A 72,089-nucleotide genomic window follows, 5' to 3' on the forward strand; every position below is an offset into this window, starting at 1 on the left:
TTCTGCTACCTTTATTCCATTTGTTTTACAAGGCTTCTGTTAAGTGTGTTCTCATTCTTTTTGGTGTGTGTGTGTGTGTGTGTGTGTGTGTGTGTGTGTGTGTGTGTGTGTGTTGAGACAGGAGGAGAATAAATAAAAAAGCAAATACTTCAGGCCAAAAATCAATGGAACTTATGCTAGAGTCTTAGAAGGTACTAACACATTAAGACAAGGCGATAAAGTGAAAGATTTAATATCTAGTCTGCACTCCTCTAAAGTGCACAATAACCTAGCAGAACTTGGTGACTTTTGCTTCCTATTTTCATGCTGTGTTCCTGATCATTTCTGGGTTTTTGCTTTTACCTTTCACCAGGACTGCTACTTCATCCACAGTGCTACCTTTAATTTAATAACCTTTCGCTTTGATATTACAGATCCAAGGTAGAGAAACACAACACAACTCTGGCAGAAGTTACCTAGGCAACATTTTCCAGGTTTGTGTGGCTCTCATTAGTCCGGCTTAAAATTGTCTGGAGAGCCCACCTACTAGAAGACCTGAATCACCGGCCTAGAAGAATCTGGCCTTTCCTTAATTACACCAGTCTAATCTTGAAATGCTAGTTTTTACATAAACACTTGATAGCATATTAAGTTCTCACCCAACAACTGCCACTTAGATATTAAGAAAAACACCAGTCACTCAACATCTGCTAGAACACAGCTGCCCTAGGTCCCATCCTGGCTGGAGTCACTGGAGAATGAACCACACATCTAAGCTGAATTGAATGTAGTTGGATTTTTCTTTGGGCTACCAGCTCACACATAATGACCCAGAGACATATTAATTATGAAAGCCCAACCTTAGTTTAGGCTTGTCCCACTACCTCTTATAACAAATTAACGCACTCATTTTAATCTATGTTCTGTCTCGTAGCTCATTATCTCATTTCTCCCCACTGCCTATGCTGCTTCCTCTGCATCTGGCTTGCAATTCTGCCCTTGTTTTTTCCAGAGTCCTCACTGTCCCTGGAAGTCCCGCCTAACCTCTTTCCAGCTGTTGACCATTCAACTTTTCATTACACCAATCCCACCAATACATTTTCACACAGTGTACAAATATCCCACCACAGCCAACTATCCCCTGTTCTAACCAAATAGGTATTACTTATGATGGGGTACTCTCCATAATTATGAAGAGATTCAATGCTACAACTTCTCTCCTTGGCAGGGATCTATTGGGAATCTTACTGCCTCTTCTGTCTCTTTACCCATTGCCACTCCTCTACAGAACACCTCTGGTTCTCGTGTTCCGACAGCTGCTAGGGCCGTGGTGGCCTTCTTTCTATGTCAGTTCTTATACGCTCTTTTAGACCTGGTAGTCACTGATATTTTAAAGAAGATCACTAACAGTTTAATGTTTCCAAAAGGATAATGGATTCTGACTCACAACGTCCTTAGAGTGCTATACACTAAAAAAGGAAGAAATTCTGCTGTAGCAATGTACCTCCTTTGTTGTCCTTTTTTCTCTCTAAACTAGGTTGAAGATAGTAGGAAATGGCTTTTTATCAGCAGATCATGTGATTTTTTTGTCATCTGTAATCATAGATTTTACTCATATGAGGTATTCCAAAGCTTTAAAATAGGTATGTCCTGTCAAAAAAGATTCTTCTATTTAAATTTGAGTCAAGTTTTACTTTTTGTTTTTTTCTAGAATTTGGGAGGAGGTAAGATACAAATGCAAGTTAACAAATCAAAATCTCTAGCCAGAACCTGGAAATAACCTAGATGCCCCTCAACTGAAGAATGGATTAAGAAAATGTGGTACATATACACAATGGAGTACTACTCAGCAGAGAAAAGCAATAACATCATGAATTTGCAGGTAAATGGATGAAACTAGAAAATATCATCCTGAGTGAGGTAACCCAGACTCAGAAGGACAAACATGGTATGTACTCACTATTAAGTGGATACTAGATATAAAGAAAAGGATAACCAAACTACAACCCATGACTCCAGAGAAGCTACCTAACAAGGAAGACCCAAATAGGGACACATTGATAGCCCTAGGAAGGGGAAATAGATGAGATCTCCATGAGTAAACTGGGAATTAGGGGTGGTCAATGGAGGGTAGGGGATAGGGGATGAGAACATAAGGGAATAGGATGGTCGAGCTGAAACAAGGATGAAGTGGGAAAGCAATGAAAGAGATACCATGATGGAGATATCATGGGGATAGAGAGAAACCCGGTGCTAGGGAAGTTACCAGGAATCCCCAAGGATGACCCCAGCCTGGACTACTAGCAATAGGGTGCTTGAACTGATCTCACCCCAGAGATCAGACTGGTGAATACACTAATTGTCATTACAGAGCTTTTCTCCAGGGACTGATGGAAGCAAATGTGGAGATAGATCCACAGCCAAACAGCAGGTCAAGCCCCAGGAATCCAATCAAAAGCAGAGAAGAGGGATTCTATGAGCAAGTGCATCAGGATCATCATGGGGAAATCTGCAGAGACAACCAAACCAAACTAGTGGGAACTCATGAAAGTTGGGTCAATGGCCGTGGAACCTGCATGGGACTGGACTAGGCCCTCTGCATGGTGAGACAATTGTATAGCTTGATCTGTTTGGGAGGCCCCCTGGCGGTAGGATCAGACTTCATCCTTGGTGCATGAGTGGGTTTTTTGAAGCCCACTACCTATGATGGGACACCTCATGGAGCCTTGAGGCAGGCGGAAGGGCTTAGACTTGTCTCTACTGGATGTGTCTCCCCATAGGAGGTTTTGCCTTCTTGTCGGGGGGAGTGGGGTTGGGTTGGGAAAGGGAAGCTGGGGGGATGGGAGGAGGGAAGAGGGGGATCTTTGATTGGTGTATAAAATGAATGATAAATTTTTCTTAAAAAAACAAATCCAAAAACTCTTATTTCTGGTTATGTTTGCATGTTTCCATCTAAAATAGATAATGATGATTCTATGGATGATGGTTTTAACACTGGTGATAATTGCAAAGGTTTTTTATATTATTAGCTAGAAGACACTAATAAAATCACATTATGACCATCTACATTGTAAAACTAATATAATGAGACTAAAATAAGAAACAACCTTGATTTTTTTTGTTTTTCTTAATAGATGGCAATTACGCTTTATGATTGTTCCAAGCTTGATATTCTTCTGAGTAATTATCATTCTTTCCTTGCTATAGTCTCTACAAGTATTATCACTCATAAAAATATTTTTATAATATAAAAACAACTTCTTAGTATTGTCACATGAAGACCATGCAAGGCACCTTACCTGTCACTTCACAATAGTCCAGCAAAAGAGGTGACTGGGCATTCACCACATCAGAGCTCAAAACATCTCTCTCAAGCTTACACAATTGTACATGGCAGGCACAGGACCAAAAGCCTCTAATTCTGAAGCATGAAGGGGTTACTTGATTGGCTTCTATACAAAATGTATGAAGGGGGTTGCTCATTGGCTATTGTGTGTACCTAATGATAGGTTTATTACTTTTGCACAAACTCATTTGCTCCTTCTGCACATTCCCTCCTCTTTCCCTAGCTGGAAGGGAGTTTTCTCTCCCAAGTTCTTCTTCCCTGCACATTCTTTCTCCCCTCAGTCATGGATGATATTGTTAGTTGAAGTTCCCGTGGAGCTCTATGAACACAAGTCAATAGAAATTAATGACACAGTTGTCAGAACAGATAACATGATCCCGTTTCTCCACAGGGGGCTGCAGAAATGTCACTACATAGGTGTTTTCCTAGTTGCAAATTTTGGAGGGGTAGCTCCCAGTGATTCTGTTCAGTCAAGCTGAGCCGAGGACTGATATGTTTCTGCTGACAGCCTGTGAGGTCATTCTTCATCGCAGCAAAGTTAGAAACCACTGGGTAAATCAAAGCAGAAATGATGGTCAATAGTCCTCACAGGCCAAGGACAAGTGGCACTCAGCTGCCCTTCTGATCACCTTTCAATACTTTCAAAACCCTGGTCCTGCTCAGTCACTGGCCCGGATCAATCACGTCAGGATGTCTGGAGTAAGACCTGAGCCTCAGGACTTTTTAAGAGCTCCCTGGGTAACCACATGTGCAGCCGGTGTTGAGAACCACTGCTTTAGTGATGGGAATAGTCCATCTGACCACTTCATTTTTATCTCCTGGCTCACCTCTCTGTCCCTCCTGCTGGCTCTGGACAATGATTGCAGAGGCATCACGATTACCATCTCTGCCTTGAATGTCTAAGTGGCCTGTCTTCTACTTAATCAAAATATTTAAGCATGCGAAGCTGAAATATAAAAGAAAAAGAATATACCTTAATTTCTTTCATTTGTTCCAGTTGATATTTAAACTGATTTTAAACATTAAATCATTTAAAGAAACTTGAGTGAGTTTCTATTCTTTTTAAAAATATTTTATTTTGCTGAAAGCAGCAGGGTACACCTTTAATCCCAGCACTTAGGAGAGAGACAAAAGCAGATCTCTATGAATTCGAAGCCACCTTGACTACTTAGTGAGTTCCAGGACAGTCAGAGCTATATAGTGAGATCCCAAATTGAAAAAATCAAAAAAGAAAAAAATATTTTTATTTGGGGAGAGATTGAAGAGATGGTTCAGCAGTTAAGAACACTTGCTGTTCTTCCAGGGGATGTGGGTTTGTTGCCCAGCATCCACACGGCAGCTTATAACTTTCTGTAACTCTACTTCTCGGGGATTTTCTTCTGACCTCAGTGTGAAGACCAAACACCACTGTGCTGGTTGTTTATATCTGAGATGAAGGAATCTTGTGTTGTTTTTTTAGCTTTTAATGATTGAGCCATCTCTCTAGCTCAGAAAGAGAGAGTCCTAACTGAGAAAATATCTCCATTGAGATTAGCCTGTAGACCAGAATGTAGGATCATCTCTTGATTAATGATTGATGTGGGAGGGCCACTGTGCACGGCCACATCCCTGGGCAGATGATACTGGAGTCTATAAGAAATCAGGCTATGCAAGCTCTGAGGAGCAAGCCAGTCAACAGCACTCCTCCATGGCCTCTGCTTCAATTCCTACCTCCAGGTTCTTGCCTTGATCTCTTACTTGGACTTCTTTCAGTGATGGAGTGTGATGTGAAAGTTGTAAGGTGAAATAAACCTTTTCCTACCCAAACTGCTTTTGGTCATGGTGTCCTGTCACAGAAATACAAGCTATAACTAAGAAATTGCTACCAGATTGTGGAATATCGCTGTGACAGGCCTAACCATAGTGTTGTGGGGGGATGGCATGTTTGGAACTTTGGGCTGGAAAAGCCAGTGATTGCTTAGAAGTCCATGGGCTACTCTATGGAAGATTGGAAGATAAGAAGGCTAGAGCAATGTAGACAGCACAGGCCTGTCTTGTGAGTTTCATAGGGATGTAAAGACTACCAGAGCCAGGTGTGGTGGTGTATGCCTTTAGTCCCAGAACTCAGGAGGCAAAGATAGGTGGATCTCTGAGTTTGAGGCTAGCCTGATCTACAAAGTGGGTTTTCCACCTTAAGCAAGGGCTACACAGGGCTGTCGAAAGAAAGGAAGGAAGGAAGGAAGGGAGGGAGGGAGGGAGGGAGGGAGGGAGGGAGAGAGAGAGAGAGAGAGAGAGAGAGAGAGAGAGAGAGAGAGAGAGAGAGAGAAAGAGAGAAAGAAAGAAAGAAAGAAAGAAAGAAAGAAAGAAAGAAAGAAAGAAAGAAAGAGGGAGGGAGGGAGGGAGGAAGGAAGAGAGAGAGAGAAAAAAAAAAGAAAGAAGGAAGGAAAGAAGAGAAAGAAAGAAAGAAAGAAAGAAAGAAAGAAAGAAAGAAAGAGAAAGAAAGAAAGAAGGAAGGAAAGAAGAGAAAGAAAGAAAGAAAGAAAGAAAGAAAGAAAGAAAGAAAGAAGGAAGGAAGGAAGGAAGGAAGGAAGGAAGGAAGGAAGGAAGGAAGGAAGGAGAAAGAAAGAAAGAAAGAAAGAAAGAAAGAAAGAAAGAAAGAAAGAAAGAAAGAAAGAAAGAAAGAAAGAAAGAAAGGAAGACTACCAGAGCTGTTAGAGTAATCCGTGGTTCTGGTCAGCCAGAGCTGAAGAATCCATTGTGTTGAGAAGAAGCCAGCATCACTAAGGCAAAAACTTCTGGGAAGTGTTTCCTCAGTTTGGCACACAGAAGCTGTGGTCCTGATAGGCCTAAGGCTATACGTACATTGTGCTGGCAGCCAAACCTGAGTTTGTCATGTGTAAGAGTTTTCCAGGTGTTTTTGGCTTTGAAAGCATGCTGGAGTCACGGATGAGGCCACTGGTAAAGGTACAGCCTCAGTTGCCGTAGAAACCCAAGACCAAAGGAGTCATGGGGAGAAATTGAGGCTTGGCACCGTGCGGAAGGGCCAAAGTCTCTGAAGAGAGCCCAGAAGAAGTTATTGGTGAAGGTGCTTCCCGGTTGCAATGGAGACCTCAGAATTTTGGAGATGCCAGTATTACAGAATGACGACCAAGTACAAAAGCAGCTGTGGAGTGGAGCCACGTATGTTGTGAATGGCAGAGCCAGAGGTGGAGCTGCTCCAAGCTCCTTGGAAACCGTAAGTCCCTATAGCTGAAGGTCTTTCTGGCCCTGCCCAGCCCCATGGACCCCACAGCTGCTTATAAAATAATCACTCAGAAGCTTATATTAATTATAACTGCTCGGCCATTAGCTCAGGCCTACCACTGACTAGCTCTTACACTTAAACTAACCCATAATTCTTATTTATGTTTAGCCACGTGGCTTGGTACCTTTTCTCAGTTCTGTCTTCACATCTTGCTTCCTCTGTGTCTGGCTGGCGACTCCTGACTCAACCTTCCACTCCCAGAATTCTCCTCTCTGCTTATCCCGCCTATACTATACTTCCTGCCTGACTACTGGCCAATCAGCGTTTTATTTATCAACCAAATCAGAGCAACACACATTCACAGCATACAGAGCGATATCCACAGCAAGCCCCAGAAGTCTTGACACTGTTGGACTTCAGCTTTGGTAACTGAAATAAGTAGGTAATTTATATTTTATTTTATTTTACAGGAGCCCACAATTAAGAGTCTTTGGAGTTTTAGAGAGACGTTGAACTTTTAACGAGACTTTGAACATTTTAAGGAGACTGAACTTTTAAAGGGTTTGAATTTGCAAAGCCTGTGGGACTTTTCAAAGCTGGAGAGCCCTTGGAGACCAGCAGTGTCAGCCCCCAGCACTAGAGTTATGGGGTTGGCACCGGGTACTGAACTCAATCCCTTTCCAAAAGCAATACACGCTCTTAAATGCTGAACTGTCTCTCTGGCTCTGTGATTTTTCTATTTCTCACTTACTTACACACATATACATACAAACTCAGAGACACAGGCGTGGAGTTTATATAATCTTCATTAAAAGACTTGCTTAATGATTTATTCCTTCCTAAGGCAGTTCCCTCGTCTGTAATCTCAGCTAGACAAGAAGCTGCTGTAAGAGGTTCATGATGTTAAAGCCGGCATAGGCAAGACAGCAAGGCTTCATCTCCAATACTTTTTTTTTAATTCTTTTATATAGTTTAGGACAAAATGGATGAAAAGGAAGCAAAGCAGAATTATTAGGAGCCCTAGGCTCCAAATAACTTCACCTGTTTTTTTCTGTGTGAGACGAGACATACTACAATAAAATAAAATAAAATAATCTTCGACATTATTGAAGATTAGAAGTAAAAGTGCCCGAACTGGATATGGCGCGTTTACATGGAACTGTGCTGTTACTCCAGTTCCCGAAGGGTGTTGTCAGTAGAGTGAGGATGATTCAAGTTCCTGAGAGAAAATGGGAAGCCAGCAGCTAGCATTGACAGCAGAGAACATCCGGGGTCAGGCAATCCAAGCTAATGAGGTAATAACAGGATGAAGGGGCCTGTATCATCAGTACCTGCTGGCATTTTTTTTTCCTGGAACAGGTTTGAATACACTTTTTATCTAAAACCTACCCTCACTCCTGAATTTTTTCCTCTGAATGTGTTTGAACCTGGGCCAAGGTGCTCTCAAATCCCCTCAAGGGTTGAGATGCCGTCCTAAGTCTCTGTCATAAGAACATAAAATAGAAAGGCAGCAGTCTGGTGACTGGAAAGCAGAGAAAAAAAAATGAAAATTATCTCCAGCTTATGTCTAAGTCAATTTAAATCTGAGCATGGGCTCAAACTGAAACAGGACATGCTCACAGTTTTATGAGCCAATTCAAAGTGAGTTTTAAAGCAAATTTAGAATCTAAAAGGCAATTTAATTCAAAATTCCTCTAGGCAGAAAACCGATGGGACTGTAAAACAGCAAAATGCAAATAAAAGAGCAGATTCAGGGGTAAAAATATTTTACAAGTTCCAGTGACAAGACAAAAATTCTATTTAAATATCAAGTATCAGAAAACTACTATTGTGTAACATAAATATGTGTGTATGCAGACACATACATTTAATTTTATAAAGCAATAAACTAGGAATTAGCAAATTCTGAGAGAGTTTCAGGTCAGCCAATAACTCGTCCCTGGGTGAGACACACTATTTCCGTAAAAGAAAAGCATGGTAAAGTGGGTCTTTTGGTCAAAGAGTGATTGGGTCTATATCTACTCAAAGCCTTCAACTCCAGTCTGAAATGAAAGGCCTAAGTATTTCATTATCTTGTAAGTAAATTGCTTTAAAGTCAGATTTTATCCTTATAATTCCCTGTCCCTGTAACAGATGACAATCAGCCGGAGCTTGCCCTGGTTGTTTCACTGGATGTCTTGCATTACTGGATGGCAGTAATATAGCATGGGAAGGCAACATGTTTCAAAGGCTTGAAAAATGTTTCAAGGTTGGTAAAATATTCCACAATTGTCCCTTCCTGAAGCCACGTTCCACATACTATTTTAATTCAAGTTGATGAAAATAAGCAACTGTCTCTGGCAAGGAAGAATGTTTATCCTAATTGATGAACGGAAACATTCACTGAATAACCAGCCATCCATTTTTCCCCTCCTGCAACATCCTTATTCTATCTAATCCCATTCCTACCATCTTGCCTCCTAACTACAGTAACACTTCTCTTAGCCCTCATTTTTTTATGTTTGTGTTTCATAGGATTTCTTGCCTTTCCAGTAATCTTTACTCCTTTTCCCTAATTGATTCTAATATTCAACATTCTAATGACTACTTCAATTATTTGTGTAATGGATTTTGGTAACGGGACTCAGTCTTATCAGAAATAATACACTTCTAGGTGTATTATCTAACTTCATGACAACTCCCCAGTGTAGTCAGAAATTGCTCTGGCCCTGCCTTGCCCAGCAGTCTGGAAGAAACTCTTCCACCTGTGGGTCCCATAGTCACTTATAAAATAATTACTCAGAGGCTTATATTAATTACAAACTGTATGGCCTATGGTTTCAGCTTTGTGCTAGCTAGCTCTTTCATCTTAAATTAACCCATTCCTATTAATCTGTATGTTGCCATGTGGCAGTGGCATTACCAGTCTGCTGGCATCTTGCTGCTCCTTGGGCGGGGGCTGGTCTCTCTTCCCTACTCTCCTTCCTTCTTCCTGTCTCCATCTTGGATTTCCTGCCTGGCTATAACCTGACTTGCCATAGGCCAGAGCAGCTTCTTTATTAACCAATCATAGCAACACATTCACAGCACCCCAATTTAAAAGAGAATCGACTCCTAATTTACCATACAATTTATAGACGCTAAAAGGTGACTCCATAGTGAGTCTTCATTGATCTAGAGTAAAACTCAGAGAAGCTTACCAAATAATTCTGCTGTAAACACCATTGATTTACTGCATGATATATAGCGGTTCCCACACAGGTTCACTGTGAGACTCCAACTGGCAAGCAACAGCATGGGACAAACTGAGTCACCCAATGTGAAACTGGCTTAATATGCATCCCAGTGGATATTATTATGTACCCAAGCTTAAATTTTTATGAATTCATTGTAATTTTCTCAAGAGAAGTCCTTCCATAGCCTTAGCTAACTGTGCAGCTTTATATGTCTATGGATAAGAGCAAGCTGGTACTAAGAAACCATGGGAGAGGACCCTCAGAAGATCATGTACCAGCTTCTGATGTGTGTTGCAGATTTTCATCAAAAGTCACTAAAAGACTAATATTATTAATGTGAGTGTCTCAAATCTGAGCAGGAAATAATGCCATGACCATCTGGAGTGCTCATCCATTTTAAGTCAGGCTGAATTTTATAAATACCTTGAGAATGCTTGTGAATACTTTAACTTGCTGCCTACATTTTGTTTTCCATTTCAAAAAGTCTATTCGTCACTATTTGATCAAAAAGGCTACATGTGTTAGTAAAAAATAAATTATTATTCTAGAGGTGCTTCTGTCATATTCAGTAGGAAATGCATATCACCTTTGGCAGGATTTTCAAATCTGAAATTGTGTGGACAAAGCCTTCACATTATAAAATGTGTGAGGTTTCTGATTCTAAAAAGCATTATTAACTTTGTGTTTTCATTCTAAATTTAATTTTAGATATACTTCTTTGGGAGATGTTTTTATTTAAAAGGTTATCATAAGTCTGTTATGATTGAGAAGAAGCCTACTTTCCTAGAAATCTAATAAAATAAGCTCTTTTTAGAAAGTACCTGTCGAACATAATTTTTCTATATGCTACATTTTTGTTCTCTGTATAAATTATTCAAGTATGCCTTTCTTTTAACCCTGCATATTTCTCTTCCAACTTATCATACAAATGTACGCAGCAGTAAGAAAAAGAGTGAAGAGATTTCAGCTTTCCCTATCATTTAAGGAATGCATTGTAATTTAGCATGGTAGTGAGGCCCCTTTTAACTCTATAGGCAGATGAAAATATATGCTATGCAAGATTATTCTAGAGAGTTCTACTTGTGAATGCTGGCATCTTCTTTTATATTTGCAGAGCATAATTATATATAATGATGTTTAAGGAAATGCTTGAATCTCATTAAGATTGTATTTTCTCTCAATCAAAGACAAGATTCTTCTGACATAAAAATACAAGTAATAAGCTAACTCTTAAATTGTATGTATTAGGCTGAATGGTTACTGCTAAGATTGACAGCCTGAGTTTTGATTCCCAGAACCTACTTGGTAGACAGAGAGAACTATAATGTATCCTCTGCCCTCCACACATGCACATGTGCCATGATACATATACTCACATATGTGCACACAAGTACATGAAAATAAATAATATATGTAACAAATAAATAGATGTAAAAATTTAAATTGCACATACTAAAAAAACCAACAGTTTTCTTAACCTATCTAAAGCAGTGAGAGTTATCTTGAGCTAAGAAGAGGAAAGAAAAGTAGAAATCTAAATGACATAGAGTTGAAAGCCTGAAACTCACCCCGTTTTCTGTGTATTCTCCCCACCATGGCCATTCCCAAGGAAAGTCATTTTTTAGACCATAACCCACAACTAGGAAAGGCTTAAACTATATGAACAAGGAAAAGAGACTGCACATTGCCTACATTGTCACAAGAATAAGTAATTCTTTAGTTCACTTGAAAACATGTAATACATTCTGTATAAGTGCCAGGTACTATTCAAGTGGCTTTTCACAGTGTCTAATCTTCACTTTTCTGGCCTGAATATGATCATAAGTCCACTAATGCAGAAACTTAACAGAGACAGCCTTCAAACCCCTTCCCAGCATCTCAGAAAACAGCAAACTGTAGTCCTAGGACTCAAATCCAGACAGCTAATTCCAGAGGTCCCCTCAACTGCGCTTCCCCAATAGACCAAACTTCTTTATTTTGCTCAAAATTGTACTTTGTGTATAAGTCTTATGTAGTGATCTAAATCTACTATAGACATATGTAGTCTTTCAGAGAGAGGGGCAGAGAGAGAGAGAGAGAGAGAGAGAGAGAGAGAGAGAGAGAGAGAGAGAGAGAGAGAGAGAGAGAATAGCACAAAGGCCAGAGGACAAACAGGAATCTACTACAGGAATCTATTCTCTCTTTTGATCATGTGGTCTCAGGAATCAAACTCTGAGTAACAAGTGCCTTTACGCTCCAATCCATCTTTTAGCCTCCCCCTCCCTGTTCTACTCTTAAAAACATTTCAAACCAAATATGTCAGAAGCTGTTCAGTCTGAGACCCTTTTTCATACTGTCATTCCAAGAGGGCGTTTGTGATGAAGCGAGACCACTCCCAAGTCAAGAAGCTTTTCACTGCTGTGACTGCAAAGCTGATTAATAGTCAACACAGTGGACTTAATGGTGCTGCCGAAAGCATACCCTTTCAAAGGATGTAAAAAGCCATCCTCCTACATTCGGAGGAGATCCTGGTTGTTAAAACAGCTGTTTGACTTCCGCAGGAGTTCCGAATAACAAACAAAAGCCCCCAGGGCATAGAACTTGGAAACGTGGGAAAGCTCTCAAAAATGCAGCAGAGCCTTTGAGTTTTTCTTTCCCTAGAATTTAAGCCTTGTGGAAGGCCCTGTGAACTGTGGGACAGGACTTGTTAGTGCTTCTCAGTCTTAGACAAGCAGAGGAACTGTCTGGTATACTTGTGAAATTGCACACATCTGAACCTGAGGCACTGCCTTTCTTTTTGTCTTTAATTAAAAAAACTTTTTCATTCATTTTACACATCAATCAAAGATCCCATTCTTCCCTCCTTTCACCACCCCCCAGCCTCCCCTCCTGCCCACCTTCTAACTCCTCCCACAAGAAGGCAAGGCCTTCCATGGGGAGGCACATCCCATAGAGGCAAGTCCAAGCCCTTCCCCCTGCCTCAAGGCTGCACGAGGTGTCCCATCATAGGTAGTGGGCTCCAGGGATGGATTCTGATTCTACCACCAGGGGACCCCCCACCCAAGCAGATCAAGCTACACAACTGTCTCGCTATGCAGAGGGCCTAGTCCAGTCCCATGCAGGCTCCACAGAGGCACTGTCTTTCTAAAGAATGCAGAAGCGACGCTGTGGCTACTGCAAGGAGACACTTGGAACTGTGTTGAGCAGTGTGCTCTGTGGCATCCGTGCAGTTCCTGCCTTCTCTTATCCTACCTTACATGCTCAGGATTCATTTCTTTTCTTGCATATCCACAAGGCTGAGAAACGTGTCTAGAAATACAGAACATGCAAGAACAACTTTTTTTCTAATCAGAGGGAACAGAAATATCCTATTAGGTCACTCTGGGCAACACAGGACTTACCTAACACAGGGCGTGAGCATGAAAAATGAAGTGCCCTTGATGTGGGGAATGCTTTTAGTCTCGTCTCCACAAGACTCTACTGGGGCAGATAAACTTTCCAGTTAAATCTTTGATTGTTGCCTGATATTGATAGCATTAAAGATTTAAGGCACTGTGGATGAGGAGTACAATTCTGAATCTGTAGATTTCAGCCAAAAGTCCCCTTAGCCTCTGCTTAACTTCAAACTTCCATTAATCTAATTCAGAGCAAAATTTTCACTTGAAGTGTTAGATTAAATCATACTAACACGTAGTATCATATTTTTAAAGGAAGGTCCAAAGCAAAGGTTCTCAACCTGTGGGTCACAACCCCTTTAGGGGCACCTAAGACCATTGGGAAACACACATTTATATTATGATTCATAACAGTAGCAAAATTACACTTAGGAAGTAGCAAAAAAAAATACTTTGATGGTTGACGGTCACCACAACATGATGAACTGTATTAAAGGGATACACCATAAGGAAGGTTGAGAACCATTGGTCCAAAGGAACATAACACAGCATATTTAGGAAGCGTGTTGGAAGCAGTCTAACTTTATGTGAAGTATTTTTAACTTGTGAAAGAAGGGAAAGTAATTATCATTGCAGATTTGCTGATAAAGGTCAAGAGGACACATTCACTTTACAGATGGAAGGATTGTGGCTCAAATAAGATTACTTCTTAAAGACTGCATGCCAAGATCATAGCAGACTTGCTGTAGGTAATAATGCATGGGGTGATGTGACACTGCCCAGGGTGTCACTTAAGTTCTGCCCTGCATGGAGGATATGGCTAAAACTGAGGGACCAGTACTGCCTTAAAGAGCTGAAGTAGCATTGAGTCTACAAAGGCAGGGTTCGGGAAGGGGATGGGAGGACATCTTAAGTGTGTAGAGAGAACAGAGTACATGTATCACTAGCCTTCCCAGGCTTGATAGCAGCAGATGGCCAATGATTGGACACAGGGAATCCTAAAGGGAGGCCAATGAAATTAACGAATAGAGAGGATAAATATATAAATGTTTTAGTCTGAAAGAGTAACAAAGATGCCATGAGTTAGACACTTGGTGTGTTGAGCTCACTCAGGAAGCCTGTAGAATGTACAAGAGGGGGTGTGTTTTGAGAAACTAACTCTGCAATCATATGCCTGGCATCAGAAACTCAAGATGTGGGACTTACCATTGGCACTTCCTGGCTCTTCATCTCATAAGGACTCCTCCTACCTAGAGTATTCATGGTTTAGTAGAGAACACAGCCATGCAGAAGAGGAGTATGAACATTTCATAAGCTAAACCAAGAAATCTAGAGTAGGTGAGTTCAACTTCATATACATGGCTTGTAAACATAAAGTATACATATTTGGGCTGCTATTTTACCACACACTTTCTTTTTTTCTAATTTAAGAATTTTTTAATTCATTTTTACATACCAATCACAGATCCCCCACTCATCCCTCCTCCTGCTCCCCTTCAGCCTTCCCCCTCACCCCCACCCCACACCCTGTCCCCTCTTCCAAAAGGGTAAGGGTTCCCATGGGGAGTCAGCAAAGTCTGGTACATTTAGTTGAGGCAGGACCAAGCCCCTCCCCACTGCATTAGGCTGAGCAAGGCATCTGGCAACGGTAATGGGCTCCAAATAGCCAGCTCATGCACCAGGGATAGATCCCGATCCCACTGCCGGGGCCCCTCTGACAGACCAAGCTACACAACTGTCTCCCATATGCAGAGAGCCTAGTCCAGTCCCATGCAGGTTCCACATCTGCTGGTCTAAAGTTCTGGAGTTCCTATGAGCTTGGCTCAGTTGTCTCTGTAGATCTCCCTATCATGATCTACACATACACACACACACACACACACACACACACACACACACACACACACCCTTGCTCATATAATCCCTCTTCCCTCTTTTCAGCCAGACTCCCGGAGCTTGACCTGGTAGCACAGTTTTTCTATCATGCAAAAAAAAGCAACAGAGAGAACCAACATATACAAAACAAGAGACGGCATGATAGTGGCATAAAAATGAAAACAGGGAGAAAACATGTGCAGGGTTACCTACCACGTTTCAGTCCCGGAAGAGGTCCATGTCTCATCTTCCTACATCTAAGGTCTGGGGTCTTCCAATAATATAAAAAAAAAAAATCCACAAAAGGAATCAAGTCTAATTTGATTTCTATCGTGTCTAACCAAGAGTCTTAAGCACAGAAAATTAATGTTATTCATAGATATAAGAACACTTTTTTAAAAATAATAAGATGACTAATCAACATAGTCAACAATGATCAACATTAAATTTCAAGATAAAATAAAGAAAAGAGATGAAGGGAGATGAGAAAAGAAAACCTACACTGTCCAATATCTTGGAAATCATTTCAATAAGAGGCAGAAACCAATAACGATCAATTCTGCTGTTCTGGTAGTCATGAAATACAGAGGAGGAGCTGTGGTCAGAGGCTAACAGGAGGGTGGTCACTATCAGCTTCAGGGGCAGTAGGTGTGGATTGGTAAGGAAAGAACAAGAGTATTTAGGGTCCACCATGAGAAGCTGTGCGTAGTAAATAGACCGAGTAGAAAGAGCAAGACGACATAACACGACAGAAAATGGATAACGTTGTGTGAGTTTATAATAGACATGGATTTGGGTGTTTGTTTTGTTTTGTTTCATTTGTTTTGTCTTCCTCCGGGTGTGAGGCTGTGTGTGAAAAACACATTAGAAGGATGTCAATGTGTTAAACTGAAGGTGGGCAAGCATATCGTGAGAGGGGCGTACCATAGAGAAAGGCGTCTGAGGAGCCAAGAGGGGCTCGATGCTGAGTAGACCTGAGGAACATGGTAAGGCTGAAGGAAGATGGCAGCTCCATGGATGGGGACTGGGGAAGTAGTGCTGCCTGGCTGGTACAGCGCCAATTTTCCCTTTTCAAGTCCACAAGTCATGGGGTCTGATTGACCCCTGCCATCCAGGGGGAAATATGGGTGGGACCAGGAAATCTATGACCCAGAAAAGGCCAAGTGGTGTCATTTCATCAATGATGCCTCTACACTGTTTTCTCTACCTTCTAATGTATAAGCTCTGTGCTGTGTCTGTATATAAGCTCATAATATAATTCATTTAAATGAAGCTCCAGCTAAGAAAAAGTAATATCCATGTTTTTCTAACATCTTTTCCACAGATCATTAAATAGGAAATACTAAATGATAAAATGGTTTTAGATTGGTGGAGGAAAAATGTTTAGTCCTTTCCAGACCTATTTGTTCCAGATCCATCCAGAATTAAAGAAATCTGGAATAATATCAAGCACCACATAATTCAACTAACATTTCTTACTTTTAACATCTCTTGAATATGCCCTGAACTGTCACTGATGCCACACATAACCTTACAGTGCTACTGTTTTTTTCTCTTGCTGCATGTATTTAATACCTATTAAGCAAAATATATTCAAGTGCAAGTCATGCAATTGGAAACTTCTTTATGGTGTTAGAATACCTAATACATTTTTGCGTTTTCATTCATTGAAGATTTGGTTGCTTTCACATTTAATATTAAGCTTTGTGAAGATAGCTGAGGCCCTCACTAGATGACTTGTTTAACAGTACATTGCTGCCCTCTAGCTTAAGTTTGAAAACTAACGTGCAAACATTTATTCAACAAGTTTTTGTCCAAGCCTCGTAATTGACAACCATTGCTCTTAACTGAATCACATCTTAGCAGTTGCACAGAATTGAATGTCTAGGGTTATTTGATTAATTTCTTCTCTTTCTAGATAAAATTAACATGGTCAACTAAAAAAAATCCTAATCTAAAAAAGAAAGCAACCTCTCCCAGCCTCTTTGTTGCGTGCCCCCCCCCACACACACACTTTAATTTGCATGTTCTCCCTTCCTTAAGTTGTTACTGAAATTCTGTGTCTTCTCCTAGCCTCTTTGTTGAGTGGCAACCTCCCAAACTCCCCCCTGTCTTTAATACACCTTCCCCATTCCTTTAGGCTATTACTGAAATTCCATGAATATTCGTTTTTTTATTTCTCACATTTTTGTTTGTTTGACTGTTTGTTTGCTTGATGATTTTGGAAGAAGACAGTGGCCCATATGTCCTGGCTCACGTGGAAGTCAGAGAATAGCCTAACAGTTTGGAAAAGACTTCTCTCCTTCCTCCGTGTAGGTTGTGAAGGTCAAACTTGTGTTGTCAACCTTAGTGGCAAATGCCTTTACTGAGCCATTTGGTTGGCCCCATTTAGGGCTCACTCCCTAAATAGCCAGATAGGAGATTCAGGTCATTTATGCCCTCAATGAGTACTGAGTATTTGCCAAGGATTATTTCTAAAGATGAAGACATAATTGAAATTGAATCAATTCAAATCCTAAAAACTGTCAGAAATTTCAACAAGGTAATTTTATGTTCAAACATTTATAAAACTATTTGAGGCATGAGTTTCTATTCTTTGAGAGATGTCTGAAATGTTTTCAGAGCATGCTGTTCCTCTGTGATGGCCTTTCTGTCTTAGAGGGTTACCGGGCAGAGAGTAACTTAGTAGGCCAGTCCACTCCATTTTAGTCAAGTATATTGGTGAAAGCCAGGGCAGCAGCATTTAACTGGAGTGCGTATTAACAAGGAAAGGTCCAGTTATTTAAGAATCTGCCTACATGTGGGGTTTACACCCTTAAAATTGACATACAACCCTCAGGATAATTTTTGGTGCTGCTTGGACTGTATAGTCAATGGTGTTTGGGAATAGCACAGAGACCAAGAAACAGACAGAATGGACATGAGGATTGGGTTCCAATTCTTCCAACATCCTCTGAGCCTTACATCTTTGACTTCTAACATATACACATACATTTCTCATAAAACTGTAGGTCCAATGAAGGAGAAAACACTTAGATGACAAATGCTATACCCTTGGAACTAATAGACCTTCATTTATCCTGAATCTAGTGTAAGCATTAAATTATTCCTTGTCTTCTGATTAATGAGCATTTCTTGCTTCTTGCACTTCCTTTTAGCAACTATGTTTCAGCATACATATTCAAGATACTTTAAATAGGAAGTAATATATCCTTTAAAATATTCAAATAATTCGTAGAATCTGAAAGGCCCAGAAATGCAGGTTTGGAAGATCTACTTGATGCTCCAGAGAGATCCACAGAAACCATCCCTGGACAGCAGCCCCACCTGGTGTCAGCACCACAGGCTCCTAACACTGATGCCCGTCACTGCTGCCTTACTCAGGTTTACTCACTGAGGGGTTCACATAGGCTCCATGTCTACACCTGGCATGTCAGTTTTACACCATGGCTGCAAGAGAAACTGAAAAGGTGAGGTTCTGATTTCTCTTTGAAGAAACAGAAACAACAGGGAAGCATTGCACAAAGTAAGAAAAACATTGAAAGCTTCCTTGTGCCCCAAATCATGACTATTCCCTTCCAACCATTTAGTGCAATCTCCATCAAGCTCATCAAATTCAGTTTCCTCAACAGTTTCTAGGAACAGAATGGTTCTAAACAAAAATATATCTCAGGGCCAATAAAACTATTAATCACTGTTTTTTCAGAGTTGTGTCTGTGGCTGCTTCCTCACTGTCTCTGGGTATATGAACATGTATACATTACATGGTTTTAGGACAGTACTACAGTGTGGTTACCTTTGTGCTCTAGTTGACTGACATCTTCAAGTCTAGAACTCACTAAAGGAATAAGGCCTATAAAGACAAATATGGAAAGATGTGTGTTCTTCGTTCTCAGAATTCAATCCTAATCAGGAAATGTTATGTGAAGTCTGTTTTAGGCAACAGAAGAAAGAATTGTTGTTAACATATGAGATGTTTAGAGACAGATGTTCTAAGACCTGGAACAGGAAACTCTCTACTAATGATTCTGATCATTAATCCTGTATCATAAACATTGGTAATACTGCTCTGGTTACCAGGTAGCTGAAGGTACATCAGTAGATATCTAACTGCTCAGTGTTAACACATTCAGAATCCACTGTGTGACTTCAAGTTTTATTCATACTTAAGTTTTAGATCTTTCATTACCTTCAAAATCACCATTTCAAGCTTTACTGTTTTTCCGACAATATAAAATGAAATTTTAGATTATAAAATATCCTTTAAAATAGTAATATTTTATTATGCTACTAATGTTTTAGTTTTTACTCTTAAAGCATAGTTTTTAATTTAGATTCTTATGTATACTCATTTAATAACCAACTTTAAATTCGGTAATCACATTTTCCTCTAAGCGTTGATTAGAACAATTATGGTAAATGAAAATAAGAAAGTAATTTTTGTAAGGAGATTCAAAAGGCATCCTTTTCAAGCCATAAAGAAGCCTTATGAATAGTTTTTTTTTTCAGCATAGGGCCTATATTTAAAAAAAGAAACAAACTGTTCCATTCTCCTTAAGAGGTGTAGATCCCAAACCCTCTCATTGCCCACCCATTGTCTTTGCCCTAGTCTTCCCTAGGACTGAGGTTGGCTTGCCACACAAAAGGGTGGTCAGCCTGTGCTACTGAATGGATTTCTGGTCTCTCCCTGCAGACCAAGAATGCAGAAGCTCTGGCAGAAGCTCCCTCACTCCATACTAGGAAACATAGGAGCCGATCAAAGAAATAGAAAAAAAAAAGAGTTCACTAAAAATTTTAGTTAACAAAAAAAGAGTTAAGTGAAAAACATCTACCTGCCCCAAGTTTTCCTTAGTCCTAAACCGTGATGGCCAATGCTCACTTTTCACTTTTTTTTTAAGTGAACAAAGGTATACAATTGCACACATCTAATGTGAGTCTCTATAGAGGCTACCATATCAACACATACTCTAAAACTGGCTTGCAGTATGTTGTTGAATGTTTTCTGCTGACTACCACACACTTTGACTGATAACTCTCCCAATTGTATAATGTCCTCACAACAGAACCTTGCAAACTGTACTTTTTAAATTATGCTGATAATGCTATAAAGACAATGAACTAAAGACTGAAAACACTGTGATTAGCAGAGTTTTTATAGCATCTTATAGACATAGCAGTAAACCAAGAAAAACACTAGACCAGTTTCATTAAGGCTCGTGAACTTATAAAAAAGATTCTCTACAGCTCTATTAGAGTGAGAAATAATACAATTTTTTGCATGAGTGGATCCCTCTAATTAACTCAGATCCCCACTCCCAACCTAAGAAATGAAAAGTTTTCAGAAACTGTCTTTCACTAGACCCTTTATCTTTATCCTTTATCTCCCAATCCTTAACACATACACACACACACACACACACACACACACACACACACACACACACACGGATGCATGCACGCACCCATGCACACAAACGTAGTACTTTGTTGCAAATATTTCATCATTCTACCTTCTAGAAGAAGTTGGCTTGCCTCATCTTCCAGGGGCCAGTCAGCAGGAGGGGTAAAGACAGAAAGGGGAAGGCAAGACGCCTGCTATTGTCCTCCACAGAACTTAGCTCAAGCTTCCACAGGCTGCTCCGACTGAACTTAATAACAGCAACACATTCAACACCATGGAGGCTCAGAAAATCACTTGGGTTTTCATCGTGTCCTCCCAAATGATACACTGAGCTTTCATTACCGAAAACAGAATTTCCTGTTCTGAGCTTCACTTCCTTCTCACCACGTGCTAGTTCCCTCTAACCTTTATTCCATCTGTGGATTGTATTCTGTTTCCACACATGTCTTCTGCTGGAAGATGAAAATAAACTTACAATTAGCGAAGGGCATACTGACTTTCACCGTTTACGGGATGCCAAGAGCTTTAACAAGAGGAGTGAAGTTAAATTTTGGTGTGCTCCTTCAGTGTTTGCCATCTCAGTGGAGACCACAGCCAGTTTTAATTGAACATAAAATCTCCTATTTGATCCTAGGCAGTGGAACAGTGTTTTCATTTGCAAGGAAGTAGATATTGAACTTGGTCCCAAGGGAGGCTAAATTTCGGTGATAAGTTGCAAGATTATCACAGTCAAAGAAAGGCCTGGAACATTTTCTAGTCTCCAGAGAAACACCAGCCTCTGTGGCAATGTAATTAGTAATTTAAGTGTGTGTTGAAGCTGCAGACGGAGCCTGGGCTACCCAGGCAGTCATTCTTCCTCTCTGCTCTGGAGCAGAGCTCTTTCAAAGGGATGTCTGCTTTCTAAGAATGGAGCAAAGCTGTCTGAGCAACCCAGGCCCCTTTCGCCCTTACTGCATCGTGGTGCGTTGTTTAAAGAAAGGCTTCTACCACTTTTGAAGTCTGACCTCAGTGTTACCTGATTCTTTGTCCTGTCATTTGATTCTAGCCTTGACATCCCTGAGCCTTTAAAGAGGTGATGGAGATGTATCAAACGTGAAAGAAGAACTTCCGGGCCTGTCATGTCCTGCTTTGTGCAACTTGACACGTCTGAAACCATCATAGCGATGCACAGCCGACCTCAAGATGTTCTCATTAATAAGATTTTGCTAATGTGCCTGTCTCCCAGGTGGGCAAGACCGATGTCTATACTTGATAGTGTTTCTTCTTTTTACCCCAGTCTTTAAAAGTCTGGTTCCTAATACTTACCTCTTCCTTGAACATATGAATATGTGGCTTGCCCCCAAACACTACCCACCGGGCTAACAACATGAAGGAAATGACAGACCATCAGGCTGAGTAAGTTTGCATATGCTGCTTCACCGCAAATTTATTGTTTATATCTGAGATCAGAACCTCAACAGTCCCATTTCATCTGCCCAATGATGGGGGTGGGGGTAGGGAGCATGGAAGCCTGTCTAGTATTGTTAATAACAGAGGCTCCATCTTTTCTTTCTGATGGCTTAACTACTTGTCATAATAACATCTCCAAAGTTAAGAGTTCCATCCTATATAAAATACTCCAGGAATTTATTCCCCTCTGCGTCTGTTTCTTCATTTTCCAGTTCATACTTCTTCATGGCAACAAAATAGCGGATGAAAGTCTCTCCCAGAGCCTGCTTCAGACACTGATCTTGCTCCAGGGCTGCCAGAGCATCCTCCATCTTCAAAGGGATCTCGGAAGGTTCTGGTTGCTCAAGTTCCTGACTCTCGTCTGAACCAGCCCAAGCACCGTCACTGCTCTGAAGTCCATCCAAGCCTGCAGCCACAGTGGCGGCCAGCACCAGGTAGGGGTTCGCGGTTGCTGAGCCCAGTTTATTTTCTATCTGGGTGCCTTTGTCGCCATGACACTTGATGTTCAAGGCACAGCTGTTGTCGTTGTATCCCCACGTGGTGGGCACACTGTCGTCCTTCAGGTCTCTGCTGTCCTTGCAGTAGCGCTTGCGGCAGCTGACCGCAGGGGCCATCAGGCAGCTCAGAGCCGCAGAGTGCTTCAGGAGGCCTGACAACCACTTCTTCCCCGTGAGTGTGAGCCGCTCGACCCCAGAACCACTGCAGAACATGTTTGTCTTTCCACCGACATCCCAGACGCTATGAGACAAAATTCCTGAATTGCAGAATCCGGTCTCGATGACAAGGCTTGCTATGTAGTTATATCTCCTGGCCACTTCTTTGACACCTGTTCTGAGGGTGAATGCATTGTCGGCTGAGTTAATGCCAAACTCGGGGAGGAAACAGATCTCCATCTGCCCAGGCCTGGTTGAAGATGAGAAGCTCTCCACGTTGGCTCCAGTGTGATACAGGCCATCAACCAGCTCTTGCATGAAGGGCTGGTCATGGTTACTCAGTAATGTCGAGGCAGGAAAAGATATGGTCTTTGAATTGATCACTTCGGGCACACCAAAAATGCAGAAATCATAGATGAAGGCAGAGAGCAGGGAGAAGCCGGCGTCCTGCAGCTGGCGCAGCTGCTTCTTGGCAATGTACCTGGGGGAAGTCGGCAGAGGCTCGCCAGTCACTGTGAAGGTGTCACAAATCACCCGCGCCGTCCTCTCCGCCCACGGCAAGACTCTGAAGGTTGACAGCTCTGGCATGAGGACGATGTCACTATTGAAGCACGTGGCTCTTATGTGATTCACCTCATTGTCCTTAGGGTTCGGCATCAATTCCAGATAACCACGGGGCATGAAAACACCGTGGATCACTTTTTCCTGAAGAAGAAGAAAGAGAATAAATGAACTAGGTCCTGAACCTTGAAGACAAACTGGGAGAAAATCTTGGTAGTAAGAAATGTAAGCCTAATATCTGCGAGTTAATATTAACTCTCAGATAAACGTTTTAAGATTCAGAAAAACTATTCAATAATTCAACATTGAAAGAACTATCTTTTCATAAAGATCTTTTTACAAACTTTTTTTAATATTTTAATGCAAGCCTTGATATGATCATAGATGTGGAAAACAGCAATAATAAATGTTTCGCATAGCTATAAATAAATGCTTTAAGAATGAAGAACGGTACAATATAACAAAAGACAAGGGTTTATAACTTTGTGGAAATACTTAAAATTATTGCAATCAAAAATATTTTACAATGCATTTCACTTTGTAGTGCAGTTTCCAAGATCTCGGGTAAGGCTTTTCTTTGATTTGTTCTGTAGTATTTTATTACTTATGTATTTTTATTTTTTACTTTAAATATTTAAGGGGTATATTGTGGTCATCTCTTACATGTAAGCAATGTGGACTGATCACATGGTTTCCATTGCCTCAAACTGCTGATAAAATATCTAACAAGTCATTATGAACTAGACTTACTACACTGTGTCAGAGAACTGAGACTTGCAATTCCCGTGTTTCGATGCTCATTAACTAGCCTTGCTCCATTTCTCCCTTCCACTTTTCCCGCCTTTTGGAATCGCCATCCTGTTTAGATCAATATTGTAGTATCCACATGTAAAAGAGAACATGCAGTATTTGTTTTCTGTCTCACTTGTTTTACTTAATTTAATATGTTCCTGTTTCATCTATTCTGCAGCTAATTATAGGTTTAATTTTTTATGTCCAAATAATGTGCTGTATATATACATATGTGTGTATCACGTTTTTCTTCATCTTTTCATTCATCATTACTAATCAAGGTTGTTTCTATCTCTAATTATTGTGACTAGTGCAGTAATAAATAGATCCATAATATGATCCAGCTCTCTCACTTGTAGGTAAATATCAAAAAATTATATCAGTCTATTAAAAAGAGACAAGTGAAGCCATGGTTGTGCTTTATTCTGTTGTAACCTCCAGTTGACTCGTGGAATTCTACAGAAGGAATCCTACATCTCTGTTGGAGAGGAGACTTGGACCAGACCAACAGGACTCAAGACAGCTGTCTCAGACCACAAGAGCCAGGACTTCTGAGAGATTTACTCCTCACTTATTCAACCCACTTAAGAGTTATCCACTTGATTGCCTCACCAAGTTCTAGAAATCTTTTCTGTGGTTGTGAACCTCTATCTCCAAAGTTACACTTTCCAAATAAAGTGTCCATGTCAGTGTGAACTGGGTGCCAGCAGATCAGACCACTGATTACAGCTCTTTTACTAATAGATGGAATGGAGTGAAGCAAGTTTCTGGATGGTATGAGTCAGCATCTATGTCCATAAAACAAGTGTTCAGCTAGACAATGGCTGAGGCCCTTTCCATCAATGTATCTCTTAAGTCCAGTGGATTTGCATGTTTAACTTGGCTATGTCTCAAGCAACAGAGAAGTCATGAGATTATAAAGCTGGACAGATATATTTTTGAAAATTTTTTGAAATTGTGGAAGAATCTCAACATGGGTGGAAAAAAAGTCCCTGACTATCAAAAGCAGTTTTCATAAACTTAGTGAGCATTGCGGGGTTAATACAAACATCCCAACACTCCACAAGTGACATTAGTTTCCTCACATCATCCAGAGAAACAAAAAAAAATGGCTACTGTGCAGGGCCAGCAAATCTGCAAGATCGTATGGACTGGCTCCTTGAATGACCTACCACCTTTACATACACTCTTAAATGCCACTTTGACTTAACTGATCTAAGTCTGTGCTCTCCCTCCCCCCTGCCCTTATTTTTTGGTTGGTTGGTTGAGACAAGGTCTCATGAAGCCCAGACTTGCCTTGAATGCATTGTGCTGGTCTAGAATACCTCGTCCTCTTGCCTCTGCTTCCTGAGGGCTGTTACAGGTGTGCACCACCATATCTAGCCCCCAAATTTGCTTTTACCAGCAATAAAGAAGAGACTCACACACTCTTTTGGAAGTTGTACACATCAATTTTATGCATATCCACATGTGTGTGCACACATGTTCACTTACATCCACATGGTGAGATTTCTGAATGAACTACTTTAATACTAAATTTTACTGAAAAAAAAGTAATGTTATTTCCCCATTTGATTATTTTTAGTTCAAAAGTCTATATGGTAGTAGTGTGTATCTAAAATGAAGGGTAATCTATTTTATTCATGAAACCTCTGAGAGATCACACAATCCAAATCTGTATCATAACCGCTTTGCTGTGAACCATGAAAAACAGCTGGTCACCACTGGACTCCAGCAGTCCTTTGCAAACTGGAAGAATAGCAAAAACTCACACTTTATTCTCTAGGTTCTTTAATCTGTGTTCAGAGCACTTTTTTAATATACATACATTCTCTTTTTTTACACATTTTGGACATACATCAGAACTTAAACCATTCTCCATTAGCTGTGGGATATATTTAAACTTTTTTACAGATGTGTGAATAGCTCCGTCCATGACAATAACTATCTTAAATTATATATATATATATAGTACTAAGTACTGAAATGGCTTCATACTTCAAGACAGATCCCTCTGAACCTGATGGAAATTCTTGCAGACTAAGTTGAAACCCTATGGCACCTCTTATTTGGAGCACAATGAAGGGTCACCTTTTCAAACACCCCAAGAATTGGTTATGAGATCTATAGTAACATAATCATACTTTTATTACATCTAGGGTAGAACTCACATTATCCATATATAATTTAAACCAAATCAACCCTTTGATAGATCAAAACACTATAAGTTTGTTGAAACGTTGAATGTGCTAATGTCTGTAAGACATTTTGTTCAGTATCAGGCACATGGGAACCTTTCTAAACAGTGAAGATGCCATTTCATCACAAGCTTCCACTTTGGCCTCCTCCTGTGGTATACCAGCCTTTTCCTCTAGTCTCAGCAGATGATCTGGTTTTTTGTTTTTAGAAAATCAATGTTTGCATTTAAAATAGGAAGTAATATTTAGTCCAGATAAAGGATAAAAGGAGATTAAAGCTGAGCTGGAGGCAATAGATACAGAAAAAAAAAATATCACTGAACTGTTAAGTGATGGGTCACAGGCTAGGGTCTCAGCACGAAGGTTGCCTGGCTGCTTTAGTTTGAGAAAGTTTTTCCGAATTCTATAAACAGAGATCATGTTATCTCTTCTAGTCATTCATAGTCTAGCTTAATCATTTCAATCTAGCATTTTATTTCCATAAATAAAAATGATTTAAATTTGTACATATAATCCCAGTGCTGAGAAGGGGAGGTGAACATGGGCTCCCATCCCTAACCAAGAAGTTATTGGAAGTTGACACCCACTTGCAGAGAAAAAAATTAGTTTTCTCCAATAGCATCTCACTGGGTATATTAGCTACACTTTGGGGTAGACTTCATCTCAAGTGGTAGATGCCCAACACAAAAAGGACTCAATGCTATTTTTGTAGAGCTTTTGTTTCAAATTTCTTTGGGTTTTTTTTTTCCCTGTCTGACTGGTCTAGTGTATTTTGGTTTCCATTTTTGTGGTGTGTGTGAGAGACAGAGATAGAGACAGAGAGATAGAGATAGGGAGTTTCTTGTCTTTTTATTTTGGTTTTGTTTGCTTGTTTGTTTTGTTCTTTAAAGAGGGAAAGAAAAGGCATGGAGTGTGGAGACATGAGGAGGATCTGGAAGGAGTTATGGGAGGGGTGAAGCATGATCAGAATATATTGTATAAAAATGCTTTTCAATAAAAAAATCTAAGTTACTTTTTTATAAAGTCATGGACAGACTATTTCATATTTTTGCCAAAGAGATGTCTCACACATAATTCCATATATGTGTGTGTATGTGTGTATTTCATATTAGCTTATACAAATGAACTTACATGTTCACAAGAGTGTCCAAAATATATTATTTAGCCTTAAATCATTAATATTTGTGATAAAAATATTAATTATTTAGACCTTCAAACATTCTAAAATAAATTTAAAGAGTTTTATTTAACAATGTGTGCTCTAGATTATAAAATTAGAATAAAAGAATAATGAACAAAAACTATCTGAAGGAGAATTATTTGAAAACAAAGGCTAAGGAGAAGCAAAACAATGAGAAGGATGTGTGTTGACTTACATCAAATTCTCAGGATAAAACAGTTCCTTCCAAGAAAAGTCAGGGAGGAAAAGTCTTTTGATATGTGGAGTATTGAACAAGAAAACCAGTGCTCTCAATAGCAGTGTTAAAAGCAGACATTTTCTTCTTTGTCAATGAAATCAATCTTCCACAAATGTAAGCCAAAGGATCAGCTCTGTTTGGGGGAAAGCTATTTCATGGAAGCACTGGAATAGTGTTCTAAGTGTTAGGTTTTCAAGTGCCACTAGTGGAGTGGGTGATTAGAATTTGTCAAAAAAAAAAAAAAAAAAAAAAACAGAATAGCAGACAGGTTGATGTTGTGGTCTCAGGCAAGTGTCTGAAATGTCACTTGTGCTTTATCCCAGAAGATAACTCATGTGAATTATCCTCTGGTCCTGCCCATAGTGATTTCACATTTTCTTATCAGAATTAATGAACATATAGAGTTCTTAATAAATGTAGAAGAGACGGTATCTATAGGCTATTTACAGACAAGACTGAATACTTTAAAATCGCTGATTGGTTGATTGATTGGTTGATTGATCATGTGTGTATGTGTGTGAGCATGTGTGTGAAGGGGTGGTCAGATGACAGCCTGTGACAATCAGTTCTCTACTTCCACCATGCAGGTTTGAGAGACAGAACTCAGGTTTTTAGTGGCAAGCACTTTTACCTTTCGGCCCATCTTGCTGGCTCCCAAAGAATGTTTTATGAAAGAAATTTAAACTGTTCAAATTCTCTGAAAACTGTTTTGAAAATAGCCCCTTTCACCAGCACAAAGAAAATTTACAATTTGATACTTAAGCAAAAAGATATGACATATTATAGAAATAGTTGTTGTTATGGAATATTATTTTAAGGTGTGTTACTTTAGTTTATGTTGCATTTGTTTAACTCTGTAAACCTGTGTTACTGTGCCTTTCAAAAACACCTGATGGTCTAATAAGGATCTGAACAGCCAAAAGCGAGGCAGGAGAGAGAAATAGGCGAGGCTGGCAGGCCAAGAGAATATATAGAAGGAGAAGAGTGAGCGTAAAGGAGAGGAGGATGCAAGGAGCCAGCCACCTAGTTATACAACCAGCCACAGAGTAAGAGTGAAAGTAAGATATACAGAAGTAAGAAAATGGGAAAGCTCATGGACAAAAGGTAGATGGGATAATTTAAAGTTAAGAAAAGCTGGCAAGAAACAAGCCAAGCTAAGGCCAGGTATTTGTAATTAAAAATAAGCCTCTGCGTGTGCTTTATTTGGGAGCTGGGTGGCAGGCCCCCAAAAAAGTTGTAAAGCCCATTGGCACACATCTGTAATCTAAGCTACTTGAAAATATGAGACAAGAGGATCACAAGGTCTAGGTTGGCCAGGACTGTACAAAAGGATCCTTTATTTTATATACACATAAATTGTGTAAATAAATAAATATAATTCTCAGGATGCTTTACTTTTACATTTTCTTAAAGATTGTCTTATACCCCTTTCTCACAATGTTTAATACCCTTTGATGTTTAATAATCCCAACAAATCAGTCACTAAAATACACATGATACAAACTAAACAAAACAACCCTCGAAAAATCCTTAAAGGTATCCACAAATGCAATGCTTCCTGATATCACTATTTTCAAAACAATATTCATTAAGTCATCTAATGACAATTGGGTATTTTCATATCTGAATTGCTGCTGAAAGGATATGCTTTTTATCTAGCAAGTCATCTCTACTTAATCATTTCTACCTTTCATGTTTGCTCTTGGGTCTTGGGTTGCAATTTTCTCATGTCAAATAAAATGTAATCTTTATAATTGCATTATGAAAAGAAAAGAGAGTTCTGTAGAGTAAAATTGTTCAAGGCAGAAGGACTGAAATAACCAGCCTTAATTAGTTTCCTATTTCTATTGGGTAAAGGAATTGCTATTGTGTGTTCATCTCCTTGGGGAGCAATAATATGGGGAGGGACAAGGAAAACGGCAAAACAAATTATTGCTTTTCAACTCCAATTGCTGTGTAGATTACAAGAAAATGCAGATGAGTCATAAAGAGTATCTGCTTGCTAATGGTCATGAAATCACACTTATCATAACTGGAAAACTCACTTGGAAAAACTGTGCAGGGATGCTCTTAGATCTGGAGACACCATGCAAGTCTGTTGCTTCAAATCGTACAAACTGGAGGTGGTTTTTGGCCATTTCTTGTTTAATGTGTTTCATTCTAGAAGAAAGTTGAGGCGGGATCATAGTCTGAGCATTGTCCCTGGTGTGATCTGTGGAGTAATGATTTGAAGTCACTAGATCAGGATGGCCCAAAAAGCAGAAGGGTAGACATGGTGAATTAGTCACTAAGGTTACAAACAAGAGCAACATAGGCCCACCACGTTGATCATAACTTCACACAGGGATCTTACCTCTCTCTTACCTGCTTTACAGTCATCCCAAGAGCACTGTCTGAGTACTCTCAGAAAGTGTTCATCAGTTAGGACATGTCTAAGAAGATGGTGATGCCACAGTGCTTGCTGAAAGCACTTGCTCATGGAAAATAGCAAGAAAAAATGCAAAAAAAGAAAAAAGAAAAAGAAACCAAGCAAACAAAAAAAGCAGTCCTTGTTTATGGAAGACAATGGGTAGCCTGACAACATTGGAAACACATAAGTTGCCTATACATGCCTATCATTAAAATTTTAGAACTTCTTGGACTAACCTGTAATATCTAAACTATAGGTTCCTATGTACTTGGAGGTAAAATCATATGTTTATTTTTTTTTTTTGATGTATTGGCCCCTTTTTCCTTTCCTTTCCTTTTCTTTCATTTAGTTTTCCAAAAGCTACCTTCCATCTTTGTAGTGACATGTGAGTCTTTGAGGTGCACGGCTCTGTCAGATTTTACAATTACTTAAACAAAGAAAGATATCAAGAATGGGAGCGGAGATGAAAACTTGGGACCACATGGTCGATTTTAAGTCAGAAATCTAATAAAATGTCCATTTCCAGAATTTTAAGATAGTCTGAAAATTCTAAAATTGTGGAGCTACGGAAGGCTTGGGAGACGTAGTTAATGTAGCCCACCCATTAGCCTGAGTCCCAGAGAGACACACAAAGTAGGAGCCCAAGTCTCTCCCCCCCCCCAGTCTCTCTCCCTACCCCACACACATACACACCACTGTCAATTTAGAAGCTAGAGTCTATTTGGAAGCTGGATTCCTGGTAGGGGGCTTGTTAACAAGGCATGAATAGACAATCTGTACCCACGGACAGAAAGCCAGGTCCACAGTATGTATCACAAACACCACTATCAAGACTTCGAGGGAGAATGACAGAACAGAGACTCAGCACAAATCAAGACACGCACCCCCCATAGCCTTCCTTTCAGGCCTGGCATCCTTCCCACCCTCTGTATGTCTCTCCTTCTTCATTGTTAAAATACTGCCTGCTTCGTGAGCTTGTTATGAGGATTAAACAAGGTATTTAACAATACTGTGAGTCAATAAGCACCATGTAAGTGCTACTTAAACACAAAAGGTGTGAGCCCAATTACTCTAACTCCAGTAAATAGTCCCGGGATCGTGCCTGCATTTGAACACCCATCAATCTGTCACACCACTGACATCAAACAGCTATAATTTTTAAGTGATAACTGGGTATCAGTTTTCAAGATATAATTAGGCTTTAAAATAAGCATAAAGCTTGACAGTATAAAAACATAGATTGAGCAGATTTTAAATACATGAAGCGTGAGGAAAACAAATTACTGGTTCCACCTATGCACATATATTAGATATAATGTCCTGTCACTGATACGTCTGACTACTCTGGGACTCCTGAGGGTTCATAACTACCTTCCATTTAATACAAACAATTAGGCTGTAGCAATTAGAATGTTACGGGCTAAATTAACAGTTGGTGTGCTTCCACCTTACTCTAAAACATTGGGTGTTCAGCCCAAGTTGAATAAAGCTGCTCCTATAAAACTCAAAAGCAATTTAAAATATGGAAGAGAAAAGAGGTCATTCTATTATCACGCCAATGATGAGATGGCAGGAATTCTTATGAGCTATGTTTTATCTGTATCATCTAAAAGTCCTACAATAAATATATATTGTGTTGTTTTTTATGTTTTTCTTGTCTTTTTTAATTTCTAAGCATACAAACTAACAGGTTTCTTTATGACATTTTTTTTTTGTTTTTTCAGACAGGGTTTCTCTGTGTAGCCCTGGAACTCACTCTGTAGACCAGGCTGGCCTTAAACTTGGAGATCCATCTGCCTCTGCTTCTGCCTCCACCACCCAGCTCATTATGACATTTTTAACCATATGTGCCATTGTCCTTTGCTCTATTCACTGACTTCTTCCTTTGTCTGCCTAATCCTCTCTGTTCCCTCCAAATATACCCTCTTTTATTTTACAATGAAAAAATATTCATCCACTTACAGTCAACCACCCAAGGTAGGTATTTTTATCATTGCCTACTTTTCAAATTGGTTCCATACCTAAGAAGTAATCAGAAAGAGCCCTGCCCTAAAACAGATCTTAAATTACAATATGGGAAAGCTATAGGCATTAAACATGCCATCAAAGGGAAAGGTAAGATAATTTGGAGACATGAGGAACTGTAAAAAAATAAATAAATAAAGCATAGTCATCTGGAACATCTGTGTAATGTGACTACACTGTAGACAGGCCAACCCCAGGTTCATGGGAGCCCATCCATGCTGAACTGAGGCTGAGCAGTGAGCACACGCCTTAGTTTTCTAGGGCAGCCACAGCTGGTGCTGAAGATGAAGTGGTTTAATAGGTATCTGTATTCTTTCAACTGAAGACTAAAAGTCCAAGATCAAAGATATCAACAGGGATGTTTCTTCAGAGGCTTCTCTCTGGGGCTTTGAATTGATGATCTTCTAATATCTCCTAGTGGTCTTCTCCCTGTTCGAGTCCATGTCTTAATGTCTCCTTATGAGTACACACCAGTTACACTGGGTACATTTAACCGTATTGCCTTTTTAAAGATCCTGACTCCAAATGCAGTCTAAGGTGCTGAGGGCTAGAACTATGAAAATTGTGGAGAGGTGTATTTCAGCTAATTGTATTATCCCCTTTCCATATTCTTCAGTGTTCTTGTTGCGATGTGCTTGCCATGTTTCAAAGTCACCTGTTTGCTATCTATCTGTCATTCTTTTATATATCAGCCCATGAGAGTGGGGCTTAGTTTTGCTTGCTGTCTTAGCTTCAATACCTATAGAGATGTTGGCCATAACAGGCATTCAGTAAATATGCCTTTAGTGAATGAGTATACGTGTGAATGAATAAATTAATATATCCTGTATGATATGACCTTGTCTGATTATTAAATAAAAATTGGTATCATGTATTTTAGAATTTATATTCTTAGTATCAATTTTTTTCATTTAAAAATTCAACTCTTTCACCAAATAGGAGAGCCTGATCTAACCTAATTTCATTTTCAAAACATCTCCTCGTCTTGCTGCATCGTAGTCTGAATGTCTTCCCTTCAAATAAATCATATTTGTTACTTCCAATTAAGCCTTTCGGTCAGTCTTTCGCAGCTGTACATGATGAATAGCAGGCAGATAATTACCAGTTCAGGGGCTCATTTGTTTTTCTTCCAGTGTGATTTCTGGGAGGTGTTCTCCTAGCCTCTCCCCTCAGAGGACTAACAAATTAAATCAATGTGCTTTTAGAGGGGAAGTTTTACTGCTCTGTTTAGAGTGGGAAATAAGGAGAACTAAAATTAAAGAAAGGAAACCTCAATACTCAAGAGCATCTAGAAGGCCTTGGAGAAATCTCATCTGCATTCTGAGCCGATAAGGTGTGGTGGGTAGCTGTTCTGTCTATGACCTTGAAGTACCTGCCCCTGCCCTAGAGATGCAACGGTAGCTGCTCCACCTGCCTATGACCTTGGAGTACCTGCCCCTGGGGCGTGGCCTCTCTGCCACCCTTAAGACCTGAGATGTACATAGGCATTACTCCCTTCACTCCCTCATGGGACTTGGATGCGGGACTGATCCAGGTGGCCAGAACTGCGTTCCAGAACCTATGTCAATTCTGTTCTGTACAGTGAGTTTTTCCCCTTAATAAATTCTTTTGCCCATTAAACAGGCTCCATGGATTTCTCCTTATAATGAGGATATATTCACTCCGCAAGAAAGCTATTGTCGCTTATAAGAGCTGGATTGAACAGGAATGTGAGTTTCCAGAAATACCAAATTCAGGGTTGGGTCAGTGGGTAAAGGTGCTTGCTGCGCAGCTTAATGGTGAGAGTTTGATCCCTCTACCCCAGGATGGAAGGAGAGAACTGACTCCCAAAAGTTGTCCTCTGACCTCTACATATGTTCCATGACTGATGTGAACTGGCAGTTACACATATATCATAACACACACTGATAATAATAATGATGATGATGACCATGATAATAAATGGTTATCATTTATTTAAACAAAACAGAAATACAAATTCAAAAATGAAGACAAATGCCTGTAAAAATGCACTCTGTGACACATGCAGCTTGTTCCTGGGAGTCTGCCCTCCCTATCTGGAGTCCTTCATCCATGCAGTTGCCATGTAAGGAGGCCCGGACCTCCAGGCACAGTGCCAGCCACAGACAGTGGAATCCAGGCAGTACAATGAACAGGTGCCAGCCATAGAAAAAGTCAACAAATAAATAAATGGTAAAACAGTGTGGGCACAAAGGAGCTGATCTTTAAAAGCTCAGTTATTTTTTTGAAAAATCTCAGTGTCATTGAAAAAAATACCTATCAAAATTCCTTCTACTTATTTGAGGGACTGGTTTTCACATATATTTTTATATAATACATTGGTGGTTTGTTTGAATTTACAGACAGTAAGAGTTTAATCCAGCCTATTCCATAAGGGTGGCCATATCCTTAGTCACAACTGGGTGCAGAGAGAGTCCAGAGCACATTGGTGTTTGATTTAAGATAGAGATGCCTGAATTCTATCTTTATTTCTCTGTCTGAAACTAGAACATAGTAATCAAAATACACAAAAACATACAAAACATCCTTCATAAAGGCAACATGGCCACCATGCTTTGTTAGTCTTCCCAATGTTTAGAATCCTATTTAAAATTATTGGCAATATTCACTTATTAGGAAATCTTATGTAACAAAATTTTGAGTTCAAACTTTCCTTAAACAAGATCTGGCAATGCTTGGACACTTCTCCACAGTACCGCAGGCTGGAGCCCTGAGGTAACCTGAGTGGCGCAGCCATCTTGTACCTCATGGGGCAGCAAACAGCCTCCAAACTCCCGTTTTAGCACAAAAGCAGCCATAAGCAACATGTATTTACAAAAGCATCTATCAATGCCAACTGAATCTGGCCAGTGGGCCATAATTTGTTGCACCCCTCACGTTCTTACCCCTATCCACCACCCTCTCATTTGCATTGTCTGCTCCTAGCATGCACAGGTGTCAAAATGAGTGCTTCTAACTCATTGGTGGAGTGCACAAAAAAAAGGCACAGAGAACATGAAGGATGAGAATTGTCATGGCGAAGGGTTACTGTCCTTAAAATGGGAAGTATGTCTAGCACTAGCATGGCAAGCTCTTAGAAGCCTGAGGATTTTCTCCAGCCGGAGATAAACTAGACACGGAAACAAAGGGAAATTCAGACCAACTCCAAACAGAAGCAGCATCCAGGGCATTGCTGTCCCTCAGACGTAAAACCAGAGAAATGCTTCTGAGAGGAAGGAACCACCATCTTACAGGAAAGCAACCTAACAAGGACCTGGGGTCTCTCCACATGCTGAATGAAGTTGGATGTGAATCTGTGTTTTTTCATAATGCTGTTTGTGATCATGAGTGATGCTAACAAAAAGAAACTAATACAGATGGATGGACCCTCATAGTGCTCATTTCCTCTTGAGTTCTGTGTATTATGAAGAAGGAGAGGAGAGAAGGGTGAAGAGTGCCCTTGTCCCCTGGGAGTTCACTTTACAGTTCTTAGAAGGACCCACATGTCATGACTATGTGTATTTATCTAGAGGTTGTTTGTGTACCATGCCAGGAAGTCAAACAGTGCATTTGTGATGATGACTTTGTACACAGCCCAACTTCACCCCCAAAAGGACTGGAAACAGAGTTCAGTCACGTGACAAATACACCGTGTTCCAGTAAAGTCCCTGGGTACCAATACTAAAGTGAGCTTCCCTAGTCAGCCAAACACGTTGACAAGTGATAGTACTATATGTGCTCCCACTGGGAGAGAACAAGCCAGCAGCCATGTTTCGTACCTAGAGTTTATCCCACACGTGATTTTAGTCCTTATGTTATAAAAGTTATGTTATAAAAAAGAAAAAGTGTGGCTGTGAGAATAACAGTTTCCATGGCTTCTGTCTGTCCTGTTAGCAGATAAGCTTAGAGAATCCTAAAATTAATCATGAAAAACTCTACAGCTGGTAATTGTCATCAGAAGTGGAGATAATGTGTTACACCCCATTTCTCCAGCATCATACCCCTTTGTATTCCCACTTATCCAAACCCTATTTATTTAACCTTTTCTTTATAGGCTTTCTCACACAACAAATATCTCTTTCTAACCAGTTTCTACCTTGTGTATCCAAGAGGCTGTTAACCAACACACTCATGCTCCAGAATGTTTAAAGAAGACTTGAGTGCTCTCCCATCACAGTTCCCCTATTTCCTAGATCTGTAGCCTGAAAAGGAAGGAAGCTGCAAAGAGCTTTATAAACACAGATGTGGAAATTCTCTTGTCCTGACTCTGAGGCTGGCATCTTTATCATCAGCACATCATCTCTAGTTCAAAGGTAGACTTGGAAACAGTGGCTAGAAACACTTCCTTGGTTCCTCCAGAATCTTTCCAGGTAATTGCTTACCAGCATTTTGGTTGAATTCGGCATCAGGAGCATTTGCTGGGGTGCTGGGAAGTGATGGCCTCACCACTGGCATCTGATCTGGGACATCTTTGTCATTGTAGGAGGGACAAGACTCAGAAGAGGCAGGTTTGTTCAGATCTGCTGTTTGGTTTCCGGTCCTTTCTATAGTGATAATGGGAAATGTCAAAATATGTTAGAGTTGTTTCAACCATGTTTAACACAGCCTGGAGAGAAATGCTAGAAAAGGATACCCTTTTCTATACAGTGACACACCAAGCCAGGACATTAGGTGTGGTCTGCCCTAGATGCAGACTGCAAGGAAGTATATTGTCTGTAATTTTAAAAAAATAAAATAATAATAAAATCTGTTAATGTCTGCTTTTTATTGCTACCATGGGCTAACAATTCTTTTTGCCTCTCCTTCGGAACACCAGGAGCAACCTTGTCTATACTGACACGTAGTCAGCACTATTTCAGATCTGTTAGAGTATTGTTGGAACTTCAGCATGTGGATAGAAACTCTCCGGACCTTTCCTATGGTCTCCCAGGTCCTTGGTCATAATCTTCTCATTCATTCTCAGTGCAGAAGAAAGCCTCTCTCCCATTCTGCTTTGCCTCTCCCATCCCCCACCAGCGTCCTATGCCCTTCCCTTGAATTCTAAATACTTTGATTGGCTATGTCCATGCAGTTCATGTAAGCTTGTATTTGCCATCTTTCATGTAGTAATACTTTGCATCTTACTGTCCTTTCGCTTCTCTGGAAGAAGAGAAATGTTTTATGGAAAGGAACATGAACTAGGAACTGCCACTGTCCACACCGCTCACGAAAGGTCACAGTAGCCACATACCACCAGAATTGGCCATGGTGATTTCGCCCCCCTCCGTGGAACAAAGATGTGGTTTGGTGGCTTTCTTCCTGGTCCTTCTCAATTTGTTGGTCCTGCTGCCTTCGGCTTCATCACCGCCATCTTTTCTTGTGTCCTGTCGTAATTAGTAAACAAAGACCCACATAGCACACCACACCCCGCAAGCAGCTGGATCTGTGCATCCAAGGTGCAAGTCAGTCGGACAGTTAGGTTGAAATTGAGCACAGGACGTTCTTCGGAGGAAGTAAACTGTCACTTCCTTACCCCTTCCACAGAATTTCCTCTACTGCCTTTGATATGTGTTGCTACAGAACATTGTTCAAGTAAGCTCTTGTCTAACTATTCGGTGTTTCTTATTTTCATTTCAGAATGTTTTAAATTGTTTAGTCCTTAATAATTGATAAAAAAAAACCTATTTCTTTAAAAAAAAGTTTTATATTTATGAACTCTGTGTTTTCTAATCTTTTTTTACCAAAAGCACAAGGACCTGAAATTTTTGGATTCTCCTCTTTTCCTTCACCCTTCCTCACCCTTCTTGCATCAATATCTACTTTGATTCAAAAGGAGTTTCATTCACTTATGCCGTTTTTTGAAACTTGGCTTTTTTTTTTTTCTTTTTTTTCTTTTTTTTTTTTGATTTTTCGAGACGGGGTTTCTCTGGGTAGTTTTGCGCCTTTCCTAGGACTCACTTGGTAGCCCAGGCTGGCCTCGAACTCACAGAGATCCGCCTGCCTCTGCCTCCCCAGTGCTGGGATTAAAGGCATGCGCCACCACCGCCCGGCTGAAACTTGACTTTTTAAAAAAAATTTGTTAGAGTATATGAATGAGCTGCACCATGACATTTTCATACATGTCCATAACACACCTTGTCCAGATTCACCCCAATTGTTGCCCCTCTTGGCCTCTGTTCCTCTGTTCTTACGGCCGATTTTAAATGTATCAGAAAGTCTAACTCAAGTTATTTTATAGATTGATAAAAATATAAAATACATTAAAAGGAAAAAAAGCCAACACAATCTACTTTCAATTGTTAACAAGAATTTTCTAAGCAGGGTGGTGGTGGCACAGGCCTTTAATCCCAGCACTCGGGAGTCAGAGCCAGGTGGATCTCTGTGAATTCGAGGCCAGTCTGGTCTACAGACTGAGTTCCAGGAAAGGCACCAAAACCCTGTCTTGGAAAAACCAAAAAAAAAAAAAAAGAATTTTCTAGCAAAGAGTTTGACAGTGAACAAGGTTGAGACAGGCACGCCACCGCTGGCAGTAGAAGCCATCACCTCTGCCAAGCATGAGATACAACCGTGACCAGGAAAAAGAGAATTTAAACCTAGTGTTAGTGTTTTTAGGGTTTTGTTTTTTGTTTTTTCTGGGGTTTTTTTTTTTTTTTTTTGTGTGTGTGTGTGTGTGTGTGTGTGTGTGTGTGTGTATCTGTGTCTGTGTGTGTCTGTGTTTGCAAAGTTCAAATTTTGGCTTGAAGGGAGAAGATGGTGACAAAGACTATTCTAAATATTTTGAGCTGTTGCCTCTTTAAAGAGCAGGCTATGAAGAGTCCGTATCTGGGGGTATGTGGTATGAATACATATCCAGGGCAGTTGTAGGCAGAGCTATACCAATTTATCACAAAACCAATTCAGCCTCTGAAAACAAAAGAGGGATTTTCTCTAGTTATACGTAACTATGATGCATTGTGATTATTGTTATCAGATGAGAATATATTTCATGAAACAGGTTTTTATTTTATTAATTTTTAGGTTAGCATACAAAGTAATGAGTTTTATTGATAGTCTTTTCTTGTAATTTTATGACTTATCCAAAAACTGTAGTCTTTTCACTTCAGATAATCTTATATTTGATTGAATAGGACTTATTAGGATAATTTCTTTTTTCTAATACTTTAGGACATCATTCAAATATTTGCAAAACTTTCCCAGTATGTTTTTTTTTAAAGATTTATTTATTTATTATGCATACAGTGTTCTGCCTGCATGTATGTCTGCAGGCCAGAAGAGGGCGCCAGATCTCATTACAGATGGCTTTGAGCCAACGTGTGGTTGCTGGGAATTGAACTCAGGACCTCTGGAAGAGCAGTCAGTGTTCTTAACCTCTGAGCTATCTCTCCAGCCCCCAGTATGTTTTTTATAAGATTAAGCAGTAATATTGGGCATGTGCTTATTTCCAAAATTGCATAGCCAGAAATATACTATTTTGTTTTTGAATGCCTTTACATGGACATATCTCAGGTAGTTACAGGAAGTGCTGTTTAGAAAGGTGTACAAGCATCACTGGGCTCTGATCTGGCTGACATTTGTCTTAGTCTGAGCTCCTCAGGAATTCCCTCAATTTATAGATTGAGAGATTATGTGAGATGAAGGTTAAGACACCTCCAACTTCAAACTCCAATGTCACCTGAATAAAAAAGAGTGTCACAACATGCTAAATTAAGCACATTGTCATATAAATTTCCTGGCATAACCTTTGAGGTAAAGGATCTCTAGTTTACAAATGTCCAAGGCCACAATAGTCCATGGAAGGTGAAGTTCCCATAAAAGTCTTCTCATTTTTCCAGATTTCATTCTTCTCCTTCAAAGCCAAAGGCCCAAATCAATTTTCTGCCATCATATGAGCTGACCAAGAGGAAGCTTTTGTGACAAAAGAGAGAGTAATTTACTGAGGTACTGACTTGAAAAATCCAGCAGTAAGAGTCCCAGAATGGCGAAGTGTGTGCATCATACTCAAGATGTTTCTCTTTTAAAGGAGAGGAGTTGGTCCTAATAACGAAGGCATTTCATTCTCTTATGAGTTTTCTCTCCTACACTAGGTTGATGGGCTTTGTTGTAATAGCTGAAACAAATGTACTGGACCCTCAGGCTATCCCACTCCAGTAGAACGTTTTCATTCTCAATCTCTGATCTACACTCAGCTACAGCATGAATGATGACCTGGTTAAAAAAAAAAAAAAAAAAAAAAAAAAAAAAAAAAAAAAAACCTACCAATACATAGTCCTCGCAATACGACTAGGAGAACATTTATTATTATCTTAATCACAGGCACACAAGTATTAGGTGATTTTTCTCAAGGTCATCATGATGGACAAGTAAGAATTCAAACCTAAGCCACTCTATTTGGGGTGCTTCCCTCAATGTCACAGCCAAACACTTGACCTAAATCAAATTCCATTCCCATTACATAATATTCCCTATTGAATTCATAAAACATGCTTTATTTCCTCATTATATGTTCTCTTTCGGTAATATTTTTAAATGCTTTTTAGCTGTGTAACATTTAAAACCTCCTCAGTTCCTGTCACTAGAAGCTCTGAAGAGCAGTAACACAGCCTGCTATGGATAGGGCAAAACCAAAGATGTAAAAATAAAAGACGATCCACAAAGACTCTTGCAATGCAGTCTAGGCATTAAAATATTTTTATAGCAGTTGAAGTCTTTCATAATATGAAAAATGAAGTGTTCTTGGGTCACCTTGGGTCAGGGACATAAAACTCTAGTGCCACAGTAACAGACAGAACCAGTGGACTGGGACTGAACAAAGGCAGATGTTCCCTCTAGGAAGGAGCTGACACTGGTTCTCTCTCTGCCCAATGCCTGTCAAAGTATTGCCCCAGAACTGTCAATCCTGCACATTGCCAAAGCAATTCCGGAAACAAGGATTCAGTTAGTATTTTTATCTAGTATAGAAAACACTCAGTTTTGTCCTGATTTATATATATATATATATATATATATATATATATATATATTATATATATATATATATATAATTTTTACCTTGCTCGTAGTCACCTCTACTGCCTTCCACATCTCTTCTGCCCCTGTCTTGCTGAAAAACATGGATTTCTTTCCATTAAACTTTCCATAATATTTAAATGTCAAGAATGAATTTAACATAAAAGATGAGGAATGAAGAAGAAAAGTTTCTCAACTCTCTTACAACTGGAGAATTTATAGCTGATTCTACTGGGCACAACTGGATGGCAGTAGTCCTGTCTCTCCCCCAGCAACAGTACTTGGTGTGACACTGAAGGACAAGTGATGCTCAAAATACCTAGTCGTCACACAAGGGATAGCAGTTTAAGAACGCATTACAGGGCTGGAGAGTTGGTTTAGCAATTAAGAGAACTCAAGAAAGAAGACATCAAAGAAACCAAATAATCCAATTAAAAAAACAGGGTACAGATCTAAACAGAGAATTCTCAATAGAAGAATCTGAAATGGCAGAGAAATGCTTAAAGAAATGGTCAACATCCTTAGCCATCAGGGAAATGCAAATCAAAATGACTCTGAGTACCATCTTAGACCTGTCAGAATGGCTAAGATAAAAAAAAATAGTGATAACAGCTTATGTTGGAGAGGATGTGGAGAAACGGGAACACTGCTCCACTGTTGGTGGGAATGCAAACTTGTATACCACTTTTTAAATCAGTATGGTGGTTTCTCAGCAAATTGGGAATCAATCTACCTCAAGACCCAGCTATACCAATCTTGGGCATATAACCAAAGGATGCTCAATCATACCAAAGGACACTTGCTCAACTATGTTCACAGCAGCATTATTCGTAATAGCCAGAAACTGGAAACAACCTAGATGTCCTTCAACCAAAGAATGGAAAGGAAAATGTGGTACATTTGCACAATGGAGTATTACTCTGCTGTTAAAAACAATGACATCAGGAAATTAAAAGGCACTGGATATAACTAGAAAAAAGTCATCCTGAGTGAGGTAACCCAGACCCAGAAAGACAAACATAGTATATACTTACTCATAAGTGGATAGTAGCTGTAAAATAAAGGATAACCATGCTATAATCCACAGATCAGAGAGGTTAGGTAACAAGGAGGGCCCAAAGAGGGACACATGGATCTCCCTCGAAAGGGAAAATAGAAGGGATCTCCTGGGTGAACCGGGGGCAGATGGGCATGGGAATCTGAGGAACCTGATTTGGAGGTGGATGGAGGGGAGAGTACTGAAATGAACGGGGGAGGGGCTTTTTGGGGTCAGGTAGAAAACAGACACAAAGGAAATTTCTGTGAATCTACATAGATGACCCCAGCTAAGAGTCCTAGCAACAGTGAATTTGTAGTCTGAACTGGCCATCTCCCGTTACTGTAATGATAACTACCCCAATTGCCATCAAAAAGCCTTCATCCAGTAACTAAAAGAAATCGACAAAGAGACCCACAGCTAATTAGGCTGAGCTCAGGGAATTCTGCTGAAGAGAGCGAGGAACCAAAGGGATCAAAGACATTACAAGAAAACTCACAAAAATAACTAACTTGGCTCATAGGAACTCACAAAGTCTGAACCAACACACCAGGGAGCCTGCATGGGACCAACCCAAGCCATATATATATATATATATATATATCAGCTGTGTAGTTTGGTCCATTTGCAGGACTCCTAACAATGGGAGCAGGAACTGTCTCTAATGCTTTGGCTGGCTCTTGGGAATCTATTCCTCACACTGGATTGCCTTGCCCAGCCTAAATACAAGAGGAGGAGCTTGGTCTTATGGCAACTTGATACACCATGTTTTGCTGATACCCATGAGAAGCCTGCCCCTTTCTGAACAGAAACAGAAGAGGAATCGATTGGGGGGAGCAAAGGAGAGGTGGAAGAGGGAATGGGAGGAGCAAAGGGAGGGGAAACTGTGGGTGGGAAGTGAAATTAATTATTTTTTTAAAAAAGAAACAGAAAAAATAGAATATTTGCTGTTCTTGCAGAGGACTTAAGTTTGATTTCAAGCACCCGCTTCAGGTAGCTCACAATCACATGTAGCTCCAGTTCCAGCTAATCTGACACTCACATCTGGCCTATACAGGCATAAAAACACACACACAAATATATATGTATGAATACACATGCACATACACCTGAATAAAAATAAAATCTTTAAAAAAGAACATATACCAACTACATGCTAGTTCACTCTTACATGCTTTGCATATATTAATTCATTTGCTCTTAAACAACCCCTTGTAGTAAGTGCATTACAGCTTAGGAAAATTTTGTCAGAGAAAGATGAGATTAGACCCAAATCACTCATCTCATAAGTGCTGGAACTAAGATGTGGACCCAACTAGTTGGATGCAGGGTACCAAGTATTTAAATGTCAGTTAATGAACACTGCCAATGAGAACCACCCATCATCACTGGGAGGCCAGGGTGCTAAGAAACTGGAACTAGATCTTAGAGGGTCTTCTGCAAAGTTACTCTAGTTAACAAATGATGAGGAGATCCCAAAAGCCCCAGGAGACCAGGAGAACAGCTAAGGAAGGTTTTCAATTTTGTTCTGTTTTCCTAGGAAGGGGGTCATCTCAGGTGTTCTCAGCCCAATCCATTTAGAAATATTTTTTCTATTTATCAAGCAATCAACTCTGTAGCTTTCCCTGATTGTGCCACTGTTTTAGACAATAGTGACTGGTATGCATTAACTGTTGAAGAAGTGGTGGCCATGGTTATCATTACCCAGATACCATGTGTCTCCAAGGCTCTTCCTTAGGAAAGTGCTTCATTCTAGGTTACCTCATTGGCCATGGGCCAGCCTCAGGATGACCTTCGGTGTCCTATCTGATCATCTCTAAGTTCTCAACACAATAAGCCAGCAGACCCTCTTAAGGAGATGAGGTCATTAAAAGCAATGTTAGGATTCTAGGAGGGATTAAAATGGCTGGGATACACTTGTCTGTACTCTAAGTACTTCTGTCATTAAGTAGATGGGAGCTGAAGACATATCTCAGTAGTAGAACATTTTTCTAGCATGGAAAAGGCCCTAGGTTCAATCTCTATCATCAGAACATGAAATGAGCAAGTATACTATTTTAATATTTTAGTTTTTACTCAACCAGAGAACCTAGATTAAGTTTATACAGAACAGAGGATACTTAAGCTGACGATTGAAAGTGTGGGAGGAACATCAGATTGCAAGAATATGAACATAAGCACAAGAATGCAATTTTGTGTTGATTAACTGGCATAAATAGATTAACCTAACTCATCTAAATTCAGATAGTCTCAAAATTCCACTACAACAAATTGGTTTGATCTTTGGACATTTCCAGAAGAGCAGGCTTTCCCACTTCTGAAGTGTTTCTGCTCTTATCCATCAACGGTCTCCAATAGCCATGAAGAGCATTCTGTATCACAAGTCATATGCATAGTCCTTAGTTTACTCATTGCGGTGTCTCTTTTGAACCTTCTTCCTATGGCTTAATATAAGTCTGTCATTGTGAATTTTAGCCTGCTGCCTTGATCAAATTAAAGAGCCTTAACCTAGAGAAATTCTGTCAAACATTAAATTCAAACCCTAATTAAAAACCTAAAAATTTTCCTTCCAATATAGTAACCAGTGTTATTTAGGTTCTAAATATCACTGGTTTTATTCATCTACTTTTAATTTTCTTTAACGGTTACATTTTTAATGTCAATACTTTAAAAACTGTTGTTTAAGACCCCTGTGTAGCTGACATGGTTTGAGGTAAAATCATCAAAGCATTTACCAAGCACTCTAATTATACCAGTGATGGGCTCATGAAAGAAAGGCGAACTAAAAATAAAAAAAATAAAATAAAATAAAAAAAGACTGTCACCAAGTTTTAATCTCTACTACAAATACTGGACTCAAGAATCAATAGTCATCAAAGTTATAAGAATATGTCAAACAGAAAAGAGAAAGCATATGCATCTAGTCACCTTAAAAAGGAAAGGGAAAGGAAAATATTGAAAATATTGACTGAAGGCATATTGGCCGAAATGCACCATATACTTACATCAGATGATCTAAACATGTGTTATTGGCCCAAGATTCCTACTCTAATGACTTGGTTTAATAACCTCCCCATGTACAGTGAGTGAGTCCATTAACACTTAAAGTCTACCATTGGAACCCTGAGAGCAAAACACAGTTTCTGTGTCATGGAGATACAGTGAAGTCACCATTTAAAAACAAATGTTTCTGTTGGACTTGGTGGTGTGTGCCTTTCATACCAGTTCTGAGGAGGCAGAGGTTGGTGGATCTGTGTGAATTAGAAGTCAGCCTGGACTACAAAGTGAGTTCCAGGCAATCCATGACTGCTTAGCGATACTCATCTATAATAATAATAATAATAATAATAATAATAATAATAATATAGCAAAATTAGTAAAAGAAAAGTGTGCCTGCTAATCAGCCTTTGTCACCTGAATCCTCACAGTCTTTCCTCACTGTCCCTGTAACCAACATTGCCCCTCTCCTATGACTGCTACTACAGCACTTCCATAAATCACAATGTTAATCATGCTAATTGCTTTGCTGAGGATTCATCCACAATTCACCATCACTTTTAGAAAAAAAAAATCAGTTCACTGTTCTCTGGGGCCCGGGATAATCCAGCTTCGTCAGTTTTTCCGGCTTCTACATCTGGTCCTTTCTTATGCAAACCTCGTCTCCATCCATTCCATTTTTCAGTTTTATCATTTTTTGTGTCCATATTTTGTTCTTTCCTAGGACCCTACTGATTAGCTAGCTAGCTAGCCCCAGTGAGAAATGCAAACCGTTCTGGACACATCTAAACACTAATACTGTAGGTGGTATGATGTGGCTCCTCTGTGAGGTAGCTAGTTAGGACTACTCAGCTTGAAATACAACTTTACTTTCTGTATGTTTCCTTTTCCCAGATCTTCATCCTGCCGGCTCTGACCCGCCCCCCCCAAGTGTCTCACTTTTGCTGATATCCCTTCTCCCCAGGCACCTGCTGACAGACGTGGCTAAGCTTGTCTGCTTTCTTGACCTCTAACTCAGAAAACCTCACCATTTTTCCTCCTTCCTCCCATCTCTCACTCCGGGCAGATCTCCAGCCTGACTGCTTGTTGTTCTTTTTGTCATTGTTGTTGTTTCCACTCAAACTCCAATAAACTTGTACCCAAGTCTCCTTGTAAGTCTACTTTTAAATTAAAATAATTAAATTATTAAAAGTAAAATGCCTATAAGACTAAGAACCTACAGACAGGCCCTGTGCTCCCTGGTGACAACTCTGCTCAAGGGTGATTAATGTGTCTGTTTGGAAGGAAGGAGTTACAAAGAATGATTTATATATTTTCTTATGAATCTTTATTTAAAATAACAATTAAAATTGCATGTCATCACTATCTACAACATAATCATTTGATACATATATGCATTGGGAAAATGGCTGAATCAAGCCATTTAACACATGCATTATACCAGATGCATTTTGTTTTTAGACCACTTAAAAATCTATTCTGATAGCAGTCTTTGAACATACAATTATTTTTATTAACTATAGCCATCATAGTGTACAATAGGCCTCTTGAACTTATACCTCTGTCCAGCTGAGTGGTTGTGTCTTCTGACAGAAGTTTCTGAGTTCTTCACATCCCAGACTCCAGTACATACCATTTCAATCTCCATTAGTATAAATTCAAAAATTTAACCTCACATATAAATGCCATTTGTCTTTCTGTACTTGGCTTCTTACAATAATATCCTCCAGGTTTATATGTGTTGTAATAAGTGACATGATTTCCTTTTCTTTATGGCTAAGTAGTATTTCGTGTGTATGTGGACATTATATATATATATATAATATTGCATGTATACACATTTCTTTGTACACTTACTCATTGATAATTTTTAGGTTGATTCCACATCTTGGCAATGATTAACAATGCTGCAACATGAGCCATGTGAACAATAATAATAATACCACTGTGGTGGTTTGAATGAGAATGGCCCTCATAGGCTCATATATTATATATAAATGTCTGATCCACAGTTGGTGGAACTGTTTGGGAAGGATTAGGAGTTTTGGTCTTTGCTGGAGAAGGTGTGTCACTCAAGTAGACTTTGAGGTTTCAAAAGCACAGACCATTTCCAGTTAGCTTGCGCTCGCTCGCTCTCTCTCTCTTTCTCTCTCTCTCTCTCTCTCTCTCTCTCTCTCTCTCTCTCTCTCTCTCTCTCTGCCTTGAGTCTATTGATCAGGATGCAGGACCTCAGCTACTGCTCCAACATAATGCCTGCCTGCCTGCCTGCTGCCATGCGCCCTAACATGGTGGTCATGGAATCTAACTTCATAGAGTCATGAGTTCCCAAATTAAACACTTTCTCTTACAAGTTGTCTTTGTCATGTTTTTGTTGTGGCAACAGAAAAGTAATTAAGACAACCACAATGAACACAAAAGGATCTGTGTATCCCTTCTACACAGATGCCATATGTTTGATTGTAAAACTCAGTGATGGGATTACTGTATCATGTGAGTAGCCCTATTTTAATGGGAGGTTACCTTTATTGTTTGCTTTGTGACCTACTCATAAAACTCACAACTACTAATTTCTTCCTTTCAGTTGATAAACTGTGTGACATCCTTTTGGAATTCTTACCTAGTTATGTTAACTGACTCTCAATATCATTAAAGCAGCTCTCTTCAGTCTACATGCTGGTTTACCCAGGCTTATGGCAATGATTAGTTCCACCTAAGTACTGCTATCCTGTGTCAGGAATTATTTAGAGTAGAGGATGGCATGTCCAGTCCAACAGGCTACTGAACAGACCATTATGTCTCTGAGAATAAAGCAAATAAAATCTCCAGCAGAAAATTCTGTACCAGGAAATTGCACCTAAGTAACAGCTTCAACAAAGGAAAAGAAAATTTTCTAAAAAACTGAACACTCCTTGTGATTTCTCATAATATGAAGACACTTTGCAAAGGAAGGAGAGTAATAAAGACAGCAAGAAATTCAACTAATTTCCTGTACTTTTGCTGTTTTTAATTAATGTTTTTATAAGTGAAGTGAAAGTTACCAAAGAAATCAAGGTTTTTGTTTGGGTGGGAGCTCCACCTCAACCTCTGGCACCCTGTCATCCCTATACTCAAAGAGTCTGGAATGTTTGGAAGGAGTCTGGTGGAAGATCCACCTCAACTCCCCTCCCCATCTCTTTCCCTAAACCCGCCCCTTCAAAGCCCGCCAAACACAGCTCCTCCCCTGAGAGGCTCAAGACCACTATATAAGCAGCATCCCAGAAAACAGACACATGATTCTCCCCGTCTCGAGTCCTGTGTCCCTGTCTCCTCTCTCTGTGCCTGGGAATTACCCTGAAGTACTTTACCGATTAAAACCTGGGCTTTCCAATTCAGTCTGATTCAGTGTGCTGCTTTGGCAGAGAGGCCTTCAGGAGACCTAAAACTTATCAGTTTTTATAACTAAAAATAGATACATCTGCATTAATGAAATGAAAGTAAAATAAAGGTCCAGTGGATGATCAGAAAGACAATAGATAAGTTTTCAAGAAATATATTTCAAAAAGTAAGAAACGGGAGCTGGAGAGACTGCTCAGTGGTTAAGAACACTGGCCCTTATTCCACAGGGCAGGTTTGATTTTCAGCACCTGCATGGTGGCTCACAACCATCTGCAAGTCCCGTTTCAGGGAACCCAGTGACCTCTTCCGGTTTCCTAGGACGCTAGGCACACATATGGTATACAAACATACACGCAGGCAAAAAGTAAGAAATAATGTATAAAAATGTAAATATATGTGCAGTGTGTAATATATATGTATGATATTAGGCTCTGTGATAGATGTTGAAGAATGAGCTAAAACTGTTACGGAACTGTCAGGAAGATCCCAGATAACGAACTCTTATCATTTAAAACATGAGGCCTAATCAACAGGAACGTTTAAAACGTTACAAGAGAGGGCACTCCAGTGTGTAAAAATAAAAGCATACTATGTACCTAACTGAAGTTTTGTCTTTAATGGTTAAAAATAGACGTGTGCATTTATGCAAAGGTATGGGCACACAAAGAAATGAGAATGTGTTTTTGATTCTTTTTTTTTTTTTTTCCTGATCAATGCTGCTGAGAATTTGGCTGGATATGTGGCTTCATGGCACCACAATGAAGACTAATAACAGTTTTTGTCACTGAAGATCCTGGCAGAATGTGTCGGGGTTGGAGAAAGACCCACCCGAAGGAATTTCCTCACACACACCATCTGCCCTTCCGAACTGACGGAGCCTTTGTTCAGCTGCTGTGTTCCGATTTGACTTCACGCTGCTGCTCCTATCACCAAAGCGCCTGGTGTGGAAGCAAAAGCCTGCCCTGCTCTAAACTTTAACTGGGAGAGAAATGCCATCCTCCATCTCTCGCCCTCTTCTCAGATGCCCTTCTCTCCCTGAAACGATAATCCTGTATCAGAGACGAGGACGGGGGTTTTTCAGTGGAGAGCCAGATAAATGTTCTGCTGTAGGGTGGTGCTTTTATAGTATTTATTAAATGTGATATTCTATTCAGTTACCAAGAATTTTTCAAAGTCAATCAGAGTGGTGTAGGCCTCTAATTCCAGCACTGAGACACTGAGGTAAGAGGAACAGTGCAAAATATGGGGCCAGCCTTGGCTACAGAGTGAAACCCTATCTCAGAGAAAAAAAGAATGGGACAGTTCTCACAAAGCTAGAGATCCCTTTTAAAAACTATGCGCTAAAACTCATATTGCTGGTTTTGCTATCTTCCTAAGAGTAAACATTCAACATGTGATCTAGACTGTTCTCATACAGGGCGTAGGTCAGGGTACTCTTCGTAGAAGCTGAGACTAGAATCCTGGACTGAAATAGTCAGAGTTAGGGTAGGAAACACAGTGCCTCCTCAGACTCGGCAGCAGGAAGAGAAGCTTTCCTGGTGGAAGTGGATGTAAGAATGGATGTCTCCAGAAGCTAATGCTCTCCACATTGGTCCCAGCCACTTTCTTCTCAGGGTAAGCCATGGCGCCTGCTGAGTGAGTCTCTGTCTTGTACAGCTTTGCCAGGTTTCTGTGTAGAAAGTGAGCACATCCCCATCTCACCTCCCAAACACATTGCTCCTAGTCATCATGTGTAGAACATACCCTATTCTTCCACTGACATCATCTCTCCTTTCACTGGATGGGAAAACACAGATGACGTCTGTTCTCTGTACGTCACTACCTCATACACAGTGCACTGAGTGCTATACTCTGCACATAGTAGGTCTGCTTCTCACATTAAATTTTCTTAACTTAGTTTAGAGAAAAGCTTCATTCTTCATAACCATAGCTTATTTCCAAGGCCACATTGTAGTGTTCCCAAAAAACATTCTGCTGGAAGCATAGTGCCATACTATGTTTCCGACCCATTGAATTCTACTACTACCTAACATGTAGTATGTTTCACCCAAATCACACACACACACACACACACACACACACACTTCTCACTTTTGGTCCCTTGACCCCAAAGCAGTTCTTACAAAGAATAAATATGATTATGACAAAAAAAAATCAAGGTGTGATGCTTGAGAGACAGCTCAGCCATTAGAGCACCAGCTGCTCTTGCATGGAACTAGGGTTCAATTCCCAGCACCCATGTGGTGGCTCACAACCACCCATGACTCCAGTTCTAGGGACTCGACACCCCCTTCTGGCCTCTCTAGGTAGTGTATGCACATGGTGCACAGACACACATATGTAGAAGGAGAAAATAAAGTGAAAAGAATCCCATTGTAATAGCAGAACTGGAGAGGCTGAGGCGGGGGGGGATATTTAATTCTGAGCCACTTTAGGCTGCAGATTGAGATTCTATATAAAAATTTTAAAAAATCTAAGATCATTGTGGTGGCGCACGCCTTTAGGCCCTGCACTCCAAAGACAGAGGCAGGTGGATCTCGGAGTTCAAGGCCAGCCTGGTCTGTAGAGTAAGTTCCAGGACAACCAGGGCTACACAGAGAAACCCTGTCTCGAAAAACAAAGACAAACCAACAAAAACAAACAAACATCAGAACCAAAAAACTACCATCACCAACAAAGAAAAGACCCCAAAGCCCATTCCAGGGCCTCAGCCCTAGATGTCGTGAAGATTGTCTTCCAGCCTGGCCCTGGGGACTGGCCACACAAAACAGCTCCTCTGCCTCATAAGAGACTCCAACACAGGGGACACCCAGGAATCGGTGACTGCTAAGTCCTCTGGAAGCAGCTCCAGGGATGCAGGGACCCACAGCCCAGGCTAGGCAGAGAAAGTCTTGAAGTAAAGTGGGGCTCCTGTTCCCAATGCCTATGCTTAGGCTTTCTGCTCTGGCCGCTTTGGGGTTTCTCTCCTGTCTTTGCTCAGAGAGGTTCATGAGTCTCTGAGGGTCACACAGCATGGAGACACCTGAAGTACTGGAGGCGGAGGAAGAAGTATAAGGGGGGGGGGGCAGAGCATGGAAGGCCGGTCCCCACAATTGCTTCCCTTCATCCAGTCCTTTTTCTTTTTACCCTTGGAGGGGCGAGGTGGGGCAGAGAATGCAACAAGAGTGAGTTTTGAGAAATGTAAAGACCATTCTCTTTCGGCAGTAGCCAAAATTTGAATAAAATCTTATGGCATTCTTATTCGTCTAAAGCCTAGTGCCTAACGCCCGTCATTTTAAGTGATTGCTCAAATTAAGCAAAAGTGGCTAGGTGAAAAGTCTGAGTTGTTCACTTGTTAAAAACCGACTGTGGAACAGAAGGGACTTCTCAGAAACAGGCATACAACAAATCACAGTGCCCTCCATCCCACTGGTGCTCAGAAAATTTACACGGTCATCAGACCTTCACTGTCAATATTTTGGTAATATTTTGCTTATTAGCTCCATACCTCCTGTGGAAGGTCCCCTTCATCATGCATCTCACCACTTTTTAATGTAAATCAGCTGTGGAAACCACGCTCCCTTCAGCGATGACTTCGGGGATGCATTTATATGTAGACCTCCAACAAAGGCAGCAACTGATGAATTCCATGGAGATGCTTTCCAGGGGGATCCAGCAGGTAATAAAAGATAAACATCAGGCTCTGTCATGCCCAAGGCACAGTGTGTGAAAAATGCTCTGGAACAGCCCAGTGACAAATGCTCATTTATGCCTGACTCCCTGCAAACAAAGGGACACAAAGCTTAAAATTGTGTGGGTTGACTTTTTCCCCCACTCCGACCTAGTGGATTTTGTTATATAACAGTTGTGTTCTGGGATGAAATCTATTGTTACAATCGGATGGTGAAACGTTTTTTAGACGGCTGTGGTGTCAGAGCCCAAAGACAGAAATACAGATGGAAAACCACGGCTGTGACTGACCTAGATTCGCACCAATGACAACGACGTTCTCTTTTGTAATTCGCGCGCTTGTCCTCCGTTGTGGGAACCTTCCTGCCTCCAGCTTAGGCTGGCCCTTCATTCTACTAACACAGCTATCTTTCTTCAGCCTTTCTAACATATCCCAGCCCAACCTCATCGCCCTCACCGAACTTCATGAAGTCTACAGGCTACCTGCCACACAGGACCCTGGAATCAATCCTAACTCCAGCAGAATCAGTGGGGAGCGCTCTCTCTGTAGGACTCAAGGGGGCAGAAATTCCATTTCTGCTGCCCTGCAACTGTACATGGAGATGGTAGCTTGCTAAGGCAAACAGGGAGTTTCTGCTGAATCGAACCAAACGCACGAGTGAACCTACAGTCTCCGTGTCTGGGCACTGCTGTCCAGGTCTTCTGAGCCTGGCAAAGCCTCTGCCGTTCAGTCGGGCCAGAATCTGGCTTCAAAAGCTCCCTTTCATGAGGACAATGACCACTGTTCTTGTTTGCTTCGCGCGGCCCTCCTCCTCTTGCCTGCTGGCAACGCCCCTGTTCTGTGCGGGCAGCTCTGCACTGGGTCTTGGTTCTGGTCTAGCTTTGATACTGGTGCTCACCTGAAACAGCATCCTGAACGTCCTCCCTTAACAGTTCTCCCCCAAGAAAAGCATCCCCACCTTCCACGGCATGTTGACTTGCTTGGGTGGTCTTTCTCTGCTCCTCGATCGGAGTGTTTCATTTTCACCATGCTGTGTGCCAGAGCCTTACCCAGACTTCTTGTTGATTCTCTTCTCTCAGAACTATTTCTTCCAGGACCCAACTTAGGCAACATTATTCCATGGGGAAATGTCGGTGAAAAACTCTAAAACGCTTCTTCTCTATGTCGGAGAAAACAGCCGTCGAAAGTGGGTTACGTATTAGGACAATCTTTTTAATATTTATCTGTTTATGGGAATGCACATGACACAGGGCACATGTGGTGCTCAGAGAAGAGCTTAGGTTAATCTGTGCTCTCCTTCCTCTATGCAGGTCCCAGGGATTGAACTCAGGTCCACCAGGTTTGGTGGCAGGTGCCTTTATTCACAGAGTCACCTCACAGGCTCACATCTCCCTGCTAGGATATTTTAAGAGTCAAATCCTTTCTTCAGAGCAGCATGTCATTTCTCCTGGGAGTTTGTTATCTTTTCCATCTTCTTTATCATATTTTAGTAATCACATCACCCTAATGTGGATTCATGGGCTTCTTTATCCTCTCCTGAGCTTTTGATTTCAGATCAGTTATCTATTATCATTTATGTCCATTTTTCAAAACTTATATCCCAGTTTAAACGAATTTGCATGTAGTATTTTTATGAAGATCCAGGTTTTGGATATGCATTATTTGAAAGCATTTTCCTACAAGCTGATAGTCATTATTTTATGTTTGTAATATCATCTCTTCTTTTTCTTTTATTTCTTTGTCTTTGTTTTCAAATTCTATGAATTTCAGTATCTTCTCATTTTACCAACTCTTTCTTTTTCCTTTTCCTTTTCCCAGTGCTGTGTCTCCAAACAGTAAGGGCCTGTGAGACTGCTCAGTGAGAAAGGCACTTGCCGCCAAGGATGAGTTTGAACCCTGGGACCCACATGGTAGAAGGGGGGAACTCACTCCCACAAGTTGTCCTCTGACCTCCACAAGAATGTTGTGGTACAGGCACACACACACACACACACACACACACACACACACACAATGAAAATGCAATAAAAATTTTAATCAAACCATAACTTAAAAATTCAAACATACATTTTATAATAGATCTGCTCTTATTTTCAAAATTAGAAATTGGAAATTTTTTTGATGTTTTTCTTAAAGTTTACAGAAATAAACATGCTTGGTTTTTTTTCTAATTTCATTTGAATCCTAATAGTGATTCTCTTTATAAATTTCACTTTTTAAACATTGTATTTGTATATTCACTGTGTATGTTTACACATGTGCATGTGTGTGTTGGAGCATGTATGGGATTCAGGAGGAAGCTTGAGAGAGTTTGCTTTCTTACTATATGGGCCCTAGGGATTAAACATAGAGCAGCTTAGCAGCAGATGCCTTTATCAACTGACCATCTATCCAGCCTTCCTTATAGATTTTAATAAGTTACTTAGTTTATAGAATTGAGATAAAATAAAAATTTATAAGCAATGCTTCTAGATATTCACTATATCCATTGCCTCTACTTATATTCATAACCACACCCTTTTTTTTTCTTTAGTCCTCCAAACAATATTCTAGTTTGGAATTTCTAATATTCAAGATAGTAGAATTAATATAAGATACAAAGTTTGTTTATTCTAGCAAATAAATCAGTTAAGCAGTCAGAATTTGCTAAATTGCTTATTTATTCCTTACAAGAATTTTCATGTCACATGCCGAACATTGGCCCCTGCACACGGCACCACAGTAACACATCACCAATTAGGGAGATCCTAGCTCAGGGGTCCCCATGACCAGTTACAACATCTTACTGGTCAGGATTTGACTCTGCTGTGCTTGATGGCTCAAGGCTTCACTGCTTCTAACTACCCAAGAAAAGCAAGCCTCTTCAGTTTCCTTGTTGTTTGCAGACATTTCCCTCACTCTGCATGGCAGATTATTTTAATGACAACTCCCTCCATGTCCTGTCCATTCCCACTAGTTAATCTATATAACTACTAAAAATAAATTGTGTTTTTCAAAATTGCTTATCTCAATTGCACCAGTTATTCTAATATGCAGTTTAATTTTCAAAAAAAAAATTGTGGCAATGCATTATAGTAAAACTATTTCTTACATTCTAAGGAACTGGAACTTTTGCTGGACCCCATAGCCAGAGTTAGTAATACATCTTAAAGTCACATAAGACTAAATACTGTATCCCACTGCGTACTCAGCCTGTTTGTTGAACCTGCCTTTAAGAGAATAATGTAACACCTAATTTTACTTTCCTTGGATTTCCCATGCAATCAGCTTTTTAATTCATAGCTGTAATCTTAAGTTAGGTACTCTTCCATGCCCCTGAACCAGACTATCACAGGCCTGTTCTAATAGTTATCTACTGAAAACAGCAAAAATAGAGGTTGAAATCAATCTTCTAAAATGAAGCCCCACATAAATATTGAGCACCATATTTGGATATCAATATTATTGTTTGTAGTATTGTTTGTTGTCTAAGTCAGTTGAGGTCAGTTGAAATTGATGACTCAACTCCTTTTAGAATTCTATTAAAGATTTCTGTAAGTACCCCATTCCTTCCTCATGTGATGCTTTCTGTGACATTCAATAAGAACAGAGCAAACCCCAAAGGCCTTCATTAAAGACACACAGGGACAGACACACAGGGACAGACACAGATGCAGGGACAGATTCATAAGACAGACACAGTTTCAGACTCAAACAACAGACAGACAGAGAATGGAAGACAGAGGGACCATGAAGTAAAGAATTCAAATCTGGACTCACGCTTGGTTAAATGACGACACCAAAAGGGAAATGCTTTGATTTCATTCCTTAATGTGGCACATTATTGGTGACTCAGAGTTCATCACTAATGTGCTTAATCCACACATTTTTTTTCAAATGATATAATTTCTTCAAAACTAAGCTCAATGTCTTAGAAGGAGCTGAAAATTGCACATGCCTATTATTTTTTGTAATATAGTTCAGATGAGGCTACTATGAAGAGCTGAGAAAAGTTAGTAAAGCAGGATTACCTTAAAGATCTTGTTTCTAAAAAAAAAGGTGACCATTTTAATGCACTATAGTAGTAGATTTTACAAGAAAGACAATTGGGATTCAGGTCTCTGGGTGTAGGGTCTCTGCAAACACCACAGTGTCAATCCAGGTGAGGCGAGAAGGAATCCCATTCCACGACTCAGTAGCCAGTGTTGATTCAAACTTTGAGAGTCTGACACAGGGTAGTTTGTTTCAGGCATATTTAAGCACAGCACAATTTTTTTTTTGGGGGGGGGGGTAGTTTCCTGGTGATAATTAATTCTATTCCATGTGCACAACAAAGTTTTAGACATAGTCACATGGAAACTCTTGTGAAGTACAAATGTCTTCTCTCTCTAGGAGGACAGCACTCTAGCTTGGGGGAGCTGATACGGCCTGGCCATACATATATCGCAGAGGTCATCAAGCTATTACCCACATTCATTCCCACCCTTCTGGGTGGAAAACAGGCTATATGTCTCTCCCTTTGTATGGTGATATTTTATTTGTGCTGAAATGTGATTTTATTTGTATGTTAATAAATAAAGTTGCCTGGGGATCAGAGCTAAAAGTGAGCCATTTAGCACAAGTCCGGCGGTGGCGGCACACGCCCTTAATCCGATCACATGGCAGGCAGAGTCTCTGTGTGGTCAAGGACACAGCCAAGCAGTGACATGAACTTTTAATCCCAGTGCCAACCATGAAGACCTGGAGGTCCGTATAGACAGACGGTGACAAGGAAGTCATATGGTTGGATTTAGAGCCAATGAGAAGGCAGAACAGAAAGGCAATAAAAAGACAAGTTAGACATTAGAAGCTCTCTCGGGGGAAGGACGGCAGTGAGTGGTAAGCTAAAGGCTATTTGCTAGTGCTCTGATCTCTTGGGCTTTTGACTCTGTATTTGGCTCTGTGTTTCTTATTTAATAAGACCATTTAGAACTTCGTCTACACCTTTGAAGAGACAACTCTGAATGCTTAACATTCATGATTTCCCTGGTGCTCATCTGTGAGCACAAGACCGTCGTGTCTCCTACAAGTGGGTGTATGTGGACCAGCCAATAGCCTACTATCTACTGGGGTAAGATGGGAAGGAAGTCAGGTTTTAAAATGCAGCATCGGGGCAGGAGAGATGGTTTAGCAGTTAAGAGCCTGTGCTGCTCTTGCAAGAGGAATAGAGTTTGTTTCCTAGCACCCATGTTAAGCAGCTCAGAGCCACCCATTACTCCAGCTCCACGGAATCCAACATCCTCCTCTGGCTTCTGAGGGCACTGCACTTACATGCACAAAACCACACTCAGACACATAATCAAACCCAAGCACCGTGTAAGAATATGTGAATTCATATGAAATGGAGACTTTGGCTAATACGTGTGCCTTTGCCCTGTGAAAGCCTAGAAAGTAGCACACGGGTTTTAAAGTGCTATCCAAGCTGAATGTTGAACATGTATGACCACTTACAGAAAAATTGTCCATCTCTTGTAGGAGGGCACAGATGATTTCAAGTTTTCAAGGTCTGGGATTCACACCACATGATTAGCATTGCTGAATACTGAAGACATTGGATGAGTTAGTCTGTCTGAGAAATGAGATGCTCCTTTACTCAACAGAAAGTGACAGTTGAAGATCTGGGGGTGGAGGAAATGTTGCCTGATGGTACAAAGAGAAAGCTTGAGATGAAGATGTATCCCACACAGTGCTTTCTCTTCCTTCTCAGACACCCCTTCATTTGATACTTTTCTCAAGTTTTCAATGAGAAAAAAAAAGTCTTAAAGATAAAAAAAATTCTTAAGAAAATACTGATGGACAACTTACAACCTGAATTTCTCGTCAAGAAAGAAGCAGCAACCTTTCTCTGGAAAGGCCAGTGTAAGTATTGTGCGTTTTGTGGTCATACAATCCCCATTTCAAGAGCCCACCGCTGTCACAGTCAGATGAAGACAGCCACAGGCAACAGGTGAACATATGGAAGAGTTTTACTGAAACTTTAGTTACAAAAGCCAAGTGGAGACTAAACAAGGGGCCAATTAGCCTACCCCAACAAAGAGGACTTGGTCAATAAGTACACATGCTTCCATTTTGTTGTCTTCCTCCAAGGATTTTTTTTTTTTTTGTCAGTGCTGGTGATTAAACCCAACGCTCTGCACATGCTAGGTAAATACTTTCATACAGAATTATACCCCAACCCCTTTATTGCTTATATAAACAGAAAATGCATGACCATACATCCCATACATATTACTTCACATTTGAAAACAAAGGTAAAGCATTTAAAGAAGTCAAATAAACAAATAAATAACTTGCTTTTTAAAAATATCCTTTCGGCCGGGCGGTGGTGGCGCACGCCTTTAATCCCAGCACTCGGGAGGCAGAGCCAGGCGGATCTCTGTGAGTTCGAGGCCAGCCTGGGCTACCAAGTGAGTTCCAGGAAAGGCGCAAAGCTACACAGAGAAACCCTGTCTCGAAAAAAAAAAAAATATCCTTTCATCACTGGGCGTGGTGGCATATATGCCTTTCATCCCAGCAGTCGGGAGGCAGAGGCAGGAGGATCTCTGTGAGTCCAAGACCAGCCTGGTCTACAAAGTGAGTTCCAGGACAGCTGGAGCTGTTTCACAGAGAAATGCTGTCTTGAAAAAAAAAAAAATCTCCTTTCATCAAGTCCACATGTCTGATAGTATTCTTATTTAAAGGAGTGTCATATATTCTCAAGAGTCAACAAAAGAAGGAATAAATTATGTCTCTTTAAAGAACTTTGTTTCCTTCTGAGACTCTTTGTGTGTTTCCTAAGGTAAATGCATGTTTCCTTGAATTATTTATAATTTGCTCTTTAAAATACAGATTAAGAATCCAGTAAACTGGGCAGAAGAGATGGCTCAGCAGTTAAGAGAACTGGATGCTCTTCCAGAGGACCCAGGTTCAATTCCCAGGACCCACATGGCAGCTCACAACTGTCTGTAACTCCAGTTCCAGGGGATCTGTCACCATCACACAGACATACATGCAGACAAAGCACCAATGCATGTAAAATAAAAAATAAATAAATAATTCAACAAATCAAATGAATATTTTTAGAGTAACTGTAATTTGAAACATGGAATTCTATTATATCAAGAATTTATGGGGCTGGGGAGATGGTTCCGTGACTGAGAGTGCTTGTTGCTCCTATAAAGGCCCTAGGTTTGGTTCCCAGCGTCTATGTATTAGTCCATAAATTTCCACTTCTGAACATGCTGGGCTAAAGGCATGAGGGTGGTGCACATTCATGCATGCAGGCAGAATGCTCATAAACGTAAAATAGAGATAAGCAAATCTTTCAAAAAAAGTTAACAAGAGAAAAGAATTTATATGCCTTGAGAATTTATACAGGTTTAGGCTTGTAATCCCAGTTGTTTTGGAATTCTCATGCAGGAATGTCACAAATTCAAGACTTGCCTGGTTTATAGAGTAAGTTTGGGGCCAATCTGAGTAATTTAATGATCTTGTGTCTCAAAATTAAAAAAAAAAAAAAAAATAACTAAGACTAGAATTCAAGGTGTATTGTTGCATAGCTAATCCCATGCCTCAGGAGACAGAGGCAAGTAGATCTGGATCTCTGTGAGTATTATACCAGCATGGCCTACATAATAAGACCCTGCCACTAAAAATAAATAAATAAACAAATAAACAAACAAACAAATAAATAAATAATAAATAATTTTAAAAAGGGCTCGAAAGATGGCTCAGTAGTTAAGAGCACTGGCTGCTCTTCCCAGAGGTCCTGAATTCAATCCTCAGCAACCACATGGTAGCTCACAACCATCTGTAATGGGACCTGGATATGTGGGATATGTGCAGACATAACACTGTATACATAATAAATACATAAATATTTTAAAAATAATAATAATATAAAGAAGTGCTGGGGAGATAGGTCCTTGGTTCAAATCCCTAAAATATACATTGTAAAATATTAAATTTTATTCTTAAACTTGAAAATACTGAAATAAAAGTAAATTTTATCAATCACAAGCTCAGTTGCTTTATTTATAAATATTTATGCATGTATATTTATGCCATTAGAAAGCTAGTGGTTCCTTACTACTTCATTAATTCCTTTTTTTTTTTTTTTTTTTTTTTTTCATGTATAGCTTTAGTCTACTGCAGACATGGCTGAAAGCCACACCATTGGCCGGCTATGAAGGCAACTAAGGTAACCATCTGCTGTGCCTTACTGGATGTAAGGTATACAGCCAGATCCATGATGTCAGCACTCTGTGGTTTAAAAGTCTTCCTGTTAACTTAAAATTAGTTTCCCAAAGGAGAAAGCGAATCTTCGAAAGTGGTTTGCGATATACATAAAAGTAACAAATTGTCAATAAATCTATTTTCAGCATTTTTCATTTCACCAGCATTTGTTCGACACCTCTTACGTTCAGAGAGCCGACGCAGCCCAACAGTTTCAGCTGCGGAATCACGACACAGAAGCAGTCAAGCTTTCCCCTACCCCTCTTTGGAGACAGCATATGGGAAGACTGTTCAACTCAAGGACTTCTCTTGCCAAAAAACCTTGTCGTCTAATAGAACGGATCCAGAGAAGAGCGGCTGAAATGATTAAAGATATCGTGGAACTTGTTTTAGGAGAACAGCTTGCAGAAGCTGCAGTTTACCGAGTGCCAGCGAGGGGAAACAGTATGTTGTTTACTACGAAGTCACCGCCTTCTGATGAATTATTGAACAGGGCTGGAGGAGCAGAGGATGTAAATTAGGTACCGGCTTCAATCTCGCCTTTCACTGTAGTGAGTACAGGAGAAAATGAAACCACAGTGGTTCTGGTTTGGTTTCCTGTTTGCGTGTGTGTTACGGTGTAATGTACAAAACACCAAGTCCGAGCCTTCTTGGCAGGAACTGCTAAAGAAATCAGGTAATGGCAATCCTGATGGGACACAGGGCATGGCTGATTCATAAGGCAAATCTACGGAAGAGAATACTTTTTCCCTCAGTTACAAGACTATGTTTTAGGCCACCACAAGGCCATCACAACAGCGAAAGGACACTTCTACCAGGTCTTTCTCCAGGTCTATTTGCAAACATTTTAATTTAGCATTGTCGGGGAATTTGTGCATGTTCTTAGGTATTCCTACATTTATCGCAAACATGCATAATGTAAATGAAGTCAGCTATGCATCTAGAAACATGACATTCTTCATTCGAAGGCATGTAAAGAATTTGCAACTGTGTATAATTACTTAAAAATTATTCAAAAAAAAAGACCCAAGCTATTTAAAAAAAAAAATGCCACCAAAACATTGTTTTCAAATGCCTTTTTATAACTCTTAATTTAAGCAACTCTGACATATGTGAACCACAAAATGCATGAACCCACTGCCCACACACACACTAAACATACATCAATTGCTCAATCAATCTATGTAGAAGAGGAGGAGGAAGAGACACAAATGTCCCCAATCAGCTACTATCCTCCTTTTATTCAGCCCAGGACTCCAGCAATGGTGCCACCTAAAGTTGAGGTATATCTTTGCATATAAATTAACCTAATCTGGATAAACCCTCACCGACATCCTCAGAGGCTAATTCAGCCTGTGTAATCCTTCACAGGCACACCCAGAAGTTTGTCTCTCAGGTGATTCTAAGTCCTGGCCCAGCGAGTTGACAATACTAATAAGTAACTAACCATCACAGATGAGGTAGATGGAAGAGTCTTTCAAACTCTTCAAAACAGCCGCCTACTCTTCAAGCTCTTCCTCTTGCCTGATCTTTTGGGTTTGGAGGACCAAATCCAGACCCTCAAACATTCTTAACACTAAATCACATCCCAAGCACAGCACAGTCATTTGAAACCAAAAGGAAAAGGAAATAACCACAGGACATCTTGGAATATGATGAAAGATCGCATACAAGCATCCAGGTACTGGTGCTTGTAAACACACTGAAGGGGAGGCAGAGACAAGTGGATCCTGGAAGTTCACTGGCCAGCCAACCTAGCCAAATTGACTAGGACTTTTAGATTCATTCTCACTTGTAATAACAAGAGTTGTAGGGTTGTTTTTTTTTTTTTAATACTTATTTGTTCATTTTTTTATGAGGAGGGTACACTTGTCTTGGGACACACTTGGAGGTCAGAGGACACCTTGCCGGAGTCTAGACCAACTTTAGGGAGTAGTTTTCTCCTTCCACCACATAGGTTCCAGAGATGAAGCTTGGTTGTCAGGATTGGTAACAGGTGCCTTTACAAGTTGGACCATCTCAGTGGCCCCAACAAGATCTGCTTAATACTTAAAGCTTCAGGAGCTAGGGATATAGTTCAGTTGATAGAGTGCTTGACTATCGTACACAAAGACCTGAGTTCAGTTCCCAGAACCCCATAAAGCTGAGCGTGGTGTCTCAAACAACAAAGAGGTGGGACTAGAGAGATAGTTCAATAGTTAACAGAGCTTCTCTTCCTCAGGACCTGGATTCAAGTCCCAATACCCACATTAGGTGGCTCACAGTCACCTATAATTCCAGGTCCAGGAGAACATAACTCTCCAACTTCCATGGCTCCTGCACGCATGTAGCATACACTCACACACACATAGATAAAGATGGGAAATCTTTAAACATAACTTCAAATTTCTTATAATAATCCCCTGCCCATTCCTATCATTGCTAGAAAATAAGTTGAACATTATTCCATGCCAACAAAATGAGTGAAAAATAAGTCTATAAGCTAACTCATTACATAGGCTTGCTTCACTTTCAGATGAAGTCCTATTCACATGTTTAACCCATTTCATCTTAAAATAATAGGGTTTTATTGAGTCACATATTGATTTTTTTCTAGTTATTCTCATCAGCCTGAGATATGATGTGGCTTTCAGGAGCATATCACTTTTAATTTTGTTTATAAAACCAAAAAGTCAAAACATGCTACTTGAATAAATGTGTGTGTGTCAAAAAAAGAAACTACCCAACTCCCAGTTCCCAATTTACAAATATGCCTCTCTACCTCACTCTTCACTACTTCTCTCTCAGTCCCAAAAGATCCATAATGGAAACCCCAGCTCTAGCAGATGACCCCTATGGGATGAGGATAGCACCCCTTCCAGTAGCAAAGGGGGATAGCTGAGCCTGGGGGGAGGGGGGCAGCGTGGCTCTTCTGCAAAGTCCAAGCAGCTGCAGTGACAAGAAGAATTCTAAAACTAGGTCCCCAAGACACCTATCTGTGCCTGTGTCTGCTAATTTTATGGCAACTTGATACAAACCAGAGTCCTCTGGGAAGAGAGAACTTCAGTTAAGAAAATATCCCCATGAGACTGGCCTATAGGCACACCTGTGGAGTGTATTCTTGGTTGATAATTGATACAGAAAGACCCTGGTCAGGTGGTCCTGAGTTGTACAAGAAAACAAACTGAGCAAACCAGGAAGCAAAAGCCAGTAAGGAGCGTTTCTCCATGGCCTCTGCATCAGTGCTTGCTTCCTGCTTCCTACCCCAACTTCCCTTTGTAATGGAGTGTGACCTGAGCATTGTAAGGTAAAATAAACCCTTTCCCTCCCCATGTTGCTCTTGGTCATGATGTTATGACAGGGCAATAGAAACTCTAAGACACAGTCCTCTGCTTATTCCCATAAACTCCCTATGTTCTGATGAGAGAAAATCTGCTAATGCAATTAAAACCCATGGTTTTAATACATGGAGATTATCTAGGTGCCCTAACCCAACTGCAGGAGCCATTTGAAATCAGTTTCCTCTGACTAGCAGAAGCAAGAGAGCCACTCAGAGAGACTAAAGGCCACCAGAAGGAACAATACAACCTGAAGACAGTGGAGGTCACAAGTCGAGAAAGGAGAGCAGCCAATGGATGATATGGCAGGCCCCCATCTGACCACCAACAAGAAAACAGACTCAGTCCCGAGAAAGAATGCTATATCTACCATAACATCTGAAAGAGTTTAGCAGGTCTTTTTTTTTTTTTTTCTTGAAGTCTTTATCTCATAGCCCAACCCCAAATCAAAACTTCAACTTTGCAAATACAAATATAGCAATTTCTGTGCTGTAGAATGTTTTGTGTGTAAGTGAGTGTGTGTAAGTGGAGGTCAGAGAACAACTTTGTGGGGTTGGTTATTGTCTTCCACCTTTATGTGGGTTCCAGGAATCAAACTCAGATCCTTAGGCCTCCACAGAGATACCTTCACCTGCTGAGCCATCTTGCCACCCCTCATAAATGGGATTATGAAATAATAAATAGGTACAGTTTGTGTGTGTGTGTGTGTGTGTGTGTGTGTGTGTGTGTGTGTGTGTAGTTTGCTAAATTACTGGCAAATTTCTTATTCCAACATAGAAAACAAATATAATTCCAAAGGAACATAAATGTCAGAGTGACCTGAATGTTTCACTAGCAAAGCTAAAATCTAGAAGGAAAGCAATGTCAAATCTAAAACCACCTCCTGCATCTATTAAGCAAGAATGAAGCTATGCAGTGATGGTCCAGAGACCCAGTAGCCCATTGATCTGAAATTAGTTACATAGCCACTTAGCTGCAAGGGATGCTGGGAAGTAATTGTCTCCTCTGTGGTTAACCATACATCTTGCTAGAAGTCATGGGCTCCATAATTAAGGAAGCATCAAGGATGAGTCTGAGTAGCAGTCTCAGGCACAATGACTTTCCCTGAACAGGTTTCCCTACTTAATGAAAGAAGAGTGTTTCCATAAACTAAGTTTACAAAATGAAACAGTTTGTTTCTGGAATCCATATTTCATCTCCTCAATCCATTTGTTGATTATTATGCTAGCTTTATGTCATTTTATTGCCACTCTTCTAAGATATATGTTATGACACTTCAGCTTAACTGGAAATACATATTTATTCTCTACCTGGTCCTGCAACAGAGTTCCTCACACTCTAGCAATTTCCTGAGCAACAAGTATGCTAGAGGAAACTTTGGTCCTCACATTGGAACTTGACCCCAGTTGATGATGGAGCACCAAGGCCTTTAGAGTTCCCTGGTTGATGGGATTGTCCTCATTGCTACCTCAGTGATGTGGGAGTTGGCTACCAGAAAGACCAACTCACAGTGACAAGTTCAAAGTTCTCCTACATCGGGGAGAAGCTGGAAGTTGAGTTAATAATTGACAGAGTCCCTATTGTATGAGTGTATAGTGCAGGCAGGTCACTGTTGTAGAGCAGAGGGTTTGTAAATGGACTGCTGTTTACCTTTCTCCTCTGGGAGCGTGCAGAGTACCTTCCAGTACCATGAAGAATAGGGGTGAAAGTTCTAGGTGGGCACAAGTTATACGACTGCATGTTTAATAAGACAGGTGTTGTCTTCAGCAATAGGGTCTCACCATCTGTGAGACTACTACTACTGTGGTAGTAGCTTGAGTTGTTTGGGGTTTCCATCAGACCTCTTTGGCCAACAATTCAATTAGATGTAACCCATTCCTGGCACTGGAAGTTTTTCTTCCTGGTGGAAGATGTCTACTTATTTCTTCTCCATTATTTTTTTTATCTTACTGGTCTTTTGCTTGTCCATTGTGGTTTTCAATTTTGTGTTTTTATGGTTTGTGTGTGTGTGTGTGTGTGTGTGTGTGTGTGTGTTTGTTTCTTGTGCTTTTTCATTCTTTCTTTATTCTGATTTTTTGTCTTGTGTTTTTGTATTTGCCTGTTTGATTTTTAAAGAAAGAGAGAGAAAGAAGTCCTGAATTGGCTGGGTCATGAGGTGGGAAGATCTTGGAGTCAATGGGGGAGGGAAAACCATGATCAGAATATATTAAATGAACTTTCAATAAAAATAAATAATTGATAGAGACCACCAGGAGACTATGAGCTGTGTTTCTTGAACACTGAAGACATGGATCAGCATGAGAAAAAGGTCTTCCTAAGATCTAGGAGCCACTCTGGCAGATGGCAGGACACAAGTAGTCAACATTGATGTGCGGAGAGAAAAAAAAAACAACATCTGATGTCTACATAAGGAATTCAGAGTACAAACAAGAGTATCAAGGAAAGGATCTTCTATAAAAACAAATCTGCTTTCATAATCCCTTTTCGAAACTCCTCTGGACAGGAATTTTGAAGCCAGTATCTTTAAAACAAGCAATAAAACAATGTTGTCATTTTGAATTTGCATCAATGTGTAGGCTACCTTGGGGGAAATTGACTTCTTTACCATTTGTAGTGGCATTATAACTATATTGTTCTCTACTTACTTGAGTTATCTGTGTTCCTTAGTTAAGCTGACTGGTTTTATTTGCTGATCAGATACACAATTTTCAAGTCATTTCTAGAGTTGGTGAGGTGGCTCAGCAGATGAAAGTACCTGCCACACAACCCCAGCAACCTTGATTTGATTCCCAGAACGGATGTAAAATAGCCAAATGCTGTGCTTCCTGCCTCTAGTCCCAGCCCTTTTACTCAGATGGGAAAATGGAAAGTAGAAGCAGGAAAAGTGGCCAGAAGCAGTAGCAAGTGTGACACTGCAGCAAAAACAAGGTGGAACGGGCGAGAACCAACTCCTGAAAAGTTGCCCTCTGACCTCTACGTGAGAGCCTTGGCACATACAACTGCACACCCACCTCCCCACCCCACACCCACACACACTAAATAAAAATAAATCTTAAAGTCATTGTTTTCTGCTTTATTTCATTTCTACTCCATCACCCCATGACTCATGCCCTCCTTCATTCAATCACTTTTTCCCCCCAGGGGGATTTTTCCAATGGGATATGAAGTCTGGGAAGGTCTCTAGATAAGGGGATTTTTTTTTTCAGTTGATGGCACATGATTCATTAAAGTATATGAGATAATTGATGCTAAAGTCCTTTGAAAATGTGGAAAGTTACTAAGTAAATTTGTGCTCTTATGTTCAATTAGTCACTAGCTGAAAATGTGCAAGCTGCATGACTAACAGTATTTGGGAAGCCTCTTCAATAAATGGTAACTCATTAAGAATCTGAAATACTTGTCGAGTCATATGTGACTCACACAGCACAGTCCATTAGTCAGGAATGACTTGTGCAGAGCTATTCCTAGTATTAGAAAAATGTTAACTATGGGAGTGAAAAATAAGATGTAGGACTAAGCCTCTAGTCCTTGACACCTCCAAAAACTGAAGCAGGAACCTTTTCTTCAGCTACCAAAAATCAAACACAACCATTTATTCATAATAGAGGATAATAAATGACTCGGTCACTCAGTATTAGGCAAGAGCTAAGGAATTTAATCAAACTTAAAGATTCAAGAGAATAATAAGCTGAAAAAACAGTGGCCATATAAAAAAGAACAAAGACTGTCAGCCAGATGCAAATGGTGAGGGGATGTCCATAAACTCCTGGCTTTTATAACATTATGATTTTTGTTGTTGCTGTTGTTGTTATTATTATTACTATTATTAGTTAATAAAACAATTTAGAACGTGTCATCTCTATAAGGCACCACCTGGCTTGTAGAGAGACAGAGATAAATCATGCAATTCTACCTAGAGAAATAAACCCCTTGGATGGAGCAGTGAAGCTTCTTTGAATACTAACTACAGTAGAAGCATAGATTTAAAAGAGAGAGAGAGAGAGAGAGAGAGAGAGAGAGAGAAGAAAGAAGGAAGGAAGGAAGGAAGGAAGGAAGGAAGGAAGGAAGGAAGGAAGGAAAGAAAGAAAGAAAGAAAGAAAGAAAGAAAGAAAGAAAGAAAGAAAGAAAGAAAGAAAGAAAGAAAGAAAGAAAGAAAGAAAGAAAGAAGAGGCTTTCAAAGGGTAGAGGTTAATGCAAAGCCCTTTGGAATCGTGGTTTGCATTGGTATGTGGCCTTGAAACAAAAGCTGTTTGTTCTTCTGGAGATAATGCCAGGCAAGAGCAGCCAAAGCTTGAGCCTCCCTGCGCTGAGCAAACATGGGAAACACTCAACAGTGCATTAAGAAAGGCAAAGCGTGGTTCAGGACATTCCCAGGACCTTGTTTACCTGCCAGGCAAGCCTTCAGACCGTGGATTGTTACTGAAGTAGGGGAGATATTTAACTTAGCCAGAACCGTGCTTTGGAAGTATTTCTTGAGGTGTCGACTGGAATGTGAAAGGGGAGTGTTATGGCAGACTGGAGAAGGGGGCCAAATTACAGAATGCTTGCAACTGCAGATGAGACACGTGGGTCAGCAAAATTCTACAAGGGCTTCTAGATTTCCAGGCTACAGACAACCTTTCTTCTTTTTATAAATGTGTTGGGGTGTCACGTGCACGTGCCATGGTGGGTGTACGGATGTCCGACGACCTCTTCTTATTTGTGGGGTGGGTTCTAGGCATGACCTCAGTTTGTCAGGCTTTGCCTCTCAGCAGGGGCTTTTTTTAACCTGCTGAATAAGTCTCACCAACCCTATCCAGTCGATTGGTTATTCAATCACACACTAATGGAAATTTTCCTGTCAACTTTGTGATGCGCTTAAGGTCTCAGATCCGTAAAGGTAGAAAACTTACGCAGAAGAGCCTGGCCCGATCGTGAGCCCCAGACTGTCTGGAGATACACACCAGCAGAAGTCGGAGGGAGCCAACGGGTGAACAGAAAGCCACACCTCAGGTGACTCTGTCACAGGCTCAGTGAAAGTGGCCTCTGAAATTTGAGCTGCAGAGGCCAAAAGCCAGTGAAGGACTTCAGTCACGCTTCAGATTATGTCCATCTGTGTGTGCTTCCACAGCTCCTGGAGGCCGGATGTCTGAGGGTGATGGGGTTATATTCTGTGCTCAGGACGTCACGATGCTAACTGACATGGAGGCGACTCAGTGGAAGGACGCACTTCCAAACTCCTTCCGAAAGGGAAAGTAGAAAAAGACTGAGTACCTGATACACAACTTAATTAAGCTAATTTATAACTTTGGAGTTAAGAGAACTAAATGCACCTGGCCGTGGGTGGTGCATGACTTTAATCCCAGCACTTGCCAGGCAGAGACAGGTGGATCTCTGTGGGTTAGAGGCCAGCCTGGTCTACAAAGTTTTAGAACAGTCAGAGCTGTTACACAGAGAAACCTTGTCTCAAAAAAACAATCAAAAAGAAACAAACAAGAGAACCAAATGTACAACGTTATTTTTGCTAGATGAGGGCATTTATACATCAACACAAGTACTTCAGTTTCCTTGTGTCCAACTTCCCGTATCTGTAATATGAAAACAATTACTTCACTAATTACCATACAAGCTTGTTAGCAAGACCAAATCTACTAAGACATTCAAAGCATTGCAGACTATAAGTATTTGATATATTTTTACTTAACTCCAGCACTAATCCAGCCACAACCATCAGTCTATAAGCCAAAGCAACCTGAAATAAAGTTGAAAGTTTCTTGACATTTACTTTCTTTCTGTATTTAACGGATGACACACTGAAAACTGCTCGTCATATACTGCAGAATCATCATTCACAATTTGGAAAACTAATTAGCAAGAAAGGAGATTGGTTTTCAGCCAATCAGTGACCACTCAGTCACTGCCAACCAGTGTGCTCACAGTGCCACAGCCTAACAGTGAATCCTGCATTCAGATCCTAACCTCCAGATTATGATGCATTTTGCCTTCAGAAGGTGAGTAGATCCTGAGTGTGTCAATCGAAAGAACAAGATAAGGATCAGAGATCCCTGGTCCCTCTACCAACGTGGTAGCCACGATTAACTCACGGGTCCCAAATCCTACACTACTTCTGTCTGGTTGTCCTCATCCTACAGAGCAGAGATAAAGATTTCTGCTCTTATAGCCCACATAACGTATGATAGACTAAGCAAAAAAGGAAATAAAAATGAGGAAAATCATTTTCCACAGAATAAAACTAAGTGGCAACCCAGTAAACTTTATTGCTTCAAATTCAGTTGGAAAATGATATATTTTCCAATGCGATTTCAGTTATATAAACTGTAGCCTGTTCAAATCTAAAGCTGTTTTTTTGTTGTTGTTGTTTATTTGTTTTAATATACTAAAGGAGATCTTGGGAAAATTAGGACTTTACGTCAGGATCTCCCAAATTGTGTGTGTGTGTGTGTGTGTGTGTGTGTGTGTGTGTGTGTGTATTTATATATAATATTTTAGAGAATAGGTAGTCATAGTACCTAAAAGTAAGTTACTAAAAAATGTAAATAATTTTTTTAATAAACAGATTGAGGCAAGGATGTTCTTTCTGGTAAAAGAAATGCAGTTTGTGGGCGAGTATTTGTTATGTAAGAGAGCTATACCACGAGTGAACAGAAGGTGGCAGCATCTGCACAGCCTCTATTGCCGTCACAGTCGCCATGAGCTAATGATGCACCAAGTGGGACTTTCCAACATTCACTTATCAGAAGCGTTACTTGTGTGTGAGTACATTCTTTGGTTATATTCTTTCTATTTTAGGATAGCATTCTTGTGCCTTATCAGAGGACTCCACTAGAATCGTTAATCTTTAAAATGTTCTGAATGAGTCATGTTAGATTGTTCATCTAACTCCGGAAGGAAGACACAGAATCTCTTCCCTCCTGTAGGTTGGACAGATGAGGCTATGGAATTAGAAGGGATGCAGAATTCATAGAATCAAGGGTACAGGGTTTTTTAAAATCTAAAATAATCATTCAGTTCATTAAGAAATGAACTCATTAATTCGCTGGTGGATATGTTTGCGTACTCAGGAGCCCTAGGGATGATGTTCTTCAAAACACGCCCTGGTATAAACGACCAGGGGGAGGTTGGAGAGGTGGCTCAGTGGCTAAAAGTGAAGGCTGCTTGTTGATTCCCAGCATCCAAAACCCACAGGCAAAGGGGGTACTTCAAGGCTGGGGTTTGGGGGAGAATGAGATGGTGTTAAAAAATAAAGCAACCAGCCACAGCATCACCCCAACTACCATATTTTGTAGTCACTGGCAGAGGGTACCTCCGGAGACACAAACTGTTTCTCCTTTGAATGCAGCAGCCCACTCTGTTCTCTGTTACCCTGAAAACTAACACAGATATGTGCTCCTGTGCAGTTCTCACAGGTGAGTCTCCAAACCTAAGAGGTCTCTGAAGAAACAGAAGGCGAAGTCTCTGTGGCCCTGGAGTCTGTTATTTCCTATTGCAGAGGCGCACGGGTGCAGCTTTAGGACACCAGAGGTCAGTAACAAAGGTGACAGACAGAGAAGTCTGCAAAAAGGCTGCCTTTCCATGTTCCATTGTCAACAGCCACGAAGTGGGCAGCAACTTTCCAACACACACACACACACACACAACATACACACACATATGCACAGTATGTATACCATACACACTATACACATACCAGACAAACAACACATACCATACATACACTATATATATATATCACATACACTATGCATATACCACACATACATACACCAGACCATAAACACCCACAGACACACAAACACACACACAACTACACACAACAATACACCCTGCATACAATGACTTGGTTCTTAGTACTCAGTGGAGCCTCTAGACTGTGTGGATCCTCCTCTGGCAACAATACCTTCAGGATGTGGTCAAAGGTGCATAAGACTCTTCCCACCAAGCAATTTCAATTACAAAATATTTTTAAGGAACCATAATAGATTACAAAGTAAAATTTATAAAGTAAAAATATATTCTTATATTACTGAAATTGTGTCCCAACTCGCTGATAGCTAGACTGTTAGTTTTCCTCCAAAAGGGAACACATTGTTTTTTCAATGGAAAAGTAAAATATTTACCTCTGCATCCTTTTGACAAATATTCACTGAGTGGCATGTACTGTTCTGAGTACTGAGGTACAAAAGAGAACACAGTATTTCATGTCCCTTCCCTTGAAAAGATTAGAGTCTACAATGCCAGACAGAAATAACCCAAGTAAACAAGCTAAAAAACCTAATTATTCTATATCAGGTGACAGATCCTAAAACAGGCAAAGTGAAGTGCCACAATGAAGTAACTTAAAATAACCAAAATGTGAGGGCTAGAATTACCAAGAAGGCCTTGGCCAGGCCCTATCGATCTGAACAAGCATTCCTGCCTTTCTCTGCTGTCTGGTGTTTTGCTGGCAGTGGCCAGTGCCGCTTGATTTGAGAGACATTACTCCAGTCCTCCAGCCTCCCATGATGCTCTGTCTCTCCATGTGTCCATCCATCTGTGCATGGCTCGCTGTGTCCACACAT

The 72,089-nt window shown here is 40.3% G+C and overlaps 1 protein-coding gene across 1 annotated transcript; it reads right to left on the reverse strand.

Annotated features, from left to right (window-relative positions):
- Positions 1–21,883: 21,883 nt before the first annotated feature.
- Lgsn (lengsin, lens protein with glutamine synthetase domain) lies at positions 21,884–52,049 on the reverse strand. The gene is made up of 5 exons (XM_028865407.2): positions 51,800–52,049; positions 37,150–37,282; positions 36,302–36,463; positions 29,530–29,696; positions 21,884–23,220 (listed from the first exon to the last, which is right to left on the reverse strand). The coding sequence occupies exons 1-5, from the start codon at positions 51,827–51,829 to the stop codon at positions 22,018–22,020; spliced, it is 1,695 nt and encodes a 564-aa protein (XP_028721240.1). The 5' UTR covers positions 51,830–52,049; the 3' UTR covers positions 21,884–22,017.
- Between the last annotated feature and the right edge of the window lie 20,040 nt (positions 52,050–72,089).

The sequence above is a fragment of the Peromyscus leucopus genome, chromosome 16_21 (assembly GCF_004664715.2).
Source record: "Peromyscus leucopus breed LL Stock chromosome 16_21, UCI_PerLeu_2.1, whole genome shotgun sequence".
NCBI lineage: Eukaryota > Metazoa > Chordata > Mammalia > Rodentia > Cricetidae > Peromyscus > Peromyscus leucopus.

Coding starts and splice junctions, on each gene's coding strand:
- Lgsn (XM_028865407.2), bottom strand. CDS start 51,829: ATGCATGATGAAGGGGACCTTCCACAGGAG. Junction 37,283..51,799: donor AAGGGGACCTTCCACAGGAG/GTATGGAGCTAA, acceptor TAATTACGACAG/GACACAAGAAAAGATGGCGG. Junction 29,697..36,301: donor CGAATTCAACCAAAATGCTG/GTAAGCAATTAC, acceptor ATTACTCCACAG/ATCACACCAGGGACAATGCT.